Source organism: Phoenix dactylifera, chromosome 9 (genome assembly GCF_051530095.1).
Source record: "Phoenix dactylifera cultivar Ajwa chromosome 9, Ajwa_hap1_PhDact_Kaust_v1.1, whole genome shotgun sequence".
Taxonomy (NCBI): Eukaryota; Viridiplantae; Streptophyta; class Magnoliopsida; order Arecales; family Arecaceae; genus Phoenix; species Phoenix dactylifera.
The window spans coordinates 7,452,972-7,525,060 of record NC_143198.1 but is presented as its reverse complement, the minus strand read 5'-3'; the positions used below and the strand labels follow the sequence as shown (position 1 = coordinate 7,525,060).

The 72,089-nt window shown below is 39.6% G+C and overlaps 5 protein-coding genes across 14 annotated transcripts in view; all 5 read right to left on the bottom strand.

Annotated features, from left to right (window-relative positions):
* The window catches only part of LOC103710522 (putative inositol transporter 2), a 4,534-nt gene extending 2,883 nt beyond the window's left edge, over positions 1 to 1,651 (bottom strand). Inside the window, exons 1-2 of one of the 3 annotated variants that reach the window (XM_008796271.6) lie at positions 1,519 to 1,651; positions 1,297 to 1,454 (exon numbers count right to left, since the gene is read on the bottom strand). In XM_008796271.6, the coding sequence (XP_008794493.2) occupies positions 1,297 to 1,429 (133 nt within the window). In that variant the 5' untranslated portion in view covers positions 1,430 to 1,454; positions 1,519 to 1,651. Of the gene's footprint in view, positions 1 to 1,296; positions 1,455 to 1,518 lie in introns of those variants that run through there. The other 2 variants (XM_089925292.1, XM_008796273.5) reach the window with 2 other exon arrangements.
* Positions 1,652 to 24,540: 22,889 nt separating this feature from the next.
* Positions 24,541 to 25,314, bottom strand: LOC149752806 (uncharacterized). The gene has a single exon (XM_089925434.1). The coding sequence runs from the start codon at positions 25,312 to 25,314 to the stop codon at positions 24,541 to 24,543; it is 774 nt and encodes a 257-aa protein (XP_089781560.1).
* Positions 25,315 to 32,450: 7,136 nt separating this feature from the next.
* LOC103710521 (putative ALA-interacting subunit 2) lies at positions 32,451 to 42,903 on the bottom strand. Of its 4 annotated transcripts, none has more exons than XM_008796267.6 (9): positions 42,687 to 42,903; positions 40,134 to 40,195; positions 39,967 to 40,041; positions 39,753 to 39,869; positions 35,252 to 35,322; positions 34,818 to 35,115; positions 33,248 to 33,537; positions 32,880 to 32,935; positions 32,451 to 32,772 (listed from the first exon to the last, which is right to left on the bottom strand). In XM_008796267.6, exons 1-8 carry the CDS (start codon positions 42,766 to 42,768, stop codon positions 32,881 to 32,883), a joined length of 1,050 nt encoding a protein of 349 aa, XP_008794489.2. In that variant the 5' UTR covers positions 42,769 to 42,903; the 3' UTR covers positions 32,451 to 32,772; position 32,880. The 4 variants fall into 4 exon arrangements, with proteins under 4 accessions (XP_008794489.2, XP_088560269.1, XP_008794487.2 ...); XM_088704143.2 differs by having other exon boundaries at positions 32,451 to 32,740; XM_008796265.6 differs by having other exon boundaries at positions 32,451 to 32,935.
* A 12,204-nt stretch (positions 42,904 to 55,107) lies between these two features.
* Positions 55,108 to 60,017, bottom strand: LOC103710520 (Transducin/WD40 repeat-like superfamily protein). The gene is made up of 3 exons (XM_008796264.6): positions 59,302 to 60,017; positions 57,345 to 57,642; positions 55,108 to 55,365 (listed from the first exon to the last, which is right to left on the bottom strand). Coding segments are annotated over exons 1-3 (966 nt in total). The 5' UTR covers positions 59,968 to 60,017; the 3' UTR covers positions 55,108 to 55,363.
* Positions 60,018 to 63,835: 3,818 nt separating this feature from the next.
* LOC103710518 (dehydrogenase/reductase SDR family member FEY-like) overlaps positions 63,836 to 72,089 on the bottom strand; it is a 9,003-nt gene continuing 749 nt past the window's right edge. Inside the window, exons 2-8 of one of the 5 annotated variants that reach the window (XM_088704140.2) lie at positions 69,136 to 69,253; positions 68,688 to 68,805; positions 67,629 to 67,765; positions 66,603 to 66,704; positions 66,428 to 66,481; positions 66,265 to 66,322; positions 63,836 to 66,007 (exon numbers count right to left, since the gene is read on the bottom strand). In XM_088704140.2, the coding sequence (XP_088560266.2) occupies positions 65,805 to 66,007; positions 66,265 to 66,322; positions 66,428 to 66,481; positions 66,603 to 66,704; positions 67,629 to 67,765; positions 68,688 to 68,805; positions 69,136 to 69,253 (790 nt within the window). In that variant the 3' untranslated portion in view covers positions 63,836 to 65,804. Of the gene's footprint in view, positions 66,008 to 66,264; positions 66,323 to 66,397; positions 66,497 to 66,602; positions 66,705 to 67,628; positions 67,766 to 68,687; positions 68,806 to 69,135; positions 69,254 to 72,089 lie in introns of all 5 variants that reach the window. The other 4 variants (XM_088704139.2, XM_026805970.4, XM_017843630.5 and 1 more) reach the window with 4 other exon arrangements.

Sequence of the window (72,089 nt, the reverse complement as noted above, 5' to 3'; positions counted from 1 at the left end):
ATTTTGTTTCAGATACTCGACTTCCACCTTAACAAGCCTTGTCTTGTTTATTGATCTCAAGGGATGATCTATGAAAGTTATCCACCTATGTCATGGTGATCTGAATTTCTATACATCATCTGGATCAGGAATTCATATCTAGTTGGGTCTGAAAAGGATTACTCATAAATCAAAGAGACCAACTCTAATGGCCTCAGAAAGTTGGTTTAGGTCAGGTCTAGTTTTCAATTTCTTACATCAAATTGAATAGGGTGTAGTCATTTAGTGTCTACCGTCCACTCTAATGATGAGATTTGGCCGGGTTGGATATGTTGAGCTCTATTTAGACCTGACTTTGCCCAAGACATAGATCAAATATTCTGATATGGACCTGATCGAAGATTTTTCTCAGATCAGGTTATTTTGTGTTGTGTTTGGTATGACCAGCATACAAACCCTATATGTTTGGCAGCTAACTAAGTCATGATTACATGGAGGCTAAGCTAAACCTTGATCAACAAATCCCATCTCAAATATTTGGATGTGAATCTTTTTCACTTAAATATGAATTTCCCTGTCATTAAATGGATTAAATGCAAAGTCCTGAGTGAAGATTATGCACAAACAGCAAAGCATATATGTTGGTTCCAATTTTACATTCCATTATTAACATGAAAAGGATCAAAATCAGAAAAAGCAAAAAGAACAAAAAGGAAAAACAAAAGATGAAACTCTCTTGAATAGGCAGTTCAAAATTCTTGAGTGCTAGGCAATTTTATTCCTGTCATCCAAAGTACTAAACCAGTTAATTAAATAAATTTATTGAATTCTTCCCATTAAATATGAAGAGATCACATCTTAGTTTTCTCCACAAAGCTTCATGAATAGAAATATGGCCCATGCGGAGGAAAATGTGGGAGAAAATTGTTGAACTTGATGTCAGAAAGGGAAATTGTAATTAATAAACTATAAGCTTCAAACATAGTACCATAAGCTGTTCAGGGATATATTTTTTATCCAAACCACAGTTCAACAATTAACAAAATGTTATTTATGTACATTTCATTGCCTCTGCTGGATCTATTTTCTTTATCAAAAAGAAATTATGGGGTTTCTAAGATTTCATCTTGAGAAATATAAAAAAGAAATTCAGAGAAGAATTCCTTCTTTTTGAGGTAAATCTCAAGGCAGCAAGGCACTTCCCCCTCTTCATTAAAGCGAAAAAAAAAATACAAATAATTTAAATATATTTATAGGAGAGCAGAAAAATTCAGAGGAAGAATTGAAGCATATACTAGCTGTATATATATCTCTTACCAGTATCATATCCGAAGAGCAGGCCACCGATCCCTGCTGAGAAAGCCAGTCGAAGAACATAAGGATTTCTCCATGCAAGAGAGAAGCACTCCTTGAAAGCCGACGAATCCACTTCATGAACTCCTCCTTCCATTGTCTCCTGTTAGGCTGCAGATTGTCTGAGGATAATCCCTTCAGTAGGATATGATGTTTATATAAACACAAAGTTCTGATGGAACTCACTCTCTGTTGAACAAGTCCACTCCCTTGGTGTGTCCGCGCGCGGGCGCGCGTGTGAGAGAGAGAGGGAGGGAGGAGTCATTGATAACGTAAGGATAAGGAGTCCTACTCATGGACGCAAATGAGAAGATTCCAGGGAAGGCACGTCCCTTTCCAATTGACTCCCATGATTCATGGTTAAATGCTATTAATAAACAGTAAAATAGATTGATATTAAAAAACGAGCCCCAACGGTGCCGGAATGTGAACTGTGGATGACTCTTCCAGGTTGCTGGTTTATTTATAAATCTACTGACAAACGTCCAACCACGTAGCGATCTGTCTTTAGGATGAGACGCACTCTTATGAATAAATTTACTACAATAAGTACGTAAATTTAATACACTGAAGAAGCCTTAAGGACCACGCTTCCCAGTGGCTACATGGGGAAGATCAGAAATATCAGTAGTTGGGAATAGAATGCAGAGTCTTGGAAAAGAAAATGATCTATTCAGGGAAAATGCAGTGACCCTAAGATTTGACTGAATAGCATCATGGTTCATATGCTGATAAAACGTTCCCTTTGGGTCCTACCTTATAAATGTCACACACTGGAAAAGTTAATTACTTTTCTGAAACATGGTAGATTGAGTAACCTCTTTGTGCTTCTCTTGATTTAAGATTTGTTTTTTTTTACAGAATTGGGTGTCACATGAAATTCCAGGGAATAAGGTTAGGTGGATGAGCTATGGGTTGGTCATTATTCCTCTTTTTTATTTTTTATTTTTTTAACAGAATAGGCTAAAGGAGGCTTCAGTGGATTGGCTCGCTATCAAGAAGGTACAGAGGCAGAGCAGTGGGCTAGATATGGTTGAGCCTATGGGACCAGTTTTGATCACATGAGCAGTAACTGCAATTATGGGGGAAAAAATCTTTTGGTGCATGCACCAGAGGAGATATTTCCTTTCTATCACATAACTATAGCACCGATCTTAAAGCGGAAACCAAAAAAGCACGACAGGATGAGACTACCAATAGAGTCCACCCATCCCGTGACTTCTAAAAAAAATAAAAATAAAAATAAAAAAAAATGAAGCATCTTCATATTGTCCATCCTGTAGCTCTTCTTCCTTGGGAAGCCTTTTCGTCCTTCTCCATCTGGTCATGAGGCTGCCTCCTCTTCTCTAAATTTCTTTCTCCTCCTTTCTTTGCTAGTATGCAATTTGTGGTCATTTAGCAAATAAGTCACCCAATACATAGTTTCTAGATTATAATATTCAATAATATATAATACATGATAAAATGGTACACATCTAACAAATTAGGCATCTAGCAATTCAATACATACTTTCAAACAAATCGATACATACCTCCAAATAAAGCGATGCACAGTTTATAGAATATAGTGTCAACTAGTATACATTCTATAGCCACATGATACATACATGGCAAATTAGTCATAAAGTGATCTGATACACACTTCTAGGCAAATTGATAAATGGTTTTTAGAATTTAGTGTTTATCAATACATAGTCCATGGCCATGTGATACATATTTAGTAAATAAGTCATCTCGAAAAGAGAAGGAGAAAAGGACTCGAGGAAGAGGAGAAAAGCCTTATGAACGGATGGAGAGGGACTGTCGGCTTTACGAAGAAAAATAGTGAGCTACATGACGAACGAGCTTATAGATGAATGGTTTCACAAGACAGAAGAGCTAGGGGAATATGGTGTGAGGATGCTTCGCATATTTTTTTTTTCTTCAGGAAGTCATGCCTTGCCTCTTCGATTTTCACTTTAAGAACGGTGCCATGGGATATGTGGCAAAACAAGAAAGCGGTGCCCAGTTGATCTCCTCTAATGCGTGCATCAAAAGATTTTTGTTCGCAATTATGAATCTCTTTTTCTCAAAGTTATGAAGAGATATGCTTGCTTTGATACATATAAATGGTACTTAATTGATTTTTTTTTTTTTGAATGAAAGATGGAGAATTAAAAATTGATACTAAATTGATAGCAATTTGAGAGCATCCTGATTCTCATTGCTTGCTAAAGAATCACAATTAATGTTTTCTAGATAAATTCATTCTGATAATGTTTCTAGATATTCTTCCCACTTTTTTTTCTTAAGAAAAGGGAATCTACCTAGGAGCAAGCCCACCTCTAGATGTTTAACTTCTATTATAAGCTTCACTTCATCCTCCTTCATATTTAGTTTTATATAAAAATTGATATTTTATACATTTAGAACCTTCTTTTTTTCCCCAATAAATTTGTAGGTTGAACTTGGAAGACATCTTGATTTGAAAGCATATTAATATTGGTGACCAAATGCATTGAGCTAAAAGATTTAACTTTCTTACTCGATCTTTTTTTTGGACGAAATTTTCTAACTTTTTTCTAAAGTTTGTTTCTTTTTTTTAAGAAATTATTTGCTCTTTTAAGTAAATCAGGTGAATGATAGAACGTTCTATCATTCACCTGATTTACTGAAAAGAGCAAATAATTTCTGAGAAAAAGAAACAAACTTTGGAAAAAAGTCGGACAAAATAACAAATTCTGGTTTTCTTATAAATCATTCGCACCTGTGCAAGTGCAAATACATGCAAAAGTGTATTTTTTATTTTATTTTTGTAATATTTGAATTATATATAGCTTCTTTTCTCTCCTGCAGCCAAGCTATTTAAAAATTTTCTTGTCCACAATCTTCTTCTCTTTTCTTTTTTTTTGGTACACTTAATATCATAGTTAGAGGTCAAGTTTTATTGAGATTTCTTTTCTTGTCTGCCAACCTGTTTGGAAAATTTATCCTTCTCATGCTATATGTGTGTGTGTGTGTATGTATGTATCTGTGTATATATGTCGACGTGTGTGCCTGAAGGCCACTACAGCAGTTCACTTCATTCTATCTACAGGCCCTTGGGTTAACATAGAAACAAATTCCATCATCTTTTCTAGAAACAAGTTTTTCCACAATTTGTCTTCACAAGGATATTATAAGCCAACTTGTCATCTCCTAGTATTCAGTTTTCAGTTTAACAAGTAATTTCTACTTCAAATTACAGATTTTTTTTGATATTATGGTAGATAACCTTTTCTGATATCTACTTAAATATTTATTTTGGTACTTTAACTCGTGGGATGGTGTTGGCTGTAACCTTTCATAGCACAGACATGCCCGGCAAAAACTAAACAGGAGGCCTACCTTCTAATTCATCAAAAGCAAACCCATGCAAGCTACTCCATGACATATATATCCATTTGTATAATCAAACCATCTAAGATATAGAAAAACATATTGTTTTACTTTCATTATCAAAACCATTTTCTTTGTGTCACTTCCCTCTAGCTACACTAAATTGAAGCGCTCTTAAAGCAACTAATTTAGCAAACTGGACTTCAGCCTAGAGGTTGCATCCCTTTCCACCTAGGAGGACTGTTTGGGTTCAAATATTGGACAGTGTTTCAAATTGGTGGTGTTTCCAATATTATTCTTAAAATATTAACAGATTTAACCCCTATACATTTTATATAATTATGTATTTAATTTCTATTCTTAAATTCTTATCTTCTTATTGCTCATCTGAGATCTTAGATATTCTAATTAACTACTAAAAGTTTTTACATACTGGTAATTTAATTAGCTTTTTTGAGGATGCATCAGATACTGTATCTTCATCTTTCCTCCTGAGAAATATCTTGTTAGATGCTTTCCTCCTACTTCATCTCTTATATCTCATGGCTGCCCTTTCAATTCAGACATGTCAAAAATTGCTTTGTTCTTGCTCCATGGTGCAACTAAATGGAGGCTCCATAATGTATTTGCATAAACTGCTCTCAAGTTGATTTCCAGGTGTTTGTCTATCTTTTGGGCAAATCTTGATGTTTATAGATCAATTTCTAGTGTTCATGCATAAAAGTCTTCAGAATATAGAGCACTTGAAAAGCTATAATTTGATTCTGTTAATGTTTATCGATCAATTTGTAATGATCATAGGTTCTAATGGCACCCAAAAATTCGTCATTTTCATCATTTTAAAGGCAGAAATATTTGGAATATGTTAAAGGGATGAGGTGACTGATCCGGCAAAAAGAAAAGGCTCACATGTATCTATGTGATTGGCCTCACAGACGCTGCCTTCAACTAATCTACAAAGTTGGACAAAGTGGCAAATCCTCAAAAGAGAGATTTGGACTGAAAGGTGTAAAAGGGAAACTCAGATTTGACATTTTATTCTCCTCCAGAAAGGCTGAAGGCCTTGTACCTAAAAAAAAAAGAGACTGAAGGCCTTGAAATGGGCGTTTAACCTTCCTTTTGGGGCTTTTGATGGCATTTCATAGCCACTTTTTGTGACTTACAGTGTTTGTGCATGACTAGATTTCCTAGGTCCAGGTCAAATATTTAAAATAAAAAACTCTCACCCTTTGATAAAGATTTAAGCAATTTAGCGCCAATGTGGCGCATGCGCCATGTATCACGACCGATCACTAGCACATGATGAATGAGACCCATAACGAGGAGATGCAGTGATTAGCATGGTGCACACGATATAGGGCATACAATGTTGGAAGAGTTATAAATTATATGCTAACCAAAAAAACAAATGAAAAAAAAAAAAACTTATGCTCAACACGCATCATTAAATTGCGACATCTTTCAGAAATTTGTATTACAAATTTCTAATGTTGTCCTAAGCAATATATGCAGTATACCAATCCTGAAAGAACCTAGTGATTTATTGGGGTCTGGAAGCCATACAAAGGCACTGCAAATATAAGAGAGCTCCAGTAATCCAATTGGCAAAGTATTGTATCACATTATGTAATGACTAAGAGGGAAGCAAGGTCTATCACGTACCTGAATCCCTAATTGAAAGCCACCCTTAAATTAATCAAGGCATCTAGATATATGGATGACATTAGGGGATTCTAGATCTGCTTGAAGTCTCCAACTAAATGAGTAGCTCAATACTGCTCTCAATTGGCATGATTTTTAGTGTCCAATATAGCATACCAACACTTCCTCAAAGCATGAATGGCAACGCAAAAATTCCAAAAAAAAAAAAAACTATATTTGGTGGAAAATGAATTATAGTGCAGGCAAAATGTCTAGTTGGATAAAATTCTTTGTTTGCTTAAAATGTCTGTGCCATTGGTGTAACACTTTTCACTATGGCTTTAATAATAAAAGCCTTTAGGCTTATTGGTTGTAAAAATTTCTGGCAGATCATAAGATATGTTCTCCACCATAGTTTTATTCTGACCAATATGCATAATTTAATTACTGTCGAATCCCGTGACTAGCTTGCTTATTAAGATAGAATGGTATAAAGATCAAACAAGACATTGCATCTCAAACAAGTGAAAATGTAATCTTCCAGTCCCACAAGTAAATTGAGTACGTATCACATTTTACTACCATGATATCCTCCAAAATTATGGATATAAATATTCTCCTTTATTTTATCTTAGCCATTTGGTTTCATTGGAGGTATTATATTGGAACAAGACATGGAAGGAAAGGAGCAAAAAGAAAAAATATTCCAGGATTCCTTGGCTTTATGTACTTAAACTTTTACGGTGGTCCCATGGAGGTGTCCAATTTCTCACCACCTAGTGATAAAGTACATTATCCTAGTTCCAAGCTTTGGCGAGATTCAAAGTTGAGGACCGCATGCCTTTGTTTCCACTCGTGTGTTGTCTTCCTGGTCAACCTCATGCCTTTGAAAGTTCTCCACGCTACTCCCGAAGAGGCACCATCCTTCGAAGCCAGGTCATTTTCGGCCAATCAACCTCTATAATACCCTGTACAAGATAGTCAGCAAGATTTTGGTTCACAGAATGAAAGGTATCTTGCCTAGGCTCATCAACCCAAAGCATAGAGCTTTTGTTGGTGGTCGGTCCATCTCCGATAATATGTTGATTGCGCATGAGTTTATGGCAGACCTATAGCGGGCGCCTAGAGGAAGAAGTCTAATGGGGGTCAAGTTGGACATGGAGAGAGAGCGTATGACCGGATGAGGTGGAGTTTTGTGGTGCACTCTCTCGAGTCTTTCGGCTTCCACAAAGTTTGGATCATATGAATTTTGGGCTGCATCCAGTCACTGGCTTTCGCCATCTTGGTGAATGGCTTCCCCACCCATTTTTTCGAGTCCTCGATGGGGTTATGACATGGGTGTTTGTTGTTATATCACTGCTATTCATTATCTGTATGGATGCTCTATCGTAAGCGCTTTGGCATGCCACAGAGACTTAGGAGTTGGGGGCATATTACCCAGCACCAGGTGCGACTCGGATCTCTAATTTACTGTTTGCTGATGATCTTTTACTGCTGGCCTGGGCGATGGTGCGCTCGGGACAGGCGATTCGGAGGATCCTAGGGACGTACTGTGAGGCATCCGGGCAGTGGGTTAATCTGATGAAGTTGACCATCAGGTTTAGCCCGAAGATCAAGCCGCGGGTGAAGACTTCCATTATGGAGATCCTGGGTCGGAGAGTAGGAGGGCGCCCTGGTGTACCTGGGGGTGGTTGTGCCAGTCATTGGGCGACGGCTATGCAGGGAGAGTGTGTATCTTGGGAGCAGAGTATTAGGCACAGACTTGAGGGCTGGCATGCAAGCTCTCTTTCTATGATGGGTATGAATACTTTGGTATAGTTTGTTCTCAGCTCGATTTCGATATATCTCCCCTCCAACACCATTGTGCCCCTTGCTCCGCTGAGGGTGACGGAGCGACTCATCAGCAGCTTTCTTTGGAGTCAACGAGGGAGAGGAAGAGGTGTGCATATGTTTGTTTGGGATGTGATCTGTCAGCCGACGAGTGATGGTGGCCTCGGGATCTACTCCTTACTTGAGTAGCGTAAGGCACTTGCCACCAGATATGCTGTTAGGTTTCTTCTGAAGCCGGATAGCTTATGATGCTCCTTGATAAGGACTAAGTATGGGGGGCTCCCGTCTTCCGCATCAGCCATCGCAATTTCTTCATTTGGAGAGAGATATGCGTTCGAGGCCCAAAGATTCTTGAGGAGATCAGGTGGGAGATAGGTGACGGGCAGGCAGTCGATATCCTTGAGGACAGGTCGTTGTCAGCGTTGCCGCTGAGTGGGTGGCCCACCTTTCTCGACTCGGTGCAGTTGGCAGGCTATAGAGTCAGTGATCTTCTTATGCCGGGGGAGTAGAGGTAGGACAAGGGTCTTATTTTGGAGGCTCTGGTTGAGCGAGTCCTTGTTGTGCTGATCACCACCGAGGTGAGAGCTGATAGGAGGGTATGGAGCAACTCCGGCAGACTGCGGGTGAGTGCCTGGGACCTTCAAGGGCTAATGGCGAGGGCCTCGCCACGATAGATTGAGGGTGCTTAGATCTAGCGGCTGCGTATCCACCCTCGGGTGGCCATATTCATTTGGAGGGTGGCTTAGGGATGCTTACCGATCGGGGGTGTACTAGCGAGTAGAGGCTTGATGGTGTCCCTTACTTGTGGAGTTTGCCCAGCGATGGAGGAAACCATTTGCCATGCCCTATTCTGTTGTCCGCGGGCGGCCTAGGTTTGGCAATGTGCGGGGCTCGTCCCCGTCAGAGAGCTTTGTCCTTCGGCTACGAGTGTCGGCGAGGAGGCCAAACACAGTGGAGTGGGGGGGTCCGGTGTGCCTATTTGGCTTACCATATTTGGCTGGAGAAATGCTCGGATCTTCAAGGACAGGTGGTTGCACCCGAGGGTGGTGGTGGCTGGAGCCCTTCTTCATGCATCAGAGTTCATCTAGAGTGCACTATCCTATTCCCCTGAGGCAGCGAGGGACATCTAAGTCTCCCATCCAGCTGTGTCAGTGACCAGGTTTGCCTTTGTTTCCTAGGAGCCCTCACCTCTTGGCTTTGTCAAGGTGAATTTTGATGGCAGTGCTGCCGATTGGGGCGAGAGGGGGGTGTAGGCTTTATTATCTCCAGGTTTGTGGCGGCTGGCGGTCGACGGGAGCTTTGATACCTCCATCATTGGTGCGAAGCTGCGGACGGTATGGAAGGGTCTTTTCTTTGCTAGGTACGCTTTGGGTGCAGAGTACATCCACCTGGAGGGCGACTCGGCCTCGATGATAGAGGGGATCTGCGGGCGACTCTTAGAGTCGGATAGGCAGTCTATGCTCCTTGACATACAGCGGATGGCAGGAGATTGCAGCTCCTTCAAGGCCATGCATGTGTACCGAGAGGCCAACTCAGCTGTTGACAGGTGGCCTCCTATGCGGCGCATCACTCAGGGAAATTTCTTTGGGTGAACCAGACGGATGTTCCCTTCTCACTTAGTCTACTTCTGTCTTCTGATTTTCTTGTCTGTATTCATATACATTTGGTGTGAGGTGATAGTATACCCCCAAAAAAGAAAAAAAAAAAATTCTCCACATATTTGTGTCTCTTTCCATGTCGAGTGGAAGACAGAAACCTTACAAGTTTTTAAAAAGGCTCAATTTGGGACTATATTTACGCTGCTTACAGGTTATCCCTTAGTGCATTCTGTTGCCAACATTGTACGTTGTTGCGAATCTAACAAGGCTCTTCGACCTGACGAAAACTGGGCATCTTTGTATTGCACTTGAACTTTAGTAGGAGTTAACATGAACTGAGAGCCCCTTTATGCCGCTAATTTTAATTATTTTTGTCAAACACTCTTTAGAAATCCACATTTTCTTTGAGATAGACCAGGAGTTTGGAAAAATAGATAACACCCCCTTTTTCTTATAACCTGAAGCAAATTATTCCACCCTACGGCTGCATTTGGTTGGTGAATAATAATGTCAAGTCAGTCTAGTTACATGGCATGAAACAGAAAAAGCAATGGAGGTTTTAAGTGTTCTGCATTCTCAACAAAGTAGGTTATTTCCGTATCAAGTAGGATTGGAGGGTTAAGAATAGAGAGCCTCATTTTAGAGAAAGAAACGAAGTTTTTCTTTTCATAGCATGGCATGTTAATTCTGGATAAAGTATAAATAGGTTGAATCTAAATCTGACTTGTATTAAATAGGTAACCCAACCTAACCCACCCATATAGCCTATTTCTTAAATAGATCAAATTAGGTTAAACAAATTTTTAATAGATAAAATAGATTTAAATAGGTTAAGCAGATCGAGTAAGCTATTCTAGGTAATGTTCAGGTAAGCTATTCTAGATTAAATTATTTTGTTTTTTTGGCAAGGTAAGCTATTCTAGGTTAAGTGGATAATGAAGAGGAAGAGGAAGCATTTATTTATTTATTTATTTATTTATTTTGCTTTGGCGGGTTATTCATATAATGCGCGTACGAACATACCCAAGAAAATCAAAAAACAGAAGCTCGTAGAGTGCCAGTGGCAGCTCCCCCTCTCATGACCACAAGGCGTATCCTGAGTGGTGGGCTGCGTGGGCAGCCACCCAGTCAGCCGCCTCGTTGGCCTCTCTGAATATATGTTTGGCCTCGAAGGCCACACCATCCCTCACCATCATTCCAATATCCCGAATCAAGGGGTGATCTGTGCTCTCACCACTCGGACCCCTCTGAATCCACCCAATGACCGTAGCTGAATAGCCCTCCAGGATGATCGAGCCGGCCCGCAGCATTTGCCGCGCATGGCGAAGACCTGCCCCGGCAGATCGCAACTCCGCCCCCGGAACTGATGTGTCGAACAACTGGCAACCACCCGCTGCCACTACCCTGGAGTGAGGGTCCTGTACAACAAACCCTGCCCCGCCTCGCGTACCTCCATCCAGCACCAATCCGTCAAAGTTGATCTTGAGAAAACTCGGAGGTGGGGGCTCCCAGGTGAAAAACACCGTCCGAGGAGCTTCCTGAGCAGAGAAGGAACCTTAAGTGTCTCGAGCTATCAAGGGTATATCTGAAGGGATGGTGGGCCTGGACTCCATCGCCAGTGCTTGAGCGGACTTTGCAAAAAACCTCGGCGACATCTTGCGCTTGCCGAAGGTGCAAGCGTTCCTTGCCAGCCAGATATGATGAGCTGTGCAAGTCACTCTGATGGCCTCCTGATATGTCAAAGGACTAGCCAACCACTGTCGTACCATCTGTAGGAAGAGTCGCCTCTCCTCCTTCAGGATCCCTCCTGAAGAGAAAGCATTTATTGCGTATCAACTTTATGCTCTTGAGAAAAGTGATTGAATCTGAGTACTCCAGCGATCATGAGACTAAATAAGTAGGATAAGTGGATTGAGGACTTTATTCCTCCTTAATCTCAACCTAAGTGCTGCCTACAGGACTGTAATAATTTAAGCTATTAACCAAGAGCACTTATTTTGCAACCAAAGGCTTTGCAAAAGGCTACACGCTACAAGAACTTCCCTTCCTTTGTGGCCATGGTATTATTTTGATGCAAAGCCCACTTCAAATATAGTCATGACACATGATGGTAGGTAGGGCCTGCCTGCATATTGGTGCACATCAAAACATGACTCCTAACCAAATAATGATATCTTCGCATATTGTGGACGTGGATATCCCGCATGATTCTATGGCTAGTATTTAGTGATCAAAATGGTTTGTAAGGCAACCAATCATAGGTGAGTTGGTTTGGCACCTGCCTACCAAAGTGCAGGTAGTGTGTGCAATTTATCATGAGCTGGTTCCCAAAGTATTTCTGAAACACATCTACAAAGTTGGTGGTACAATATGCCTATATATGGCATGGTTAATAGCAGATTCGGAGTAAATAAAGTGCGATCAGTGATGAATTGGTGCTCGACCACACCAGCTCCTTCGCCATAAGACCCGGGTTATGTTAGGTTGAACTCTTAAATTAACAAGCAGATATTTTTTTCTTATTGTAGTCAATTTAATAAAGGTATCAAAAATATTTTACACAATTTTTTCAGAAAAGTAGATGCTCAACTAAAACATAAATTATCCTAAAAATGTACTTTTATACTACTTTTCTATAGTCAACTAAACATACCAGAATTACTTTCCTAAAATGAGGTAATTTTTTTTTTTTATGCGAACCAAACGAGTCCTAAATTGTAACAAAGACTTGCACCATTCGATATGCATCCATGTGAATATCTTTCGGATCTACAATTTTTACCTACGCTTCGTGGTGAACCAAATCAGCTAATTGGATTTTATTTCAGGTGGGTTGGGTCATAAGGTATCACCATCAGTTGGTTTTGTCGACCAACCAAAATAAGCTTGCAATTTGTTGGATGATTGAGACTCCTAGCCCAATCCACTGGTCTTAATTTTCATACACATGTAGCACTAGGTTCACATTTCCATGGATTCAGGCTAGGTCACAATCCCTCCAATCCACTTGCCCAATCAGATAGGGTTCACTGGTCCACTCTGACCTCTGTAGCTGCCAGTAGGCCCTGCAATGGTGAAATACGTCAAGCGACACTTCACACGAACTAGCAAGAAGAAATTTCTAATGGATTATGGATATTCTAAAGAGCAGATAATTCAACCTACCATCTCAATTGTTATCTGCATCAGCTTATATGAATCGTTTTCCATAACTTGTTTCTATTGGATCTATTACCTTCCCTCCAAGAGAATGACTCCAATATCCATGTCTCCTACGACAAACAAGTCCACCGAAGGGAATAGACATGAATTCAGCTCTTTCACACCATTCATAATTATCTTAAGCAAACATAAGTCATCATGATATTGAAGAACGAATAAACGTTCTAAACACGACATCGCTTTTTATACAAAGTGCTTCAGATGGTAATCACAGACTTACCTCCCCACTCACTTTGGTAGGAACAGCCATCAATTTGGACTGTCCCATAAACAGATGCTGACCTCCTCTTTGATGTCCTCCTCACCATTTTCTGGAGTTATCTGCAGACCATGCAAATAGTCTACCTGTCCAAATGAAGTCCACCGAGCTCCGCTGTCATATTATCTGCTAGTATAGGAGTGCAAGACTTTCTCCTTTTCTTTCCCCTTTTTATTTAATTTTTTGTTTTGTCTTCTTTTTTTGTTTTTGTTTTTGAGAAACAGTGAAAGACTTTATTGAACCTGCATCTAATATAAAGTGTTCTATCTTATCATCTGATGTTTTGCATGGGCTAATGGTATGGTGATCTACTGCACACTTTGAACTTGATGTTTTTCAAGAAATGGACCACTTATTTCCGAACTCTCTTTTTAACAACAAAATATCATCTTTCAATGGCTTCTCTATCTAAAAAGATAAAGATACCATGTCTCAAAGAAAGTTTCCCATCGATTCCCCCCCAACTTCAACCCACAAGCATGGCAACACCACAGGAAAAAAAAAATTCCCAACATTTTTTAATGCATATACCGATACTTATAAGCACCGGTATTTTTATTGCTGATGCTTTCTAAAGCATCGCAAAAGTGTTGGCAATGTAAGCGTCGAAATTTTACATGTCAATGCTTTGTGAAAGCGTTGATGCTTAAAAGCGTTGGCAATACTTCTTTTAACGACACTTTAAAGCATCATTAAAGTTATTTTTAAAAAAAATATATTTAAAAAAATTAAAAATTTTGTGTACATTTACCAAAGACATACACAATAAAAGTCATATAATAACACATGTTACAATCAAACGGATCATTCGAAATATTTATATTGTCAAATATGATTACATTTATAATATGCTTCGAAAAATATAAAAAAGTATACTTATAAAACTCCTAAATAAATAGTCTAAGATCTATTAGGGATCGATAGCATCATCATCTCTACAAGTAGATGAAGTACCAGGAACTTTGGCGATACCTAATATTCCATATAATTTAGTTATAATCCAAGACCTTCACATCGGACTGTGAATGCTGATATAAATGGACTCCTTTCACTTAATAAAAGCAGTAGCATCCCTAGACTAAAAATAATTATGCAGTTCTGCTAATAGGAAAATAGAAAAAAAATATTTATTCCATCAAAGCCAACAGAAAAATTCTGTAAATTACAAAAATTTGCTGATGTAAGTTGTGTTTTTTTTTGGTTAAGTTCTGAAGGGATATTATATAGAAGGAATTCTGAAGGGACCGTTGTGAGACATTTATAATGGTGAAAATGAATATTTACATGAACATTGCCTTTCTGTTTCAGGAAACTTTTATTTTCATGAGTACATGCATGTCATACCATAACATTCATAACTTACAACAGAAGCACTTTCTAAAGCAGCCAATCCAGCTGACATGCCTGAATCTCCAAACAATCAAAATTTGCACAGTAGAACAGCAATGTAAAGTACAAATATTTGGTCCACTGGAGGATTGAGAAATTCCATCTTGGACAACTAGGTGCAGAGTAGCTCTTTATCATCAGTATGACCAAAAAATTCACCTAAGATTATAAAGGCCAGACATCTTGATGTCGCCCCACGCATTAGTTGATTTCTAATGCTGTTGTCTTGGCTATAGAAGATAAAGAGTTATTGATATATATGGCACAGTCCTGTATTCCTGAAATATGTCAAGTCTTCAAATGCTAACCAAATTGTCAAGGAAGAAGATGGAACTCTAGCAAAGGAAGCTAAATATATTTAGAGTGGCTAGGAATCAGACCATCTACCAGGGGAACCTATATGGAAAATCAGAATGGTAGACATACATCAGCTTAGCAGCTGTTGCTGTCTTTCTTAATCAATATATCAAAAGCAAACTTAATAACTCAAAGAAGATGCCATCACTGCATTCATTTCTTTTCTGTTTTGAACTACTGATAAAGACAACTATTGACTAGAAAATAGTGCCTTTAGCACATCAACGACCTTGAAAATGTCCAATGATTTGCTCTTTTCTGAAAAGGAATATATTTTGAAATTTCCAAGATCACATAGTGGCTTCAAACAAGCTTCCAAATCTTCAACTTGCACACGATTAAATTACTGATTCTGTAACCATAAACTTCAAAAGAATTCCTTAGTCAACTTAAAGAAGTATAGACTGTGATCACTACAGAGCTTAAGGAGAATATCTTGAATAAAATTAGTGTTACTGCATAATATACTGTCACTTCTTTGTGATAGCTCTTTTGTTACGTGAATGCCAATCTAGGTAGCATTAAAAAAAGGGGGAAAAAAGAGAGAGAAAAAAGAGCTTGATGGGCTTCAATATTCTAATGCATAACTATGAAACTCCTCCCATCTCAAAGACTCAAAACACATCTTTCCTGTTGTATCCTCTATTGATCCTACTAGTGAATTTCCTCTTGTACCCTCATTTGAACCATATCCTCCCTTGTTTGACTGAACATCCTCTTCAAAAGACACATTTATTTTGTTCATCATATGCTTACGTACCTTCCCAACTATCTAACATTTTCCCATCTTAAAACATAAGCTGCTTTATCATATATAATTCTCTTAAAGTCCCAATATATTTGATCAACACATAACATCATCTGGAACCTCATCTCCATGTCATCCACCTTGGTTTGATCTATTGGGATTTTGTAGCATCCCTATCTATCCCTCTATCTTTGTAAAAGGTAGCAAAATAGGATTTGTACTTTGGAAGTTATGGTCTCCGCTTCACCTTTTCTTTCCTTTAAACAGTCGAATCACTCAATCACACATTAGGTTAGGTTTGACTAATTTGGTCACACAGTCTGACCAAATCCATAATTTCTAAAGTGATATTCAACTTACTTGGTCTCATCAACAGGCACAAAGGAAAAAATGCAAATCACATTTCCACCATCAATCACCTTGCCCATTTGAACAATTTAACCTACTTGTTTAAGGTTCCAGACTTACAGCTAACATCGTTTGATACTATGTAGCAAGGTTCCAACCTAGTACCAAGGCTCATATCAGCCGGCGACCAATTTCATATGGTACTGATATGTATCATACTGAGCTGGAGTGTACCGAACCAAAGGGAGAGAGAGGGAGAGGGGGAGAGGAAGAAGAAGTGAGAGGAAGAGAGAGAAAAGGAGGGAGATAGGGGGAGAAGGAGAGGGAGGAAAAGATCTATGGCAATAGAACCCTTTTCGAGAGAGAGAGGAGAGAGAGAGACACGAGTACTTTAAGATCATTGGCATCAATCACCATCGAAGAGGGGAGAGGGGTGCCAATTAGCATTGAAGAGGGGAGAGAGAAAGAGAGAGAGAGAGAGAGCCAACGAGAGGCATTGAGTGTCACGCCCCAAACCCGCCACCAGGGTTGGCGACGTGACACGGCCACATATACCATAGGACAAGGCCCTAAAGAATATGCAAGGATTAAAAATTTATCATAACCTCAATATCCATGAATAAAAATGACCTTAATTTATAACAAATAACAACTTGTACAAATTTATAAGATTCATTCATTCTGCCGGAAACAAAGATGCTATATCTATTCATTCCACTATAGAAAAAGTGTTCTTTTTTGGTGTTTCTTACATCCTTTACCGACGCTTATAAGCGTCTGTAAAGATCCGCCCGACGCTACACAAAGCATTGCTGAAGCGTCGGCGATACCTGAGTGGAAAAATTTTTTTCCGACCTTTTTGAAAAGTATTGTAAAAGGTCGGTTTTTAGCGACGCTTTCTAACAACACTTAAAAACGTCGCTAAAAGCCTCAAAGCCGACGCTTATAAGCATCGCTATAAGTGTCGGCTTTAGCATTATTTTTTTTAAAAATTATTTTTCATGATTTAGGGCAAGAGGGAAGAGGGAAGAGGCCCGCCAGATCTCCGACCACACCTCCTACCAAAGAATCAGAAAATAATCAAAGATCACAACAACTAAAACAGCGAAAAAGGCTCTAAATCTACAAGCATCCCAAGAACATAGCCAAAAGGGGAAAGGCTTTGCTACTGGATCTCTAATAAACTGGAGCAAGAGTCTTGTCTTTTTTAAAAAAATGATTTCTTTCTTCAAAATTATGAAATGAAGAAGTTTGCAGGCACATAGAAAACAAATTGATCCAATATGTTGAGTAATTTCTCATGTTTCCTAAACAACACCCAAGAGGTTCTTGTGATGGCTTCTGGCCCTAAAAAGACTGCGGTAAGAGATCAAATCCCTAAAATTCATCAAAGAAACCATGGAAAATCCATGAAACATCCCGCCTTTCTGGACAATATCCAACACAAAGGGTCCACTCGAGAGGTGATGTAACCAAGAAAAGAAGAAAAAGGTGAGGGGGAGATGAAACTTATGAGATGGATGGGGGCCTTGATGTGCTTGATGAGAGTGGAGCTGCACTGGTTCTCTGTCGGCTGGTGGTAGTGGTGCCACCTCACGAACTCAGCCTCTATCTGCCTACATACATGGCCGCTTATCTCGTCAGACCATAGCCCGCCCGCCGCCACCGCCATATCCCTGCCCCTCCCTCTCTCCCCAAGCATTCCCCCCTCCAAAAAGCTTGCTCTTGATCGAGAAAGAAGAAGAACAGAAAGAATAAGAACGCCGACGTCGAAGAGCTCCTTAGATGACGGAGAGGAGAGGAGAGATTTTTAAAGGATTGATGTCGGCGCAGGGGCAGCTAGGGCATCGATCGAGAGGGGGGCGAGCGGTTGTAAAGAGATTTGGCCTACGACAACGCTTATAAACGTCGTTTTAGGTCCAGGCTTTGGATGATACTTTTTAAACGTCGTCGATTCTAAAGATTTACTGACGCTTTTTAGAAGTGTCAGCAAAGTTTGGCGCTGAACCAAAATTTTCCGACGCTTCCCCCTAGCATCGAAAAAAAAACATCGAGAAATGTTGTTTTTTCTGTAGTGTTCTTTCCATTTGTGATCTCAATAATAGCCAAGTAGTATGCAACTTACAATTCTACAAAAAAAATACAAGAAAGGATATGAACTTTTTCGACTTAGAAGAATCTCAAACTACGACACCACAGGTAATCAAATAAACAATACTAGGTAAAATGAATACCATCTCAATACTTAAGCTCATACAATTAACATGCATAAAAGCTCTCATTATCATCTTACCAAAGATGCATATATATATATATATATATATATATATATATATATATATATATATATATATAGATAGATAGATAGATACATATACATATACATATACATATACATATATATACATATACATATATATATATATATACATATATATATACATATATATATATATACATACATATACATATACATATATATATACATACATATACATATACATATGTATATATATACATATACATATATGTATACATATACATATATGTATACATATACATATATATATATATACATATACATACATACATACATATATATATATATATATATATATATGTAATTTAACCAATTGTTCAACAATAATTTCTTATGTTATATCATCCGTTTCTCATTAACTTGATCTCAGGTTTCATAGCAATATTTTTTTGCTTTAGAGTAACCAAGATTATGACCCAAGATTGACAAAATTCCATGTGTAAAGATTGACAAAATTCCATGTGTAAAGATACTATCCCACATATAAGCTCGTGGAGACTATCTCACACGTAAGCTCATAAATGTCATCCTACGTATAAGCTCGTAGAGGTTATCCCACGCATAAGCTCATGGAGGCTATCCCATGGCATGATTAGTCCAAACCATATCGTATCCATCTGATTTACATGTTACTCTTGTTAAATTAATACACAGTGCATTTCTCTCGAATTCGAGAAGGGGAGAAGGAACTCATGTCGCTCCCCGACGAGGATTCGGCGGGGCTCGGCCTGGCTCTCGGCATCTTTGGCAGTGGGGCCTCATGTGGCGGCTCACCGACGAGGGATGATCGGAGAGTTGAATTCTTGGTCCAGCATGGGGAAGGGGGAGGGGCGCGAGAGGAGGGGCTTAAAATGGGTGATGTTTTGGGCATGGGTTCTCATCTTCCGCGACGGCGTTTGATTAAAGAAGCTCTCCTCTGGAGCCTGACATGACCGGGGAGGTTGGAGTCTTCTTCTCCGCCTCCCACGATCGGTCGATCGTGGTCGGCCATGATAATAGGGCAATAGGCCTGGCCTCTTCAGGCCGGCTCATTAGCCCAAAAGAATGGGCTATTACATGGAGAGCCCTCTTGATCCTTCAATCGAATGGAGGGGGAGGGGTGCTGGGTTTTATAATCAACTAATCTGATAGGACAAACTATCCTGACTTGGTACTCATTTGATTCGATACAAGCTAAGCTGCCGGGTTTGGATTTGTTTGGTGAGCGCTGTTATGTAGAGTTACCAAGAATTTATATCTTCACCTTAATTTTATGTCCTGCTGCATTCAGAGAAACATCAATTCTTTCATTAGATAATTCTTTTAGAAGTTTCTACCTATCTAACAATTTGACACTTCTTCAATGAGATTTATAGCATAATCATCTTCCTCGCACGAATCCTATCAAGTATATGTTGGATTGGAAGAGCAAGTCTTATGTTGAAAAAATATCATTAGCGGTGTTTTCCACTTCGAAACTTTTTGGAGGGTCATCAAGTGTGCCATGTTCAATGAAGGGGGTACTCAATCACTTCGTGGGTTCTTTTCCATTACTAACTACAAAAGGACATAATATTCACCATATGATCAAAATAATAACTTGTAGCAATGAATTGAATTGCCTCTTCTTTTTTTTTTTTGCTAAAGAATTGAATTGCCTCTGATTGGATCCTCGTTTCACCATGCTACAAGGAGATAACATAACAGTATCTTTGGAATCTTTCACGTATCTTCCAATGCAAGAAGAAAAGAATGATTGCAAGATTCATTCACAAAACAAAGATGAGATACATAAAAGAATCATTCGACAAGAAAAGAAGAATACAAATTCAAATAGCATTAAATAAAAACAGTACATTGATAAAATCTAGAGCAAATTGGACCTCCATTCTATGGAAAAAGATAATAGAATATATACAATGAAGGCTTAGGAAGTTTGTCAATGGCCATATGTTGTGTGATGTCAAGAAAAACCAAAAAAATTATGAGAGAGGTGGCTAATTCCTACAATAAGTTCTCTTGGATGGTTACAGGCGATTTTTCCATCCCTTTAACTTCATTTAGAGGTTGCTTCATAAACAACTTTCTTTTGGTTGTTAATTCCATGCGTACCTACCCATATATAGCCTCTTGCATGGCTTTTTATATGAACGGCAAGTTGCCAATCATGATCTATCCAAGTTTCATAAATAAATAAATCAATCGAATCTTGAGCAATCTATTATCATTGATCAGCTATCGTAGTTGGCCGATACCTACTTAATTTTTCTGTAAACACATGGCAAGGTGATGCTGTGACTGCATAGTTTCAGTAAGAGACTGGGAAAGCGTAGGACAATTCATTCCATGTCATTAAAGTCCCAACACTCCTTAAAACATTATTTTTTATAAGCTTGGAGTACATTTATCTATTAATTGAACGCAACATATGTGCTAGTTTGTGCATAGTGAGGCTGCACTTCTATAACGTTAATCTAGCAAATTACTTAAACAATAACAATGAAAAAAAAAGTGCAGTTTCACTGTTGGAGAATATTTTGAATATCTTTAGCACAATATATTAATTGTCTCTTTGTCTTATAATTTGCACCTCAAGGATGAGCAAAATTTCCCATACCAAAAATGGCCCTTTTGCTCTTCATATAATTTTTTTCCAAGCCTAAAGGAACAATTTTGTGGTTCCTTCTCAATTTCATTAGCTTGATCCATGAAACCAAATATATAAGTCTTCAGACTTGTCAACTACTATGTTTGTTTCATGGCATGCCCCTGCCTCACCAAAGTTGATTTGGCTTTGACTGCCCACCAACTCAGAATGGGTTGAAGATAGGCATAGGAATTTATACATTCTTAATTTTCGGTGCAGCATATGTTTGTTCACCCATATAAATGGAATTAGAATGTCTGCGAAATTTTAACGAGATTGTTCACCTTGTTTCACCATTTCATCATGCACATGATCCACACTTTGACAAATCTAGTAAGCTTAAGCAAAGAAATGAATGCCTTCAGTGGTAGTCACTTTATGTTGCAAATATTTTTTTTTTTTTGGTGAAAACGGCAATTCATATTGCTCTAACCAGAATACATCCTGCCGAGTCAAAAGAAAGTAAAGAGTACAAAGGGGGCGGGAGCTCTGCTATGGATGTCCACAAGAACTCCCCGGAATGTCGTGCAACATAGGAGGCGACCCAGTCTGCAGCCCTGTTCGCCTTCCGAAAAGCATGTGCAACCTGATGCTCGCCTAGCTCAGCAACCAGCTTGCGGGTATCGCAAATGAGTGGGTGGCCATCCCCATACCGGTCTGCACTCCGAATCCACTCGATCACCGTCGATGAATCTCCCTCAATGTACACCCGCTCAGCACCGAGCACCCGTCTCGTATAGGTAATCCCCTTCCAGGCAGCTCGAAGCTCTGCCCCAACTACCGTAAGGCCTGGTGTATGACGGCCCCCCGCTGCAACCAAGCTGCCACGGTGGTCTCTGATCACAAAACCAACCCCTCCAGACCTCCCATCTGCCGCCACACTGCCATCAAAATTCATCTTGAGAAAACCAGGGGGTGGGGGCACCCAAGAGACAAAAGCAAACCTGGGCGCTGTAATAGCGAAACGAGTGCCCCAGATGTCCCCGGCCGTCCCAAGAGAACCCGTAGCAGCGCATGAGATCACCTCTCTAGCCTGAAGCACTGCACTAACCACCACCAACCTCGGCGAGGACCTCCTGCCATCAAACAAAACCGCATTCCTGTCCAACCAAATGTGGTAGGCCAGATATGCTCTGAGAACCCCTGCCTCCACTGAACTAGGCTGCCGGAAAGAATCTCTCACCAGCTGCAGCAGATCCTGTACCGACACAACCGACCGGGGAAGAGGGACTGGTGACCTCCTCCAAATCTCCCTAGCTCTGGGACACTGCAAAAGAACGTGCCCAATAGTCTCCTCACTGACCGTACACACCTCGCAGTACTGCAAGATCCGCATGCCCCGTCGGACTAGCACACTCCTAGTTGGAAGGCAGCCCCAGGCCACCTTCCAAAAAAAGAGCGCCACCCGCGGATGGATCCGCATCCTCCAAATCCACCCTCCCTCTATCTGCCGAGCTGACTCCCCCCTGAACAAAGCCTGTAGATCTCTGGCGCGCACCTGCGATCGCCCCGTCGGCGCCCACACTAACCTGTCAGGCTCCCCTCTAATCGGCACCGGGAGGGCTAGAATCATCTCCGCCAAATGCACCCCAAAGACCTCCCTAATCATCTCCTCCCTCCATCGGCCCTCCTCTGAGATCATCAGGTCACTAACCGTGTGGCCCGCCAATCGTCCCGAATCCACCAAGGTCGGCAGACGGCTGAGCGGCTGTGCAGTCACCCAGCAATCCTCCAACACATCAATAGAACGACCGTCACCAATAGCCCATCTGATCTCCTGAAGGACCAGCATAGCCCTGGCACACATCTCCTTCCACACCGGAGAATGATAGCGAGTGGCTCTCACACCAGGCACCAACACCCCATACTTCGCCCTCATCAACGAGGACCACATACTGCTAGGCTCCAGAACAAATCTCGCGACATGTCGGGCAGCCAACACCTCTCGCCTAGCCAACAAGGACTGCACACCCAGGCCCCCAAACCTGGTGGGCTGACACACCACCTCCCATGCTAACAAATGGATGCCACCTCTGCCTCCATGCCTTCCCCATATGAAGTTTCTAAGAAGCTGCTCAATGGGCCTCAAAACCGACACTGGAATGAAACAATTAGAAAGTAAATATATGGGGATCGAAGAGAGAACGGACCGTACCAAAGTAATCCTGCCCATCATAGACAGCGAGTGCATCTGCCAGCCCTCCAACCTCTGCCTGATGCTGAGCTCAAGTGAACACCAGTCCCTACCTCGCAGCCGTCGGCCTGAGATCGGGACTCCCAGATATCTCATAGTGCCATCCTGCTCACCCACCCCTAATATCTCCATAATGGAAAGCCTCACCGTCCGTTTGGTCTTCGGACTGAAACAAACTGCTGACTTAGAAAAATTCACCCGCTGGCCAGATGCATCACAATAATCTCGAAGAATCCTGGCAATGACCCGGGCGTCCTGCCGCGACGACCGGGCTAGCAACAGACAATCGTCAGCAAACAGTAAGTGGAAAATCGGGGGGCACCAACCGCTGGCCTGTACACCTCCAACTCCTGGGCAATCACCGCCTGACGCAATGCTCTAGACAGAGCATCCGCACAGATAATAAATAGCAGGGGTGATAGGGGACATCCCTGTCGCAGCCCTTCCGAAGGCTCGAAGAAACCAGATGGCGTGCCATTTACCAGGATGGCAAATGACGGAGCCCTAACACATCCCATGATCCACTGAATCCATACATCATGAAATCCGAACCCCAGCAGAGACTGATGCACAAAATCCCAACGCATCCTATCGTAGGCCCTCTCCATATCAAGCTTGACACCCATCAAGCTCCTCCTCATCGTGGCCCTACCAAGATCAAACATAAACTCCTGTGCAATGAGAACATTATCGGAAATACTGCGCCCACCAATAAAAGCCCCCTGCTCAGGACTGATCAATCTCGGAAGGATCTCCCTCAACCTAACGGCAAGTATCTTCGCCGTAGCCTTGTACAAGGTGGTGCACAGGCTAATCGGACGAAAATGACCCGGCTCAAAAGCATCCTGCCGCTTCGGTATCAAGGTGATGAAAGTCCGCTGCCAATCTGGCGCCATCACTGCTGTACTGAAGAACTGCAAAATGGCCGCCGTCACATCCTGTCCCACTATCATCCAGTACCTCCGAAAGAACATAGGAGGAAATCCATCCGGTCCAGGCGCCTTGTCCCCCTCGAGGGACCACATGGCTTCTCTGATCTCCCTCTCCGATACCGGTCTAATCAGCGCATCAGTCTCCTCCTCCAACACCCTGACTCCCGGAGACGGCATCAAACCACGGCTCCCATCCCCGGCCATCTCCGTCCACCGAGCTCTGAAGAATCCCTCCATCACCCTCCGGATCGTATCAGGATCCTCGGACCTCTGCCCATCCTCCCCCAGGATGCCCCTGATCCTGTTCTGGTGCCTCCTGATCACTGTCGCCTGATGAAAGAACCTAGTGTTCCGGTCCCCTTCCAAAATCCACTGCACCCTGGATTTCTATCTCCATAAAGTCTCCTGCTGTCTGAGAAGAGAATTATGTGCTGCCAAGTGCGATCTGAGCTCCCTCAACTCCTCCTCCGCCAACCCTCCCCTCTGTGCCTCCTGAGACTGTAACCTTGCAATGGCCTCCTCTTCCTCCTCCGTCCTTCGAAAGATGTTCCCCACTTCCTCACGGTTCCACCTCCGCAACCGCCTCCTAGTCAGCTCCAACTTGCGGGACACCCGATACATATCATCTCTCCTGACCGGGGAACTCCAAGCCTCCCTCACCATCTCCCAAGACTGAGGATAACATAGCCAAAACTTCTCAAATCTAAATGGGGGGCGTACCTGAAAATGTGCCTCGGTGCTCACCAACAAAGGGCTGTGGTCCGAAGCAATCCTGGGCAGGTGTCTAACATGATAGTCTGGATAGCACTGGACCCACCCAGCTGTAGCACAAGCCCTGTCTAATCTCTCCCAGACTCGGGCCCGCCCCTGCTGATTATTGCACCAAGTGAAACAAGGGCCCGAATAGCCCAGATCTACCAATCCATTAGAAGTGAGAAAGTCTTGGAACTCCTTGAACTTTCTGAGTTGGGTGAAAGGTTTCCCCCCCATCTTCTCCTGTGAACCAACAATACAATTAAAGTCCCCTGCCATCAACACTGGGTAGCCCAAACTGATTGCCTGAGAAGCTTCATCCCACAAAACCCTCCTATCCCTGTACTCGGTACTAGCATACACCCCTGAAAGGATCCAGGGCCTCCTATCTCCCTCTGAAATCACCATCAATACCTCCTGATTGCAGACATTGAAGCAGTCCAGCTTGCATCGCCCCAATCCCCAAGTGACAATAATACCTCCCGACAAACCATGGGACTCCACTGCATAAAACCCCCACGATCTCGGTAACCCCCTTCTAGCTTTCTGTAAGCTCCTTCCGGACAGCCGAGTCTCAAATAACACACAGATGTCGGGATTGTGCATTTGCACCAACCTCCGAAAAGCAGGGGCAAAAGAAGGTTTCCCCGCCCCACGACAGTTCCATAATATAATCTTCATAAAACACCCAAGGAGTTCGCACAGCCCACCTCCCTGGAGCTGTTGCTGCAGCCTACTCCCCCCTCCGTATTCCCTACACCACCTTGATCAACACTGGACTGCCCCTTAGTTGAAGCCATTAGTTGGACCAGAATACGGCGGTGCTGCTCCCCCTGCTCCCCCTGTGCCATTTGGCACGCTGAATCCACCTTCTCGGAGCCCAATCCTGTAGGCTCACCCTGCTGCCCCCCTGAGACCAAGTTCTCCACTGCCACCCCCAAATCCCCACTCAAGGCCTTCCCCCATGGCGACTTCACCTTAAGAGTAGAGCCGTCCACTGTTCGTGCCATTTGGCACGGGTCGGATGAGGATCCATCCGCAGAAGCAGCCAGCTCCATCGAACCATCGTCGCACCTGTCCTTCGCTCCGCCGCGCCTCAGTTCCGTCACCCCCGGCGCTTCCCCAGCCACCCCCGACACCCCGGAACCGGGCACACCTGCCGCCACCGAGAAAGCCGGGGCCAGCCGCAATCCGGTAGCCACGCCCCCCCGAAGTGAAGTGCCGGCAGCTCCCCTGGAATCAACCACCCGAGGGGGTCGGCCACGGGTTGCCGCAGACGGTGGGGGGGAGCTCTTGCTCCTCCGACGGGCGGTCAGCACCGACCGGCCGGCCTTCGAAGTCGAGGGCGTCGCCCGGCCGGACACTTGAGAGGGAGCAGCCACCATCGGGCCCAACGGCTTTCGATCCCCAGGCGGGCTTCTGGCCCGCTTCATCGGGCTGGGGCCCGACCCACCTGGGCTCGGGCCATTACTTGACTTAGGCCTCGCCTCGGCCCGGGCCAAGTCGAATTCGGCCCGTTCCGGCCGAGAACCGGACTCGGCGCCCGACCCCGAACCCAAACCGGGTTGACTCAGATCACCCGGCGCGGCACCCGCTCCAGCTACGGAGACGTCCTTCTCCGGCGTCCTCCGGCGGGCCACCTTCGTGGGTTTCTGCCATCCGTCGAGATCAATCGGGGAGCCCGTAGGGACCGTGCTATCACCCGCTCGCCTCAGCTCGCCGCTTGGGTTAGGCAAGGAGGTTTTCCTCGCCGCACTCTCCTTCTTCTCCGTCCTCCGGGGAGCCGCCGAGGGTGCCTGTCGGAAGCCTAGTCGGTTGGTAACCAACCACGGACCAAAGATGCCTTCCTCACCGGATCCATCCACCTTCCTCACCACCTGCGGGGGAGCCTCTGCTACGCCCTTCCCTTTAGCATTTTCCCCCCGGTCTGGCTCCTCCACCACAGAGTTCTTCCCCATCGGCGTCGGGAGTGGGAACTCGCAGACCACCGACGAGTGTCCAATCCGACCGCATCTGGGACACGGAGCAGGTAAGCTTTCATACATAAATCCCTGCCAAAACTTCTCATCCCTCCCCTCCGATCTACCCAGCACAAAAGTCCCGGGTGTGAGCGGATCTGAAATATCCAGCTCGATCTTCACCCTGGCAAACCCATACCGCTTCCCCTGCGCCGTAAACCCATCTAGCTCCAATGGGTTACCAGCTTTCGCCGCTATCCGGAAGATGGTCTCCTTCTTCCAGTAATCCAACGGTAAGCCGGGCAGTCGGAGCCATACAACGACCCTCCCAATGCCACTGGACCCCGGCATGAAGTTGGAACACCACCGGTCAGCGGCGAGCAGCTGTCCGGCCACCGTCCAAGGACCATTCCTCAAAGCTGCCTCCCGATCCTCTTCATTGGCAAACCGGATGGCACTGCAACCGTCCGCCAACGGGAACCCTTCAGGATCATACGACAGCTTCCCGACTCGCCTCACCTCCTTAACCACCCAATCCACTGGGATATTCCGCCCCAAGCTCCTCACCAGGATTGTAGTGTTCCTCCACTCTGCCCGGACACCCTCCAGTTCTTCCTCCGGCACCACCACCGCATCAGTGAAACGGCTCTGCACCGCTTCCAGATCGCGGGGAGATATCCGGTGACGGGTCCAAGCCGGTGGCCTCGGGCCCCCTTTAGCAACCTCCGCCCACGACGACCGCTGCGCCTCATTCCCCAGGTTTGTTTTGCTCATTCCTCCATGCTTACCCGACTCCGGCGCTGCCGACGACCCCCCATCAGAGTCGGCCATGCCACACTCCGGCAGGCGTTCGACGAAATTCCCCTGAGAAGCACCCCCCAAACCCGAATCTCAAAGCAGCACTCACTCACTCACTCACAGCACTCAAGCCCCAAGAACACTGCTATTGATATCTACCTTATGTTGCAAATATTAGGTGGTTACCTTTTCAATGGTTTCCTAAGCTAATCCTACACATGCAGCCCATAAAATAAGCCAACCATTTGCTGTTCATCTCTTTGTACACTATGCACCACTTTAAAGAATCTACTAATTACATTGCACAGCTCCCAGACAATGTCCTTCAAATCTCCATTTGCATCAGATTCATTTGACTCTGTGGATAGATGATGGATGGATGAGTGATGTTACATTTTACCTCTGTTTAGAACTTCTATGAAGCTATCTCCAACCTTTCTACTCCTTCAATTGATCTTTCATCTTCACCTACTCGACCTTCTTTCACTTCTAATCAAGTTTCCATCGATCTAGTTGATCTTTCTAAAACATCCGTTGATCCAACTCCAAAATGCTCCAGAAAGATCCGACGTCTTCCCCAGTAGCTTCAAAATCTTTGGTGCTCTCAAGTTTCATCCTTTCCTTGTCCATACCAAAACAACCTCATGACAGGTACTAACTATCCACTCCAAAATTATATTTTCTTTGATAAATTCTCTAGCTCTCACCATGTTTTTCTAGCATTATTTTCTCTTTTTAGGAACTTAAGTTCTTTTCCTCAACAATGAAACATGCTCACTGGCGTGATGCTATGGCTGATGTAATTAAGGCCTTAGAGTTTAAGCACACTTAGATCATTGTACCACTTCCACACAGCAAACTTGCCATCGAATTCAAATAGGTATTCAAGATCAAATACAAGTCCAATGGTAATATTGTACGGTATAAAGCAAAGCTTGTTCCTAGAGACTACACTCAAGTTAAAGGCCTAAAGTAGAGAGCCATCTGAGTTGAAAAGAAGTATCCAAATAACATGTCTGATTTTTTCAATAATCCCGGTTGCCAATTGGTCATGGCTTGTTGTCTTACTGTCATTGCAACTACCAAACAATGGCATTTGTACCAGCTTGATGTCAATAATGCCTTTCTCCATGGTCATTTAGATGAAGGAGTTTACATGCAATTGCCACCAAATTTTTTTTAAAAGGAGAAGAAAGAAGAATAGTCAGTCTGTCGCCTCAACAAATCCTTATATGGTCTTAAACAAGCCTTCCGTAACTGATTTTCCAAATTCTTCATAGCACTACTTAGGTTGGTTTCACTCAATCAGTTGCTGATTATTTACTCTTTATCCTTGGATCCAAGGAGAACATTACCATTGTACTTGGTTATATTGATGATATACTTATTACTGGCAGTAATCCTTCTTCCATTGCTTCCACTAAATTTTTCCTCCAAGATCAATTTTGAATTAAAGATTTTGGCACACTTGAATACTTCTTGAGCATTAAATTGCATGCTCTAGTAAATATATTTTTCTCTCTTAATATAAATACATCTTGGATATTCTAGAAGATACAGCTGTTCTAGGAGCTAAACTAGTGCACATCTCAATGGAGCAAAATTTAAAATTATCACCTAATGTCAGAAAACCTTTGCATGATCCTGGATCATACAGATACTTGATAGGTTGTTTAATCTATCTCACATCACCTGTCTAGACATTACCTTTGCTGTTAATCTTCTTAGTCAGTTTATGCAGGTACCATGCCAACCTCATATGAATGTTGCTCTACGAATCTTAAGATACATCAAATCATGCTCTAGCTTTGGTATGCTCATGTCTGCTTCGAACAACTTTCATGTCAATACTTATTGTGATGCGATTGGACGACTTGTTTCACTACTCGTTGTTCTATCACAAGTTATTGCAGCTTTTTTGGTAATAGTCCTATCTCATAGCGCACAAAGAAACAAAGTATTGTCTCTCACTCCACCACTGAGGCTTAGTATCGATCAATGGCCTCTACCACTTGTAAATTAATCTAGGTCAAAACTCTACTCTCTGACTTGGCTATTCGCCGCCCCCAATCTATGTCTTTCTTTTACGATAATCGAGCAACACTTTATATTACTGCCAACCTTGTATTCCATGAGGAGACAAAACACATCAAAATAGATTGTCATATTGTTCGGAAAAAACTACAAACATGCACAATTCAGACCAAGTTTCTTTGAAGTGACAACCAGTGTGCTGATATTTTTACCAAAGCTATGTGTTGTAATCAATTTTTTTATCTGCTACGTAAGCTGTGTGTTGCGAATCTACACACACCAACTTGAGGGGGGGGGTATTACAGTTGTCAGAATTATACACAATCTCGTCCATTATAGTATGTACAATCTTGGATATCGCAGCTATCATATATTGCATGCATAATCTTAATATATCAGCTTAGCGAAATCTCCAAAAACTATAGGATCAGATTGTCATATTCAAATTTAGTATCTATACCAAATCATAAAATTTTGTTATTGTATTATACTATATCTGATCTCTAGTATCTTTGTCATAATTATGAAATTTTATTGTTGTATTCTACTATATCTGGTCCCTCGAGTCAAGGGGCTTAACTTGTATATAAAACATACCAGTGCCGAATAGAACAAACAATTCAAATCTTATTTCTAATTTTTTTTTTTTTTTTTATGGAAAGCCAAGTAAGCTAGTTAGTAGGTATATTACATGTCTAAAAAACACCACACTCCCTTATCCCACAAGCATATTTTAATGTGCTACATGATGCAATAGGCATGTCTTCTGATGACATTGAGCAAACTGTAATAGTATATAGGTGAGGTACGTAAAAGTGATGTGAATGTTTATCCCTAAACATGTCCGCACCGACACATTTGCCTACATAATAAATCAAACACGACATCCTATCTATGTAGAGTAGCATGATATTGCCCCTCGTACGTGCTTCGGTTAATTTTCTCCAGATAAACAGGAGCATATAAATTTTCATGGAGGTACTAACTAACCAGTTTTATTTTTATGGCAAATTGACTCATCATTGCATCAGCTCGTGCGAGGACTCTCAACACCAGATCGATTTCATGGTATCCTAGTGACAAAGTGTGACTAGCTTGTGGGATTTGTAGCGTGCAAGATGTAACCCGAGTGAGTTAAGGTCCTATGTGGTGCGTGTTTTGCAACGTCATGCATGCTCGAATAACAACCATATCATGCATCTCGAAGATGAATGATTGTAGGTGACAAACATCATGTGATGATGAAATGTGGTGGCTATCAAAGATTGCATGAATTAATTTCAAGAATCTGCATACTTTTGAGAATCCGAATCGAATCCGAGTTGCATGTCTTAGCACTTGTGTGTGGCCGACTTCTTGCTTTTTGGTATCTAGGTGGGGCCGACTAATGGGGTGTTTCTCATCTTTTGGGGATCCTAGGAGCCTTTTGGGCTTACCGATTCGGTTGTACACTAGTCAATGGTGAGGACAATCTAACTTACGAGTACGGCATCTATACTATAAGTAAGGGGTGAAAGTGGATCAAATTATATCCGTCTGAATTTATTTCGGTATCTAAATCTAATAGAAATTTGAGTATCTGACTAATATCTGTATCTGTATTCATATCCGTTAAAATATAAAATGGATATGGATATGAATAGATAATTATTCGATCCGTATCCGAATATTTGATTCCATGTATAATTGTATTTAATTTTATATAGTATTTATGAATTTTTTAAAAAAATAAATGACCATATTATTATGCTATTAATCTGATTTATCATCCATTTATTAATATTTTTGATTTTATGGTTATAAAATTTAATTATCTAATTTATATTGGCATTTATATCTATATTTTTTTATCCGTTTGGTATCTATATCCATTTAAAATAAATATAGAAATAAATTTTTATATTTGATTAATATTTATATTTATTAAATAAATATAAATATAAATATAAATATGTTAGTGTTTATTCAATCGGATTTTAGCCGTACGAAATGCGGGAAACGCGTGATTGCAAAATAACGATAACGTCCCCTCGTCTCTCTCTCTCTGGATAGGGTGCTCACCAGGATTGGTGGTAAAAAGTACTAACTTCTGCTAGGAGTTAATACTAATATGAAAATACCAATTGGAACGGGTGTGCAGATAGAAATAAAAGGGCAAAATTCTCTAAATATAACACAGATTAAGACACGGGTGTTTTCTTAAGGTTCTGCCATCAAAGCTTTTCTGGCTTACAGTCCACTGGTATCACAACTATCGTATCACTCACCCTCTCTCTGGCTTATAGCCTAGTAATATGCAGAGTACATGTAGAGGAAATGTATTGGTTCATTTTGCAGACTCAGCAAGCATCTCACTTCCATTTCGATACAAAGCTCACCAACTTTTCTAGCAGGATTCCAATTTTACTAAGATGATATTATCTTTAGTGCCAAGAATCACTTAACTAGACCTGATTTAGTCCCAAACTTAGTTAGGATCCAATACACGAATTCTTTCCCTCCATTCTGCTCTGTTTAGGATTACATTTTGTAAAAAGTATAGAAATAGAGCCTTTCCTTGCTACCTAGGCATGTGATTCTTTGCCACCAAGAACAAAGCTCCAAAACGAACATATACCCTCGCCTCCAACCTCTATTCTTAGTTAGACTCAGCATTTTGGATATGAAGAATATAAGGATCCCCTTGGCTTGGGTTAAGACTATGGCCAAGGATTTGAGTATGTTAACCTGCAGCAGCTCCAGAAATCAGTAAAATTGCCTTCAACCGTGAATTCTATATTAAAAAAAAGGGTTACAGTTTATGCACAGAGTTACTAAAATTATACACCAAAATAGAACTGTCCATTAAGCTGAGAATAGCCCGGTGGGTAGATACACAAAGAAACACATGGGAGCATTTTTGAAAGGAAAACAGACATGTTGCTTAAAATCTGTCACCCTTGATTGTGCCAGCTCCAAGCATAAATGCCACCATAGCTAATCTGGATGATCCCCAGCCACTGATCGGCCACATGAAACTGAATGGATTCTGAAAGTGATCCGCCCTAGTGGCACAGCAAATCGAATTGTTTGAGACCTGATAAGCAAAATAAAATAACCTGTTCTGGAACCTAGATTTCAATCATAAAGCTTGCAAGTTGAAAATATGATCGAGGGTTGAAACTGCTGGTCCGGAAACCTCACATTAGCTGGCGTTGCTTTTCCTGTTCCAAGACCAATAAGTTGGATCGCCATGGGGCCTGCAAAGAGAAACCACGAAAAAGGATAACGTGTACCTAAACCTTAGGAGGAGACTATGACTTAATGTATTGCTATCCAGCATAATTTAGGTCACTGCTGCAAGGCCAACTTGTTAATGACATGATAAACTGAACTCTTCAGAGTTTAACATATTACAACAGAGAGATGGAAATTACAGGAAAAAATAATGGATAGGAATACAGAAATCATCCTGATATGCAGCTGTTATCAACATTTTGAAAGTCTGCAAATCTTTCAAGACATATCACTATGTTAAAAGGAAAACTATCATGTCGGTGTAGAAATTTTACCTTGGGTTTTTCACATGAATCAAAGCAAACAAAACTGATATCAGAATGAAGAAGGTGCCAGTGGCAATATAGGCCATCCCAAGGAAACCATTTTTGCCTCCCAGCCAATTGGATGTTGTAAGAACAATCTTTTTCTTCCCCCCAAAGCTGTAAGTATTGTAGTTGTTAAAAAGATGTACTGTTATGATCTCATCAGCATCTATATCCTCTTCAATTATACCATACAGTTTCCTGAAGGTAGGCAGAGCAGCAGTACGCATCCATACTATGAGATCCTCTTGGTCGCTCAACTACTTGCAGAAAATAAAATGTAATTTAGCAAATTTTCTTGAATCAACACAAACAAATGCATACATGCAATCACAGGATTTGGGATGTGCATGAAAGAACCCGTAGAACAGGAATGTCTACAAAAGCAACAAGCCTAGCAACGAGATGATTTCTTAACAAAATTTTAGCTTGATATGAAACATGCAAAATTGCATCTTCCTAACATGAACCTAAGGAAAATGACAGCAAAATAATATAATCTTACTCATAATAAGCTGCTTTATGCAAGGTTTATAAACTCAATTTTGGCTTTCAGTTTCGGCCCCCTGAATATAGTTTTATTTTTGGCAGTTTCAAAGGTTTCGGTAGTTTCACTCCAAGTGTTGGAGTTTTGGTCAAAAAATTCAGAAAAATCCAAAAACAATGACAAAATAAGGAGGAAAAAACTAGACAACTTTTTTCATATCATTTACTTGTGTTTTAAGTTATTTAGAAATATAATTTATGTTTTTACATAGTTTCATGCTTAAATTAAACTATGTTAGAGCTTAGTACCAAAAAAATATCACATGAAGTACTAGTGTCTTAACTAAAATACCACTATTACTCAATCAAGCACAAACTAACCAGAAAATACATAAAAGTATAAAATAAATTAGATGTACGGGTACCTATTCAATACTAGATACTAGTATACTACTGTGAGGTGGGTCATGCAAATAATGGTGGTCATCATCACGACCATTATGTGTACTAGAAAACAAATGGGGATGAGGATAACAATGAGATAGCTCACCACCAATCGATGCAATTATGAAATGTTATTTGTAAAATGTATCGTATTAGTTATTTGCAATAATCATTATACTAAGGGCTATTTTTTAAGCCTTTGCTCATCAAGGATTATATTTATCATGACTCAAGAAAGAAAAAGAAAATCCATTAAAAGGCGGTACCTTATAACCTAAGGACCTGAATGCATAAAAAAATGACTGAAATATGATAGTAAACAGTAAATAAATATTTAAAAAGCCTCTATGGCTAGTTTTAGTTAGTTTAGGTTAAAATTGACCAAATCATTAGAATTAAACCAAAACCTGTCAGTTTCAGCTGAAATTGACTAAAACCCGAAACTTGGGGTCAGTTCTTGTTTGGTCTCACCCGAAATCGCTCTGTTTTAAAAGCAGCTAAAATGGATCAGGTTCAGTTGAAACTTAAAACCTTAGTTTTATAAATGTGAGATCCTCTATTAAGCCATATTATAACAAAAAATAGCATTTCACAAAATGGAAATACTCACAGGAATGCTTGGGTCAAGTTTTCCTCCACCAATTAAGGTTCCATTTTGAAAATTAAAGGGCTTCACATGCTTCCCAAACTTATGCTCCCGATCACTTTTCCAAGCAATATTTTTCCTGTTGACACTCATTTCTCCACTACCACGTACAAAGGCATAAGAATCATTGAACAAACTCCACGCAATCAACCCACAAGGAACAATTGGGAGACCATTGCTTGTCTCTTCAGGTTTGCAAGAACTTGTGTCCTTGTACTTCAATCCATAAAGGAGTTGTTTGTCGCTCCTACTTTTTACATACCTAGGCAGCATAACAAGAATTTATCATGAATCAACAAAACCCTTCTTAAAATTGGATATTCAGCTATATAGTCTTCCCGACTGGGAGTATGAAATAATATATTATAACAATGGCAATATTAAGGATTTCCTTTTACCGCCGATGGTTCTGGTAGTAGTTATCAAGTTCATAATAGATATAAATTGGTGCTTTCATATGTTTCTGAACCTGCAGCAAAATTAAGTCTCAGTATCGATGCAAGTTTCAGAAAGCAACTACAAAAGAAAATAATGTTGTGAACATTATATTTTCATGCTATACAAGTATTAAGAGAATGTTAGATGCAAGAGCTTCTTTGGATGCATATCCAAGTTCTGGAAACAAGGTCAATGTGCATCGAAGATCTAATTTTCATCTGGTGGCTCATTTTTTCACTGGTTTGATGATCCCAGCAGTCCAGTTCTTAGAAGAATTTTTTGGGAATGTCAATTCATTATAGAAGTATTGTAGCCTGAAACTATTCATGGCATTGCTGGGTTTGGGTCTTTCAGGGTTTGTTTTCTTACATTATCATTGATGGTCAGGATTTAGTTAATCCAAGGGTAAATGTTTAACGTTAATAGTGTTCTGAGTCTGTATCAAGATTGTAATAATCTATTTTAAAGTGGTTTTGAGTTGATCTGAAAGAAAGAAGCCAAAGTAGGCTATTCTCCATCCTCTTCTCTTATTCTTCTCCTTATTTCTTCTTCTTCTTTCCTATGACTGTTCTCTCTTTATTTTATGTTATTCTACTTTCTTTCTATTATTGTGTTCTCCTCTACTATTTATTTTGTGCAGTTAATAACTGACTATAAATGTGATTTACGATTTGAACTTATTTCTCAACATGTTATGCTCTACTTTGCTCCCTGAAAACCTCTAGAAGCCTTATTAAACCTACAGATCCCATTAGCATTGTTCCTAGAGATTAATTTCACCAGCATTACTGAAAGTTTGTGCAATATAACACTGATTTTGGATATAATACTGATTTCATATTATACATCCCTAAGAAAATATTTCACAAGTTTTTCCACTATTCATAAAATCCTAAGGCATTCTTAAAATTCTAAAATTTTCACTTCTAGGTCCACAACTGCACATATGCAGCTCTAACCCCAACCATCCTACACTAATATTCATTGAAATATGCAATGTATGATACAGATGAGCTCAGAAATTAGAATTTTATGCCAATATTTCTGCTTTTGAGGCTCTTCATGCTTCAAAGAAAGGCATCAAAGATTTATAAAAGAAAAAAAAGAAAATGGCATCAAAGATTTATAAAAGAAGAAAAAGGAAATGAGAAAAAATGATTGCTTAGATAATCTACTGCCTAACCATAATTACAACCATAAACACAATGCACGAAGGACGCAAAAAGCAGATTTTCTCCATTTGTTAAGTGAATCATAAACTTTCTGGTCCAATAGCTCTCGAGCAAATTTCTTTACATCAAAAGTCTCAAGCATATTCTACAGAAAATTATTTACAGTTTAACAATCTCTATCAAATCCCTTGCTTGAGAATATATTTATCATAGAGAAATCAAGGCACTCAAGAAATTAGAAGCCAGAGAAAAAACCTAAAGTATAAATCTAGACTAAGGAGGGCCACAAGTATCCTTAAAGAGTACAATATGTGGCAATAAAATAAACAACAAGAATTGCAGTGGTTATACTATTATTGACTCCATTATTCGATTGAGTTGCAGCAGAAGCACAACACTGCAAGGCTGTGAAGTCATCTGTCTTTGGTTGATTATCATGGAGCAGGCCTTGGATCACAACTCCATTCTGCAGCTAGACAAAGTTATAGACCAACAAACATCTATTTGAGGTTTAAATTAGGTTAACAAAACGCTATATATATTTTCCCATGAAATCAAAATTTAGTGAAAAAAATAAAGAACGGAATGTAGATACCAGGAACAGGAAGATTACAAGGATCTTTTCCAGTATATTTGGGTATTAGTATGGTATGGGGTTCCAGTAATCATTCTCATATTATTAAGTTGTTTAATTGGCACAGAGCATATGGCAGCAATGCAAGTGACGTATTTAGACAATAATTATGGAATACATGAGGCATCATATCTACAGAAAGAATAGATCACATAGTCGATTGAAAGCCACACAAAATATGTTCACCAACTCAAATGAGACACGTACATGGACCAATGTTCTTCAAGAGGAAGTCACATTATTTGAAGCTGAAATGATCGAAAGTACTGAGAAGCAGAAGATAGGGATATTTAAGATAGTTGAATCAATTATATGGTCATAGCAATACACATGGCATTCAATGGAGTTGCCAGTCGCATCATGACAATAAACAAAGCAAGCCTTCAACTCATCTCTCTTTAAACTTGTTGTCTCGATATATAAGAGGAGATGCTATAGCACATGTTATCTGCAAATGATAAATTGTTAATAAAGGAGGACAATAGCATTGAATACTAATCAGGATCTAAGATTACACAAGAACTCTAGAAGGCTTAGGGTCTAAAGATCAAGGAAAAGCAAAAGCTTGAGTATATGTAATAGGACTTAGAGTGAAATAGAAGAAATGAAGTTTCAACTAATATCAGTAACCATGAGTATACATAGTAACCTACTATTCACTATCTTAGAACTATTATTTAGGAAAATTAATGATCAAATGAAGGTGTACCTTGTGATATTAGAGCAGGTGGATGAAACACAGAGGTATCTTTTGGGTGTTGCAGCTATTGCATGATCACCAATTTGTTAGGTGCCTTAAGACTAAAATTTTTTGCAGAATAAATAGAAGCAACAGCTCAGCACATATAAGATCACTGTCGTAGAGATGCGAATGCTAAACACAGTTGTATGGTGAAACTAGGAATAGCAAGTTTACCAATGTGTACCTTAGAAGAGACATTAATATTACATTGTTAAGGACAAAGTAATGGAGTGCCAAGTTCTTACTCACTTATTCCATGAATCTAAGAATGCCCACATAGAAAGAGGTAGAATTGTACAAGGTTCATCCTAAGAAAACCTCCATGGAAGTTTTCAGAAATAATTTAAAAAGCTTCCTTTGACAACCTATCTGAGTTTGGAAAGGAATAATGAAGAAAGATTCATAAATCTGATGGGAATAGTTGAACAAGGCTCATTACTTATGGTTATGTTTAAGATTTAATTGAAGAATAGTAGAATGAAAGAAGTTTCAACATTACATGCCAAGCAACTTTATGGGAGCCTCGTTCTTTTTCAGTATTTTACAAAGGCAAGTTTCACTATTATTTTAGTTGAATCAAAAATTTAGGTTCACATGTTGAACATTAATAATATATAAGTTGAGCATATATGCTAACACCATGCATCTTTGTCTGCTAGCATGTGTCACAATCCAGAAAAAGATGCAGTGTAGTCTGCAGTAACATGGTAATGCCTAATTATTATATGCACTAAGGCTTGGCATGCATCCACCAAATTTGGCAGCATCTAAGATGGAGTATTTGGTAAATGCTTGTGATCCCAACTAATGTTGTATATATATATATATAAGGTGAGGGCAAGCAAGGTATCTGGAAGCAAAGGGAAGGGCATCATATACAGCAATGTAAGACTGTGGAACCATGAGGTTTGATTTTTTTTTATCTTTTTCTTCTTTCTTAATATGTCAAGTGTCTGCAGGAACAAGGAAAGGAAAAGGCATACAGGAGTCTTAGTCATTTTTCAGAAAAATGACATGAGAGATTCGAGCACTGTTTTGGGAAAAATAGTTATTCAATTGTTTGGCACACTACAATGTTATATAATTGTTTGGCACTCGACAATTCATGTGGAAGTTGTTGAGGCTTGCCACATTGTTAAAGAGGCATTATTCATGGCTGTATCTTGATTCATAAAGTCTAGTTAATAAAAAATGTATCACATGCATGAAAATTTATTTGGTATTCCTTATTCTGCTCACAGCATGATAGGATCCTACACAAAACTTTGCAAATAGAAACTGTATAGGAAGCAAATGATTATAGGTGGTATGCCTTCAACAAGGATTAATTATTGAACAAAACAAAGAACCTAAAAGCATGTTACTATAAGTTTTTGTTTCAAATTGACAGGATTGTTCCTAATTCATTAATATATGTACCGTATAAAATAATTAATATACACTGGATAATACATTATCATCATCCAAGCCTTTTCCCATCAAATATGGGTTTGACTATACATCATATCCTCTTAAAAAATGGAACGTTAATGAGCATAAAGAAAAGTACCGATCAAATGATCCCCCAAACCATGGATCATGTTTTTGGTCAGTTTAATTGACAAGTAACTCACTCTTCATCTCTTCCAACATCACATAATTTCAAGCATAAGTGAAAAGCTTTATCTCATAAACTTATTGTTGGTTCCACTGCTACATTTGCCCTATTAAGTGAATCCCAGCTCAGTTAGAAAATCAACATGGCATCTCATTCATGCTTGGATATCCTAAATAAATTTTTTGTCTAGAAAAGCAAAGCTTTCATCGATGTTTAATTTTGGGCAAAGTTTTCACACATGTTTATGAATTTTGCATATGAAACATGAAGATTGAAAATTCGAAATAAATGATAAGCATGAGAAGCACAATATTACCTTTATCATTCGAGTACAATTCTTTGAAATTGAACTATCCTTGATATAAGCTATTTTATTACTTCTATAAGGCTCAGGTATACATTCAACGTCATAACGATCCATTATTTCCACAACCTATAAAATAATATATTATCAGCCTACCAAAAACCAACTCCAGCATTAAAGCTATATATGTGATCTACTCAACAGCAAGCAGGGATAACTGCTTTACACTTTCAGAAGCATGAAGGCAAACAAGTCCAACAGGTACAAAAACAATGCCCACGATCAGAAAAGTCATTATTACCTGCAAGTGAGCAAGCAAGCGTGGAAATTACCTAAGAAAATCACATGAACAGTAGATTAAGTACAAGGGACTTATTGTGACTGTCAGCTCACCCATCCTGGCGTAAGAACAGGTTTACAAGCTGGAAGGTTCTGCTGGGTAAATTTATAGAATGCTGCAAAACCATCAAATTTTTCCTTACAGTATCAGAAGACTTTACTTGGGAATTAGCATTTCTTCACAAGACAAACCAATATGATTGGAATGCCAAAACAAAGTCACATAAAAAGTTTAAAGATAACTTGAAAAAAAGCATACTAGCAAATATTTCCCTCATAGTTTATGTACCACAACCATGCACAAGAAAGCCATGCCCAGCATGCAGATCAATTCAAAAGAAAACTGAGAGTATGCCATAACAATTTTTTCAATCATTAGAAATCAGGTTCTGCTCCATCTCATTTAAAAGAGAATTTTGCTTAAAAAGTGTGTGTGTATATAATGTATGCCTGCATGCATATAAAAAAAGCATAGTCACACACACACACACACACACACATATATATATACATATATGTGTGTGTGTGTGTGTGTGTACCCACATAGATATGTATGAAAGCACGGTCACATCACATAAACAATTTTTTTGGGACCAAAGTTGGAGGAGCATAGTGCACATATCCACACAGACACAATGACAAATAACTCCGGCCATTTAAGCAAGATACGATGTCACAGATTAAGTTCACAACACCATAAAGCAAGGTTGGTGGTAGGACGTAATTAAACTACACAGAGCATAATGAATCTGTTTTGTGGTATGTCAATACTTTTAATATTACTTTCTGTTTAATTCGCAATTGTTTGGGTGAAATATCACATATTTTTCAAATGATTCTTTTGATCTTTGTGCCATGCTCTTTCACAAAAGCCTTTAGCACAATCCACCTAACCGAGTGGAACTCTAACTACATGTTTAGTTATGCTGCCAGGGCTCACTTGAAAAAAAAAAAATCAATCATGGTTTAAGAGATCCAATTACAATCCCATGACCTACAACTGCGAGGTACCAAACACACAACTTTCCAGATAGAAGAATAAAAGTAAAAGAAAAAAACTGCAGATTTTGATAACTCATGATAAAGCAGAATTTGTCAAAATGGAGCCTTTAATGGTGCCTACCATTCAGAAATCACAACCTTTTAGATGTTGCTTACAGAGAACTTTTAGTATGTTCAAACATTTTGTCACTATGAATCTTATACTTGGTTGTCTCTGCCTATTTCAAATCAACTTCTTAGCATGAAGATGTTTCATGGTTCTCATTTTGAAGTGACCAACCTGAATTATCACCATGACATCAAAACAACCATTTCTATTTTCATGTTAAATGTATAAATATCATCATGCAGGTTGGAGATGAAACAAGAGTCAAAGGTCGTGAGCACTAACTGAAGCAATGTTTGAGTGGTCTGATACTAGTTAACCTATATCAGATAGGTGGTGATATTAGCACGTTATTACCTATAGTTCCAATATCAAGTTCATTTTGTGTTGACTAGGCATCAAATCTAAGGCAATCACGAGTGTAAGGAATTAGCCTAGTTTGAAGATGCGAACGCCAGCATCTGTCGCTCCAATTTTGCATCAGAACCTTTGATGCAATCATACAATCATTAGACAAGAAACTAGGAAGTTGGTCTTAAATCAATTTAGAGTGAATGTTAGCCTAGTATATTCTTTCCACTGTTGTTTGAGTTTTAAGCTATTTCTAAAGGTCCCACAAAGATTATTGAACATAAGGGACCTTAGATTGCTAGAGGTATTCATGCTATGATTTTGGTGCAATGCAAGACCAGAGGTTGATAAGGAAGAGAAGATCTGAGGCATTCTGTGCATCATCTCCTAACCTAATAAACCTTAAAATTGCTTACTTGCTTCTGCTACTATTATTTATGTTCAGTTATATGTTATTTCTGCTTCAATTTTGCTCATTGCTTTGAAACTTGATGATAAGATCATGAACCCTCATATCCCTATCTGGCCTGCATCATATCATGGATTACCAATAAAAACTAAATACAGTCATAATTGTAACAAACAAGCCTTGTCTGATCCGTCTATTCCACAAAGGAAGGAAATGCAATGGTCCCTTAGGGAAAAAGTTTTCTTTCCTTGTTTAACTAATTCTTAGCATTTATAAAACAAATAGAAAAATACTGTGAGTTCTGTCACGATTTACTTTTAATTTAACTCCACCTATGATGTACGCCAAGATTCAACTTATAGCAATTCTTAACTTTCAACTCTTCCATGAGTTCCAATTTTTAGGACGGAAGTAGTTCAGTTTGTCTTCCCATTTCCCATCTGGATCTTACAACAACTTTATTCAACGTCAGCTGCGTTTGGATAGACAATTAAGGAGACTCGATTCATGTATCCTCAAAATGCCTTCATAAATTTGAATAAAAAGTCATTCAGCATCCAGTATAAATTTTTACATCGATTAGTTCTGAATTCGAGAAGAACACCAACAAACATCCTAACAGTATACCGCCAATTTTAAAAGATCAAAAAAGGAAGCACAAAAGCTAATCAAAATGTCAACTTTAGTCGATTTTTACGCATTGAATTCTACAGATTTTGGAGTGATGGGAGATGAATACCTCTTGAGCGCACTGGGGAGAAGCGGCGGTGGGTTTGAGTTCCTCCGGCGGATCCCGACGAACTCCCCCCCTCCATTTCCATCAAATTCCAATCCTATGTATATTTCATAAAAGAATTCTCAATAACCCAAGCTCCTTCATCTTCACCGGAGCCCCTATCCGATTGATTGGAACCCTAAAATCTCTTCCGCACCGAATAGGGGAAGGCCACTAATTGTGACTTCTTTCAACGGGCTGGCCTGAGACCCACCTCGAGCCCGGCCAGGTGTCAGACCCGGTCCAGCGTCTTGCAAATCCCATCTTAGTCCAAGCCATGGAAATCAATGTTCCAAAATCCAGACTGTTGATCGCACGAGTTGACTGCGTCATGAGTAAGCGGCTCGACCATCGGAAAATAAATCATAATATCATCGTGACATCACAAATATATTATTATAAAATAAAATAAATATACATTTAATAATTACCTAAAATTATAATTCTTATATAACATAATTATGTATCTTTTATAGGCAACTCTTATTAGTTTTTTGACATTTTAATCGGATGACAAAATTATAATGCATGGCATAATGGTCTGCATGATACAGATTTTCAAAAGTAATCATCCTTAGTTTTCATCAAAAAATATAAACTATAGATTTTGCACAGAAAAAAAGAAGTTGCTTTGGACACTCCATAAGCTTATGTTTTTTAATTTTATTATATGTATTCGTATACGCATTGTATGATGAACCCGCTAAAAAAATATATACAGATCTTGCACCGAGATTCATATACATAAAAAAAAAAAAAAACCATTAAGCTGCCATCAAGGAATTCACCCTATTTTTTGATTTTAAAATAAAAAAAATATATCTACGATTCTTCCCCGTCAATTTGTGGAAGGCTGTGAAAAACCGGAATTTATTAAAAATCCCCTATAAGACAGGCTAAGACAAGGTATTAAACAAAAGGAACGGAAATGGAAGACCCATTATTTCTCTAAAAATGTCATTGTTCTTTAAATCTTATGTATCAATATTATACCCAAAAAAAAAAAATCTTATGTATCTCTGTGACTAAAAATAAACCCACAAACCTACTTTCTTTAAAAAAAATATCTACAAAGTTACGATGAAACTCTATCAAAATTAAAAAGAGATATAATTAAACTCAAAATATCACATTCTCATAAATAGATGAAAAGAACAAGACACATTGGTGGAGCTAATTGAATTTCGGGCAGAAGGTGGGGGGAGGAGGATGGGAGGGAGGTGCTTGGCTTACTGCCCATGAGATTCGTGCTGAGGTTTTAAGTGAGATCTGCAAATATGATAATAAAAGAAGAAAATCTACCAATGCAAATTGGGATCGAGAGATGACACCTTAATACTATGAAAAAATATAGTTGGTTCCTTCCTAACCATCTTGGTTCATGTCAATAGGTGGTTCAACTGTCCTTCCGAGAAATTAATACCATTTTTCTTCTAGTTCCAAATTTTGGCATAATTCAGACCACTAGATTGGCAGGTTAATACTTCAACCTAATCTGATTCAGTTTTCAAAATATGGATTTGATATCTCTTCTTTCAAGAAGAATTCATGCCACGGTGTCATTAAATCAAAATCTATTTGTTGCTGGAAATTGGACCCGAGGGCGACCAGTGGCTGAGAAGGAGGAGCTCCGGCGTGAAATGGCGGGTGGCAGTCCGTCGGCAGGCGGCGTCCTCCGGAGGACCTGCAAAAAGCCGGTGGCCAGGGTTTTCGGCGCCGGCCCTCCGATGCTTAAGTTAGAGGGGGCTAATGTGTAGAGGGAGAGAAAGTATTTTCTCGAGTTTCAGAGTCCGGACCCGCTCTAAGAGGGAGGGTTTTCCTTTTATAAAGGGGTACAGGATTACCTGCGATGTGATGGGGCGAACGGGTTACCGTCATGATTGAGCATGATCGTGTGAATTAATGCACGATCGTGTGAATTAATGCATTGCCGTGGGAGATCAGGCCGGAGCCAGTGAGTCGTCGTGGCTGATCGGACGTGGCTGAGTAGGCCAACTGCTTGTCGTGGAGGGCTTGAGATCCGTAGATAGCATGCGCATTGATTGTTGAGTGAGCCGGAGATCTGCGGAGGCCATGCACCTTAATTATTTCAGGGCATGGTTCCTGGTCGAGCTGCAGAAGGATGTGACCGTAGCGGATGGATAGTGAGGTCGGACTTCCGAGGTCAAGGATGCTGAGGTCGGGTGCCCGGGTCGGGCGTCTCGGAGTCGAGCGTCTGGCCGGGCGCCAGGTTGGGAGCCCTGAGGTCGGGCTTCCGGTTGGGCGTCTTGAAGTCAGATGCCTCCAGGTCGGACGCCTTTAGGTCAGGCGCCTCCAGGTTGGGCGCCTCCGGATCAAGCGCCTCTGATCACGTGCTGGTGATGCGCTCACGTGTTTCGGGGCGACTCATTTTTTCCCAACACTACCTTCCGACTTTCAAGTTCGAGCCGCTTACGAGCTCGGACGAGGAAAGTAGTTGCCTTTACTATATTAGTGGGGGCCAGGAAGCCTTAAATTATTCCGGCGTTCCGCGTGTTTGGGGCATCCTTAATAAGGGGAGACGGGGCAACGCCCTTTCGCCTTTCGAGGTTGCCTTGCGTTGTGGGCTCATGATGGGGCTCCGAGATCCGATGGGACGCCGCCTTGATTCTATATTCAAAGCGTCGATCCAGATTAAATATGCCGCTTCGATCTTTGGGACCGACACGTGGCGCGATCTGGACAGAAGGTGGGATCCGGTCCCGCCGATCTGGGCCGTCTGGAGGGTCTATATAAACCCCCTGAGTTAGCCCTAGAAAGGTCTTGTTTGGCCATTGCAGTTGCTGTTCCCCTCTCTTTCCTTTGCTTCTTTTCTTCTTCCACAGTCGCGACCGAGTCTTTCCGGCGGCGCCCTGAGGCGATTTCCGACGACTCCACAGTAGGTCATTTTCCTGCGTTGGCTCGGAAGATCTTTCTTCTTTTTCTTTTTTCCTTCATTCTTTGTTTTCTTCTTCGTTTTTTCTTTTATGGGATGGGTCGTGGTCCAGGTGAGGTCGGGTCTAGCCTGACTGAGGAGGAACCGGAGCTGGTCTGTTCCTAATTTTTCTTCCGGCCCGAGTTTCATCTCGAGCCTGCGGGGTCGGAGGACCGGTGACGAGACCTCCTTCAGGTCGGATCGGGGTGTACATTGAGACACTCTGGGCTGGCCTACGGTTTCCTCTTCACGAGTTCGTGAATGAGTTGCTGGTGGCATACCAGCTCGTCCTAGCACAACTCGCTCCGAACTCGTGGAGGACCATCATCGGGTTCCTATCCGTTTGCCTTGCGCACGGGATACCGACCTCGGTCAATGTCTTCCACCGGTGCTTCATGTTGAAGTCAAATCCGGCGGATGGAGAGTGGTTCTATCTTGCCTTTCGGGGTGGTAGGCTATTCTTCCGAGGTGCCCCTTCCTCCATCCATAAGTAGAAGAGGAAATTTTTCTTCCTTTCCTCCGAGCTCACGTGGGGATTTGACCCGAGGTGGGGGCATCCCCGGCTAAAGCCCTCAATAAGCTCCCCCAGCTGTCGGGGGACGAGCAGAGGGTCTCGATGCTCTGCATGGCCTCAAGGAGGATATCCTTCTGACCGACCTCCTGAGCAAGGAGGCCCTGATGAACGTCGGCTTGCGTTCGGCGCGCCACGAGGGTAAGAGCAGTCGTGCTGCTCCTTCTTCATTTTACTGTCTTTTGTCTTATTTGTTTCTTTCCTTCTCTTTTTGGTGCTGATCTGACACTTATAAATTTTTCTTCTTTTCAGATATTCCCAATATGGTGACAAGCAACACTGCGCTCTTCGCCCGACTGAAGAGGAGAGCGGCCGAGGCCGGCGGGGCTCACCCCAAGCCCAGGAAGAAGGCCAGGTCGACCTCGACTTCTGCTCCTGCCGAGGCGAGGGGTTCTGGGGCCGGAACTTCCGGATATGTCTGGGAAGAGGCCCCAGCTGCCGAGCACGCAAGCTCGGGTTCTAGAGGACGACGGGCTCGGCGCCTCCAGCCTGCCCCACCCCTATTTCTCAACGGCCAGGTCGGCCAGTCATCCGCTTGCGATGCTCGGGCCCCGAGCCGAACAAGGGCCCTGGGGTCCCGAGCGCATCTCGCCCCGCTGTTGTGAGCCCAGGCAGGCCGAGCTCGTCGGGGGTCAACATCCCGAGTTCGTCCGGGGTCGGAGATCGCTCCGAGAGGGGGTCTGACGACCCGGAGTCTCCGATCCATGAGGGCGATTCGGCCCTCCGCGATAGCAATGTCGCGCACGAGGTATTTCATTGCGCATTGCTCTTGGCTGACCGAGCCAAGTTCGAAACCATCGACCTCGGTGATCTCGTCGATCAGACTTACTGCAGTGCTACTCGGGTAAGTCGTCTCCTCATTTTTACTTCAGTTATTAGCATTTCCTTCACCTTCACTTATCGTTGCTTTTCCTACAGCATCATATGGCATGATCAACTCAAGGACCAAGCATCTAGAAGAAAATCTGGAGTAGGAGGATCTTGATCGGATGGAAACTATGTCAAGTTCATAAAAGATTGTAATTGAAGGACCAATTAATTTTAAAATTGATCAAGAAGAGTCAAGCGATGCTATAGTTGATCTGGTCATAAACATCTGTATTGAAGAGACAAATCATCCACAAAAAATCTCATACTGAATCTATCAAAGATATGGATTCTTTATGGAGATTTAATTAACCATGAGATAAAAGAGTTAATTAATTTTGAAGTAGCTTCATAGATCAAGTAGCAAGAAGATATACTTGTTGTGGATGATTCATATTGTGCCTCGATATTCGACAAGGCTTTTGGTGCGCCCGTTAGTTTTGAAGTTACTTCAAAGTTAGAACAGTTAGAAGACTCTATGCATAAGGATGTAATTCCCCATTTATAAGTCAATAATATGAAGATATAGGGATCAACATCTGTAGAAAATAAACTATGCAGTGATGCAATTATTCATGAGATGGAAAAGCAAGCTAGTTTTGGAGTTGCTCAAGTGGAGGCATGTGGATGTGGCTAATCTTTTGTTACGGATTTTACTTATCTGATAGTGTAAGCTAGATGCTTGATAGAATCTCGGTACAGTGACCATAGAGTTAATACTGAGAGGAAGTATCAGTGGACATCGTTAACTCTCATACATACATCAAAAGGAATGGGCTGGTGAAGGAGTTATTGTTCGAGCTAATAAAGGAGTTGTATTATTTAATTGTTAGTTTGACAAGTTATTGTATGTTGTTATTATTAGGATAATAATGGTAATGTCTACTTTAGTGTTTCAGTTTAACATTGTTGGCATAGAGTTTATAATGAGAGGGATTGTTGGAGTGATCACGAACTCCAATTCTTCAATAAAATAATATTTCAATGTTTTAGTGTCTGTCCATGTTAGGTTAGGTTGAACCTTAGGCTTGATATAGATAGTGATGTTTTCATTTTTTTGGTGGGAGTATGATATAGTTGTGGACGTGAGTTTTTTTAAGTAGAGTGAGAGACGTCCTGGAGTGTAGCAGCTTCTGCTGTTAGATGGCTTCCTTTTGTATGAGAGAGTCAAGTTTGGTTTTTGGCTTACAAATTTTTTGAACAACTTTTTAAATAATTTTTATCGCTCCAAAATTTTTTATTTCTGCTATCATTGCTTGATTTAATTAGTGCTTGTTCTGGATCCTGAGCTGGTACGTTTGATCTAATTGTGCCATTCTACAAAGCTTCTATCAAATCTACTCATGCTTCTGGAAATATCAGAATGTGTTGTTGCCAAACTCTTGGTGCAAAAGAAATTGCTGGAGGGGCTTCTGTGGCTTTTGATTTTGAATATGACAAATGGTGAGCTTATCTTCAAAGGTCATGATCTTCCAAGAAGGTCTTCAAGTCTGACAGTGTCTTCAACCTTGAAGAAGATTAAAGTAATCAATTAAAATCGTTGTTCTTTATTTACCAAATAATATGGTTTGAGTAATTCATGGATTGAGCATTACCTTGCTTTATGGATGGAAAAGGTTTTTGAAAAAAACAACATCAGTTTTAGATGGATATGCAATGTTTGTATAATTGCTTATGGGCAAACAGGAACTAGCAAAACATTTACAAGGGAAGAGGCCAAAAGAGCTCGTGGAATTAACTATAGGACTCTTGAGGAACTCTTTCGAATTATCAGAGAAAGGCAAGGGTTATTCTGATACTAAATAACTCTCTTAGAGGTCTACTATGAGCAATTACGTGCTTTACTTCTATCAGGAGATCAACTTGGAGTGGCTGCAAAGAGGTAATAAAGAGGTTAAATTCTACCAGAACTTGCTATTATGCTGTTTTTCAATAGGCTAGAAGTAAGGCAAGTTTCAGAAGTTCATCACGTTTCATACTGGCCGAAGCTTTTGTGAGCAACATGGATGTGATCTGGAACATGCTACAAATAGGTATAGAAGCCAGAAACATTGGCTCAACGAATACCCAGGAACATAGCAGTCCATCACACTGGTTACATTTTATTTCTAAAACTAAATTTATCATGATTTCTATCAATGAGATATGGTTGAAAGCTATTGTCTGAAATGCGCACTCTTTGCTTTCAGTATTCACTATGTGATCATAAAAGATGAAAATCTGATTGACTGGTGTAAGGACCCATGCGGGCATATATTTATTCTACATCGGCTATATACTGGATAGATCTTGGGTACTTATACAGGATCAAGAAACCCAAATAACACATTTTGGCTAGCCTTTTTGGATAAGGTCATTGGTTGTTACAAATAGTATCGGAGCAGATCCAGCCCATGGCCTATGTGGACTAGAAAACACTGCAATACGGGTTTATGGAGGTTGACCTTTAGTTGATCATGCTGCTTGTGGTTAGATATGAATGGATTTGAACGCTTAGCCTGGTGAAGATGCCAAAGCTTAAACGAGAAGAGTATATAAGGACATGTGCGGGCATGTATTTAGTCTCACATCGGCTATGCACTGGATAGATCTTGGGTACTTATATAGAATTAAAGAATCCAAATAATATCTTTTAGCAAACTTTTTTGGATGAGGTTTTGGGTTGTTACAACTAGTAAATTGTGGCTTACTGACATAGCTGGAAGTGAAAGTGGCAAAGACAGATGCTCAAAGGTAGCAACTGAAGGAGGTACAATCACCAGGTGATGTAATATCTTTACCTGCAACTAATAGCCCAAACATTCCCTTTAGGTCGGTAAATAAAGATTTTTACAATAACCCAACCAATTGCTCTTAAGTTGCATGTTCTGAAATATAATCTCCCTCTGAAATTATGTAGGAACTCAAATCTTACGCGCTTCAAGACTGTCGAGGTACTCCTTTGTTCTTCATCTATTTCTTGTTTTTATATTGTTTTGCCATGTTTGACATCCTATCAGGTTTAGTGCGACTAAATGCAGAGAGATGAATCAGGTAGCAACTCAAAGATTTTGATGTTTGTGCACATTGGCCTTAGTGACAACAACATGGGCGAGACTCTTTGCTCTCCGAATTTTGCAGGCAGAGTGAGGGAAATTGAACTTGGTTCTGCCAAGAAACAAGTTGATGTTAGTGAACTTTTCAGATACAAACAAATGGTATGAATATTTATATGAAAGAACCTAGTTATCAACCTGAATATTTACGTATCAGGCTACTGCAAAATGAGCTTCCTCTATCTGCTAATTCCTAGGTTGGGAAGGCCATGCAGGATAGCAAGAACAAAGATGCCCAAATAACTAAACTGTAAGAGACAATTCATTCTCATGAAATCAAGAACAAGGTAGAAAATCTGGCCAATACAAATCTCGAAGAGAAGGTACGGAATTCATTCCTATCTTGTTCTATCTGAAAATATGTTTAACAAAACTATTGAAATTGGTGCATCGCTACTTTCTGTTGATCAGACTTTCTTTTAATTGGCAGGCAATAATTCTAAATAAGTAACTATCTTATTTCTAGTTGCCACTTACTACTGAATTGTAGCTGTCAATTGAGCACATGAACTTCCTCTGTTAGATGCCAGAGTTTATGAAGTATAATCTGGGATTGTCTGACATACGGCCCATATGAATTTTCTAGTTTCAGAAGATACAGACAAACCAGGCATAGGCTTTCTCAGTCAGCACTGTATAGAGGCAAAACAATTTTGGGAAGTGTTGGTCACTTCTGGATTATTGGACATGAATGCTACGTAGGATTCCCTTTGCAGGCCATGATGAAATGTCTTGATGCTTGGCTTGGTTTTTTGGAGTGTGCTGTCAACTTTGTGCACAAAATTTTTTGAGTGTCGAATGATATTAGCTTGAAGTGTTAGGAACTCAGAATCAAGTGCTATGCCCCTTGTTTTCATTTCCATGAATGTAATATGCCATAACTTGCAACATTGTGGGTAATGAGAGAAACTGAATGGTCAAATTGCTTAAATAGATGATGTCTTTTGATAAGTTTATCTATATTAATAAACTAAATATTTGTGTTTTATGAAAGCATCCTAGTGTTGGGGGTCTGTAACTCTTAAAGAGCTTGAGTAGGTGGATGCTTTGAGACACTTGGACATCGGCATCATGCCACCAAGTGTCTTGTAAAGACTGCTTTAAAGACTTGATTTCTCCTATTAAATTGACAATCTGAAAGTATTGTCACTGTGTTGAGCCTGAGCCAAATGCAGCAGGGCAGTATAACAACTATATGGAAGTCTTGTGCAGCAATCTGAATTCGATCCATTTTGGATAGCTATACAACTACCTATTTTAAAGCACATGAACAAAGACTGTTCCATATTGTCGATTTTGAAACACCCAGCAAATTTCATTTTACCAGAATTTGTTCTTGTTGCTTTTTTCCTTCTTTTTGGTTATAAAGAAATTAAACCACTTCTCGACATTTTTTTTCACTTTCTTTAGCTGAAATCATTTTCACTCCTGGTTTTATGAAGATGAGAATCTCTCTTGCAAGTACGGTGCACTGAAAATCCATTTCTTGCACTGGAGGATTAAAAAAATAAAAGAGAATCTCCACTGCTTATAAGAAGTTGAGTAGAGCGAAATTATTTCTTATGTTGCATATCTTGTGGCTGAAAGTGACTTCTAAAGGGTTGTGCATGTGTATGTTTTTGTAGCATCACCTTTCTTTCTCTCTATTGGATCATGTTCTGTTTCGCTTGTTTCACTGGCTAAATAGTGGAGTCGCTTGTTTCCCTTATAATCACTGTCTACTTTGGATTTGTCGGTATTTCATGTCAAATTACTTATTGTTTTGAGCAGAAATTAAGAAAAAGTCCCTTTTGTTTTGTTTTCCTTTTTCCTAGAGATCAGTAGGGGAAACGTTGTTATGACTCCCGAGAGATTATATAGCAAGTCCTTAACTTTTAGTCTATTGTGCAGGTTAAGGAGTTAAAATCACAGTTACCAATCGAATGAAAGCTGGCAAGGCAGCATGTCGACACCAAAATAGCTGAAAACCAACTGCAGTTGCAGAAACTAAAACAGCAAGAAGATCTGAACAAGTCATTGATGAATCCTGAGTCAGTAGTTGTTCATGTCAGAAAAAAATTCAAAATCATGTTGCAGAGCATCTGACAGCAACGGGAGAGCTAGCCAGCTAGGTGATGGAATGCCACCACTTGTTGAGAACAACACCATTAGGACGATGCTGCTGCCTTCGACTGACAATAACATTCTCAAGTTTTTCCCAATTACAAGGACAAGGAGAAAAGCCAGAACTGGATGAAGAGCAAACTCCAAGAAAGGCCATTAGTATTTCTCTTCTCTACAGCTCACCAGGTTCCAGCCAGAGCTAGATGAACAGCACAGTCAGCACTTATTCCAATCTCTGCCTCGAAAGCAGCACTGGCACCACCACTACCACTGCCACCAGCAACCAATACCACGGGCAGTCTTTCACCACCATGGCCTTGACCATTCCTGATTATCAATGCTAAAGATGGGTCAGGAGCCTAGAAGTAGGGTAAGCAAAGGTCCAGGTCTCGATCGGTGGCAAATGAAGGAAGGCAAGGAGAGTACTGGGAAGTAATGGTACAGAGGCCGGGAAGAGCAACACAGCAGAAGCAGCAGAAGGAAAAGGAGAGAGGCGACGGTCTGTCTATCGATGTGATGGAGGACAGATGGGTGACTGAGGTACCGCTATGCAGTATGCTGACCATGGTGGACTCGGCGAGATTAGCAAGGTGGAGGGTCAGTGACTTACTGGATGCCGAGGGAGGGCGATGGGGAGAGGGGTTGGTTCGGGAGGTTTTTGGAGAGCAGTTGGCAGAGTTGGTTCTAGCCCGAGCGACCCCTGGGGGGGGGGAGGCGGATAGGCTGGTATGGATACCGACGGGGCGATCACGGGTGCGAGCTAGGGATCTTCATGCAGTGTTCAGGAGGGAGCCAGTCCGACAGTTTGAGGGGCGGTGGATATGGAGGATGCGGGTGCACCCGCGCGTGGCACTCTTCATCTGGAAGGTGGCGTGGGGCTGCCTTCCGACTAGGAGTGTGCTAGCGCGGCGTAGCATGAGGATCCCTCAGTTTTGTGAGGATTGTGCAGATATTGAGGAGACTATGGAGCATGTTTTGCTGCAGTGCCCTAGGGCCCGAGACATATGGAGGAGGTCACTGATACAGTTACCGGCCTCGGTGATGCTGGTGCAGGATCTGATCCATCTGCTGAGAGTTTCCATGCGGCATCCCAGATCTGTTGAGGCAGGGATCTGTGTAGCATACCTGTCCTACCATATATGGTTGGACAGGAATACTGGTATATTTGAGGGGAGGAGGGCGCCTCCGAGGTTGGTGGTAGACCGGGCGCTGCTTGCGAGGGAGGTTGTTGGGGCGACTTCGGTAGTCACTTCTGGGCTGGTCAGGGATATCTGGGGTGTTCACCACGCTGTTTCAGCGCCACGGTTTGCCATTGTTTCTTGGGCACCCCCACCCCCTGGCTATCTCAAGATGAACTTTGATGGGAGTAGGTCGGTAGATGGCTTGTGCGGAGGGGTCGGTTTTGTGGTCAGGGACCATTGTGGCAGGATGGTAGCAGCAGGAGGACGGCGTACGCCTGGATTTACTGTGGTTGGTGCAGAGCTACAGGCAGCCTGGGAGGGCTTATCCTTTGCGAGGCAGTTAGCCGGGGCCGAGCGGGTGTACCTCGAGGGTGATTCATCGGTGGTCATTGATCTGATTCGGGGTGTGGATCGGTTTGGGGATGGCCATCCCCTCATTCGAGAGACCCGTAGGATGGCTCAGATGATGGCTGATTTTCAGGCAGCACACGTATTTAGGGAGGCGAACCGGGCAGCAGATTGGGTCGCCTCCTTTGTCGCTCGGCACTCAGGTGCTTTTTTGTGGACGTCTGATGTAGACGTCCCTTCACAGTTGTACCTTTTACTCTCCCGTGACTTGGAGGGTTGTACTCACGTTCGTACTATATGATATGAGTAGCCGTTTTTACCAAAAAAAAAAAAAAAAAAGGAGAGAGGCTGGAATCATTGAACAAAAAGTTGGGAACATTTTCTGATTTGCTTGAGCAACATTTGCCTTGATGAGATTATACAGTTAATTTAGGAGGGAGGTTTAGTCTGCAACTAGCTCCATTGATTCTGTGGTGTGCAGTCGCTTAACCAGCAAACTAATATGTAGCTCTAAGACCTAGTTTCTTTTGTGTGATGAAAATTAACATGGATGTGAAGGTGGTTTTGGTGCAAAGAATGGTGCCTTTTTCAAGTAGACAACTCGGATACCTCATCTCTATCTTAGCAAATAAAATTTCATCAGTAAATCGAATATGAGGCGTTCTCACCTTTCTTGTAATGATATAGTGGGAAAAAAGGTCTTATTAAACCTGGATTTGGGAGCATTGCCTTGGTGGAATTTTATCACAGATATGCAGTTTTTGAGAAAAACAACTTTCCTTGATTGCTTTTTGGTTATTGATCTTTTGGTTATTGATCTTCCCTCATATTTCATGCCTTGTCAATAAACTGATTTTTGCGGCATAGGACTTCTGATCTCTCAACTTCCAAACTGTCAATAAGCTGTTACATCTCTTTCATATCCAACACCACATCAATATTTGTTTGCTGGACTGATTGTTTCTAGAACTCGAGCAATCTTGTACAAAATATTTGCAAAAATGCACAGATAGGAACAATTATTTTGTGTCATAGCTATAGTTATAAGCTTGCAGTAGAAAACACATTAAAGTCTCAGAACGCTGTCATACATTTACACAGGTATTGAAAATGTGGATGAGGAACCTACAATATGATGATCTTGCAAGGCTGCTGCAAGCATCACTTAGCCTGTGGTGTGGGTTTTCTGATCTGAAACTCTGGTACACATGAATCTGCCAACAAACATTCATGTCCATGTCACTTGCAAAGTATGACTTGTACAAAGCTATAACAAGAGTTCGTGAGCTTGAATAGAAAAGGAATAGTGAATTCATTTCATTAAGGTCATTACTACAGAAGCAAATAAAATAGGCATCCCTTTTCCCCTTCAATGTATGCTCATGTTTCATCGTACAATAGCCCCACGTGATCCTGATTTGGAGAAAATTTTGACTGCATCACTATTGATGTACAAAAATATCATAACTGATCCTAGCTTTAAAAAGGACATGGATGATAGTGCTAATATCAGTCTGGCCAGAGTCTTCCAGTCCAAAACACAATCCTGCAACCAAAGAGGTGCAATCAACTATTTGAGGCTACATGAATGTACACAAATAGATACAAATTTGGTTAAGAACCATATAAGAGTTCAAGCTGATTTGAATAGCTAGATGCCTGTTTGGTATTGCTTTTATTTTCTGTTTTTGTTTTTAAAAAACCAAGAAGAAAAATAAACAAGACTGAACACAAGTATGATAAAACTCTTTTGTTCTTTGAAATTATTTGTAAAATCTTCAGAGCTTTTGGCAGCAAAGATTTCTTGCTTTTAAAAAAAAAGAGTGAAAATAAAAGCAAGAAACAACAAAAGTTTTGTGCAAATGCTATCTTCAACTTCAATCTCCATGTGGCATTTCATTAAATTTGTAGAGAAACAGAAGCACAAAAATGATGATGCCAAATAGACCCTAAAATCATCAATATTAAGATTGCTTTTCAGAAAAGGAGGAAACAAAAGGTTCAAGATATCTGCATACATTTAGTAAACAAGTCTACCGACGGAATCTCTGCAAAAAAGAGGTTCATTTTGCAGTTAAATGGCATTACTCCAGTAACACCACCAAAAACATTACCCAAAGTTCTATTTAAAAAAATGCATATGAAAAAACAAAAAAAACTTGGTGAACCCACTTGTCAGACAACTGAGCATTGTTAACCGTGCCTTAAAAAATACAAAGTTCAAAAGAAAGAATTCATCATATGGCTTAAAGTTAATGTCATTGCACTTACCAGTTTACTGTTTCCTAGAATATACCTCAACTATAAGGTGACATAAGTATGATTCATAACAATCAAAGCAGTCAGGCCCCGAAATGAACCTCTGACACCTAACTTAATCCTGGAACACTCCTGTCCTATTCCAAGAAATACAAAATAAAAATGGAAAAATCCTCTTCTCCTAATGGTACAAGTAGAAACTCCTAGAGTACTGCTATTCAAACACATGACTTGAAATGGTTTCCTAACGTTGACATACAGGGTCCTTTCCACTTCAAGCAGTGGGTTGTTTGGCATTTTGTTTCTGAAGGTCAACTCCAATGTTCAAAAGACTTTCAGCCGCATTTTCCCAAAAACTTACTGCGACTTGAATAAAAGACAACAAAATAAAGAAAGGAACGAAAAGGGTAAGAACTTGCAATACTCAGATCCCCATGAAATGCACACATTAGCACATCTAACAAACCTTTCTAGAACTTAATCTGAATGACTGACTGTCCTAAGACAACCAAAACTATTGACTTTTAGACACCTACTCAACAAATAATACTCCTGAACCTAAAAAGAGAGAAAGCCCTAAAATCAACTCAAGACATCAGAAATATAATATAATACCAAACTAGCTCAACCATCTTAGTAAAGCTTGAGCCAAATGCAGTTCTATGATACCAAACAAATAATACTTCCATGCACCAATTCTTGCAAAATATTTGGCCACATTCTGCCATTTGATGATAACAGAACCAATTTCTCATAATTTTGTGATTGAGGCCTTGGGCTGGGAAACGTTTAAGGCCAAAGTAATCTTCAATTAAAATAACCAAAGAGATTCTGTCAACGCCCATAAAAATAATACCCAAAAGAGTGGGAAGATAGGAGAAATTCTCTAGATGTGCTTCGATTTATGTATGTTTTGGGTGACATGTATGAGTGGTACTGGTAAAATGTGAAATAAAAAGTTGCTCATGCTTTCATTTTACAATGTTACAGGTGATTTTCTTCTTATTAGACACCTACACAAAACATACTAGACTGATTACTTGTCAATGACTCTCCTGTCAACATTCATTGGACCATGTGGATGTTTTGGGTAACAAGAAGATATGATATTAAGAAAAAACACTATTTGTGTCATGGTTACCAAACACATCTAAAATATTACTGCAAGTAAAACTGAACAAGCAACTCTATTTAGATTTGCAAGGTCTTGAAAAAGAAAGAACAAAAAGAATATAATATACAGGGAGAAAAAGCTCAATAACTCACATTTCATAGATGAACCAGCAAGACAAGTCAGCCTAGATTTTGTATTTGCCTCTGCCAGTGGATTTGGTTTCTCATTTGAGGTCATCCGAACATCCCAAATTCGTATGACACCATCAGATGATGCAGAAGCTATAAAGTTAGATGTTTCAGAATTCTGACCTTCACTACTATTCTTGAAAACAACAAGGCCTTTTACACGAGTAGAATGTGCATCCTGCATGCAGTAGGCAACCTTCCCGCTTGCTGTATCCCAAGCAGTGACAGAGCGGTCCTCTCCACCAGTAAAAAGTAGTCCATTCTGATACATTACAAGTGTTAGGCATCATTTTTCAGTTTATCTATAGTACCATAAGAACATAAAAGGAATAGAATAAAGCATATAGACCAAATCTTTCAAACTGCAAATGTTATGATGATTTCAAAAACAGATCAACTTAAAAGCATTGAAGTTTCTCTCCTACTAAGCTCTTGGTACCAAATATTTGTATAGGGCTTTGGGTTCTCCAAACCCCCCTCCCCCACCGTCTATTAGTACCAAATATCGGTATATGGCTTTGGGTTCTCAAACCCCCCACCCTCCACCCCCCCTGAATAAAAAAGAATCATGTGACAAGACACTACATGTAACCAGATACATTGTGCACATGCATATGCATATTTAAGTTTGTACTAAAGATCAAAGTAAATTAAACATTTCTGTTCCCGTTACTGATTTGTAACAATAAAGAGACAAATCACATGTTGATCTATAGAACATCAACCATTGGCTATGTCAATGAAATGACATAGCTAACCCACAAAACAAGTCATTCTATAAAATTATATATTAAATACATATCAACATGAAAAACTAGTTGAAAGAATAGATGTCTCAAAACAATAGTCAAGATGTTACTTAGATATTTTTGATATTTCTAAGTAAATATATTTTAGTGATCTAGTGGCTTAGAGAAAGCAGTGAACATAAGAACGCACCAGATTCTTTTAGATTCACAAAGTAAGACAATGGGATTCTTTCCTATGAAATAAATATCAGTTTAAAACAGACAAGAAGTATCCTTCAAGAATTGGTAACTATACAGGTATGGACATGCCCTCCACACCAGTTTCTCGACCAGCTAAAACAACTAACTAACACAATGTAAAAGGAAAGCAAGACAACTTCATAAGACAAAAATGTTTCTCTGTTATATTCCTTTTCTTCTCTCTCATCGTGTTTTGGAAAGAACATATAAGCATATAGCTTAAACACACTACTCCATCCAAAACAACTTCTTCCTAAGTATTGTTTGTGAATGATTAATCTAAGCTTGGAGTAAAGAGATAAAACCACCAACAACCACTACATAATACAACTCCCTTAACATTTACTACCTCACCCTAAAAAATATATATATATTTTTGGATTGGGGGGGGGGGGTGTTGGTGGTTTGTAATAACCTAAATTTCCTTTCCTTTCCAATATGAATTCGTAAAGCCTAACATGCTTCAGAATTATTAAAGCTACTTCTATGTAATTCATTTTTCTTGAACTGTCCAAGATTGACTCTACTCGTTCAATTATTTATTGGTATGTTAGCATGGTTTTAGAGATACTTAAGGATTGAAATAAACCAATTTCTACAATAATAGGGGAACATAACATTCACTTCTTCTAACAAACCAGAGTTCTACAAAAGGCCATTTTCTTTTGATTTGTTTATTCTTTACCTTGTTTTCATTGCACAGAATAATCAAGCTGCTAACAGCACTACTTCAATTATGTTAAAGAAGCAATAACAATTTCAAATTCAAGCCTTCTTAAACACAATTTACTGATCTTTTTCACTTATTTTTCCGAAAAATTTTACAAAACTAAAAATTCAAGTAATTATGCATGCTGCCCTTTATTTTAGTGCAACAAAACCGCATATGGTGACCGAAGTAAGAAAAAAAACATCTTTTTGTAATCAAATACCTCTGCAGGTGCAATGCAGAGGACCCTCTTTGGGGCGTCCAACTCATGGATCAACCTCGCGTCCTCAGAATCGTGCACCGAAATCTTCTCCTCCGCCACCATGACGAACCTCCCCCCGCCCTCCGATCCGTATCTGACGATGGACGCCTCCTGGGCCAGCCGGCAGGAGAAGCTCCGCCTACCCCTCACAAGGTTGAGCATGGCGAGGCAGGAGTCCCGGCCCACCGTGAGCGCCACCCTCCCGGAGGGGTGGACGGCGATGTCAACGACGCCCCGGCGATGGGCGGCGACGGTCTTAAGGTGGACGAAGGGATCGGCGTCATAGATGCAGACGGCGCCATCGTCGGAGGCGCTGAGGAGGTTACGGGGGAGGGAGGGGGCAAGAGGGGAGGTGTAGAAGGCGAGGGCAGTGACGGCGCCGGCGTGGTCGAGGAGGCTGCCGAGCTCGGCAGCGGAGGCGAGGTCGTAGATTTTGATGGCATCATCGGCGCCGCCGGACGCGGCGACGGGGCCAGCGACGTCGACGGACTTGATGGGGGCGGTGTGGGAGGGGTAGGAAAAGAGGGGCTTGAGGGCTAGGGTTAGGGTTTCGCCGTCACCGGGTTTTAGGGTTTTGAGGGAGAAGCCCCAGATGAACTTCTCGTAGGAGCCCGCCACCAGCGTCATTTTTACTTTGTGTTGCCGGTCCAACGAGCAAGCAGGTGGTGGCTGATCATATAAATAGGTTGGCCAGATAGGGCACTTCTTCAGGCATGCAACTTGGGTGACTTGGGTCAAGTTAATCACCAATTTAGGCTCAACCTTGACCAACAAAATGTCTAATCTGATCCTACTGCTGAATTTTCATCATACAATAGCATAGCATGATCTTAAGTTGGGCTTCAAGCTATATTGATCGAGGGATAGGGGTTCTATCTTTTGCGCGCTAGAAGAATTTACTTTTCTATATATGAATCTACCATTGCATCGCACAATGATCGCTTTGAGATCTGTGCAAACAAATAAATGAATTAGTTTAGAGTGCTTGGAGATTTGTGTAGAGTGCAATTCAATGGTTAATATCGTGAAAGTAGATCAATCATTCTTTCGTGCAAAAGATACACCCCTAAACTTTGTAAGAGTTGAATGCATCTTCAGCTTCATGGGTTTATATATGGATTGGTTAGTCAGAAACTTTGCTGTAGAAAGCTAAGTTAGATTGTGGATAAGAAGTTGCTTAATCTTTTTCAACAAGAACGGTACCTACTGTAAAAATCAAAGACAGATGCAGGTTTGATCTAAGTTAGAGTGAAGCACTTTGGCTCAGTATGGTTGAAATTTTGAGTTGGGTTCTCTCTCTGTATATGTGTTTTAACATGAATTTATATAATATAATTAACAAATAGCAATCATTTTTCAGTCTTTCCAATTAATTCAAGATGTGTTTATAGTTTGCAACTAGACTTAATGATCAATCTACTTGTCCATACATCTTTTTTCCAAAATGCATGTTAATGAAAACTACTAAAAAGCTTCCATTTATATGTTTGTGCCATGCAAACGAAGTGCCAGGAAAACTATAGATTCTATCATCAACGACAACAAGATGATTTGTTTTTATCTCTTTTTAGATTCCTTTTGACAAGACAAGAAAAGCATTGACATCACGAAAAATAGTGAATGTACAATTCAAAACCAGGTATCTTGTGTCAACATTGAAAAAACAAAACTCATTGTACCCAAAAAAAAAAAAAAAACTTTACTAAAAAAAAATAACAATATATTATCATGTTATTTTGGTATCATTTTTTTCTTATTTATTTTATTTTAAAAAATAAAAAAACGGAATTTAATGCAGAAAATATGTTTGGTTATCTTATACTATTTTTTTAAATAACTTTCATTATTTCTAAAAAAATGGAAGTAAAAAGTTTTCACTTCCAAATTTTTTTAAAAAAGTGGGTTTTTACCCAACCTCCCAATCTCGACACCATCCTTACACCTTTTATAATGTAATATATATTATAATATTTTCTAATATAAAATATTATATATGATATAATATAATAATAATAATATATATTAGGATATATTATATAATATTATAAAAAACTATATAATATATTTTTAAAAGTCGATAATTTAATATATTATTATAAAATATGATAATATATAATATTATATAGAATATTACAATATATTATATACTATATATCATATGTCATATTATATATTATATATTACTATAATAATATATAATAACTACTAACAAAATAATACTATATAATAATTCGGATATATAATAATTATATAATTATAATAATTATATTTAATATTAATTATAATAACATTATTATATAATATATTATTATATTAATATGGTAATTATAATTATAAATAATAAGATATATTTTAAAAGTGATATTATTATAAGTATTATATCATAAGTATATTACATAATATAAATTATATTATAATAATTATAATAATATTATAATTATCATATATTATAATATTACTATAATAACTATATGTTATATTATTTATAAAATAACTATATGTATTATAGTGTATTATTATCTTATAATTATATATAATAATTGTGTTCCTATGATTTGATACCTCTATCTCTATTATTTAATGCGTGAGGTTTCAGAAATGTTTGTCTTTATATTATATTACTCCCAAATAATCCTCCTATCTGCTTCTTACTCTTTTATATTCATTAATTTTGAACCATCAAGGATTCATATGCATCTCACATGTTGAAATCTAGCTTGTTTATACTCCACTTTGATCTTGAAAAATTTTTCAACATGGTGGTTAGCGGTTAATGAAATTTCTAAGCTCATCACATGAAGAAAGTGAGAAATGAGCGGAAAAGATTGCACATTGTTCTTTTTCTTTCACAAAAAATATGAATGAAGCTTTATTAGGCTAAAAACAGATCGAATACTAATATATCCATTTTCATATTTATTTTATTTAATAAATAAGATACAGATATAAATATTAATCAGATACAAAAAATCATATTTATATTTGTTTTAAATAAATACGGATACAAATCAAATAGTAAAAATATGGATATAAACATACGTATAAGTCAAATAATTAAACTTTATCACCATATAATCCAATATATTACTAAGTAAAAGATAAATTAAATTAATAGCATATTGATGCAGATATTTATTTTTTAAAAAATATAAATATTAGATAAAATTAAATAGGATTATAAATAGAATCAGATATCCAGATACGAACCGAATAATTATCTATCTATATCTATAAATATAGATATTAATTAATTAATTAATTTTTTATCTATATTTAAATAGATTTGAATATAAAAATAATTTGAGATGGATATTGCCTGATCTTTATTATCTCAAAACTTCATCCTTAAAATTTGGTCGGAACAAAGTCAACATCTAACCTCGGGTGCACGGCATTACGTCCCACTCGAAGCCCACACTTGTCACTCCCTAAAGGTGAGGAAATTAACATCTCCGTCGTTTTTTGTTTCCGTAATCCTGTACCTTATAGCACGATGTTTTAAATAAATTTTTTATTTTTTAGTTATTTTTCCAGACCACTCTCGACTGGACCCACGGCTGGAAATCCTCAAACATATCACACATCACGGTAGCGGAGCCAGGCAAACCCAAATCCTAACAGATAGGAAACCTAATCCTGATGTACACGTGTCGTACAGCCAATGCAGCGATCAGCACCGTCCCCCTACGCTACCATCTGCCGAAAGCCCGCATTGAATGCAAAAAAAGTTAAAAGCGATGGCTCTGAGGTTAACCCGATGAAAAGTACCATAGGGTCAAAATTCGTGCCGGTTTCTGCGTGCGTCAAAAGTCGTGCTGGTTTCTGTGTGCGTCTTCCACACGGAGCAATGTTTACACAGAAGTTCATCTGTATGTCAGAGCTACATGACAACCAATCATTCGCTATAAATCCAGGCTGCTGCTGCTCCTCTCTGTGGTCTCTCCACAGCCTCTGCTTTCTTCCATTTCTTCCGTTCTTCCTGATTCTATTCTCTTTCAATTGTGTTGCTGAATGCAATACGAGTTGCCAGTGGGGCAATGGGTAAGGCGCAAGCTTCTCGGTTTGTGATGGAGGTGGCTCCGCCGCAGCTCGTCTCCGTTGTGAGGAACAAGGTGTCGAGAATTCTTGACACAATAAAAGAAGAAGAGAGGGAAGTCATGGAGAATTTTTCTTCCATCAAGAGCAAACCTTCTTCATCGCTCTTCATGAGGGAGCTGGAGAAGTCGTTCTCAGTGCATGGTCAAGAATGGCCTTGCCCGAATTCATCGACATCGTTTTCGTGAAGTGTTATTGCAGAATTAAGTTCCCTAGCTGCATCTATCGATTCTATGGGAGGTGTAAGCACAGAGTTATGGTGAACTTGTATATGAAGAGTGAGCCTTGTCTTTCTGTTTGCATCTCTGTTGCACATGCCTTTGGTCATGAAGTAAATACCCACTGATGTCTTTTGTTCAAGAGATTAATATCCACTAATAGGAAATCCTTTTCCTTTGTGGGCAGTATTTGGTTTTGTGCTGCTTAGCCAAATGGTAACTTTTTGCTTCTTATACTTGATGAGCAGTGCAATAGAAATCTGAATAGAAATGAAAGTTAGAAAAAGAGTCTCTACTACAGAATTGCAATTATTCAGTTGGAAGTGGCAAGATTTGATGCCCTTGGAAACCACCTAATAAGCCTACTTGCTTAAGCAGTATTTCTTTAGTTATTTGTTTTTGGAGGGGAAGGGGTGGAGGAGTTGAGCACTACTTTTCAGAGGCCCCTAATTTCAATGAAAATCTTCAGCATTGAGCAATAATAATCTGGGATGAACAAATGGATTGTGTTATCATCAGCAAGAATAAAGATAGATTTAACACATCAAATTAATGTGATATACCAACAACATGGGGAAAAATTGCAATCAACATGTAGGCAAAGCTCTAGGGTGAATCTGTTTTAATGGTAAAAACCTTTTGGAAATACTGCAGAAATTTGATGGCAACTGGATTTACATTTCAACCTAAGCAAATTTTTCTTGTTCTCAAATTGAGATAATTGTTGCAAAGGACTGAGTATAGATCCTGGATCAATAGATGTAATGCATCTTAATGGAGATAATATCTTGGTGTAGGAACAGCAATTGCTGAAATGATCCCCTTTTTTGGGGGTTTAGAATACCAAATTGGGTATGAATATGCAACCTAACAGGCTACAAGTAGGAATTCAGGATTGCCAGTGACCTTTTTATTTTTTATTTTTTTCTTTTTGAAGAAAGAGCAATGCCAGCCACTTGGTTAACCTTTTTACATATATGTATGTGATAATAACATTCTCATATGCTGGACTCTGTACTGAAATTAGTGCAGTGAAAAGGCTTCCTGGTTCTGCTAAGGATCTATTTTTTTCCGGGCTATGTATATAACCTAAACAATCTCATCAAATGTTGGTCAAATGCTAAAATAGCAGCAAGGATTAAGCCTAAAAGAACAATTAACATGCTTAAGTAAATTGATTCTTTAAAGAGCCATTCATCCAGTTCATCAATAAGGGCATGTAATTCACGTCACTTGAAATTCTAGGTCATTTCTATGCAAAGATGGACCTATAGCAGCTGTTTTACCTATCAATCAACTTGAACAACATTATGGCAGCCGAGAGCAATAACAAGTCGTTAATGAAGTTCCCCAAAGATGAGATAGAGGATCCATGGAGCTTGCCCCTGCTGCCAAACTGGTTGCTCTTTGTTAATCGCACGGATCGTCTTGTGCAGGGAAATTTCAAAAAATTAAGGGAAAAAAAAGAGAAAACAGGATAAGGGGAGGAAAGTCTTATAACATTCTTCCTTTAATCCCAACTGTAATAAGGCAGCGGATGGGAAAATCTTCATATGCCTAAAGTTTAATAATTAGTGATCATCTTTAAATTAGTAACAACAAAAAAAAGTGCAGAACTTGAGTTCAAATGCATTATCTTTGCTTAATTATGGTTATGTTGTTAGATGCAAAAACTGTACGACCTTCTTGAAATTTCCACATCAGTAAACAGATGAGAGAAGCAGACATTGAATAACTCGAGAACTATCAAAGTGTAATATGAACAGTATGCAGGAAACCACTAGGGCGCCATTGCAAGAGTTTCTACTTTTTTTCCCATATAAGGTTCCGGTTTTGTACTCATTTCCTGTTGGTTTCCACATGTTTCACTTGAGGTTTACCAGATGTTCTCTTTTTTGGCAAGATTAAATCAAATCATCATCTAAACTTGTTTTACGGTAACTAAGCATGTCGAGCATTCATAAACTACAGATAGAGTTACTCTTGAAAAGTTGAGACTGTTGGGGTGCTAGTTCATGTGGAAGACAAGATTTTGAACATGCTGAAAGACTACCAAAGAAAGAAAAGAAAACAGAATTAAGTAATCTCTCTTGATCAGAGGAATAAAGTTCTCTTGATTCAAGATGAGTTAAAACACGTCTAAAAGCATATTTAACAGTTGATGACTTGATTTAAATAGTCTACATCTAAATGCAGAATTTCCAATGTCTTTTGCCACACATGTAGACATAAATCCACATCCATTGCCTGAGGTGACTCCTTGGTCGGCTTGCAAGCATAAGAATAGTATGCAAAACCCTTGGCCTTGTCAACTGCTCCGGCACTTGTTGCACACAAGACCACACTCCTTGCACCTGTTTGAGAGTATAAATGCATTTCATCAGCTATAAGATCCTTTCTAAATTAACAATTCATTGTTGTACATTAATGCATGACTGCATGGTACTCTTGCATGGTACCCATTCCCAGCTGGACCAGATATCGATCATGCCTAAACCTTAAGACACCTAAGTGACCTGAGCCATATATGGCCCATGAATTTTGTTAGCCATGAGCTGCAAGATACCCTAAGAAGCACATATAAGCAAAAGAAAATAGTCTCAGCACTTGCCTTCAGCAGGACTGAACATCCAGAATAACTTCCAATCAGGGATTGGAACTTGTTTTACCTGAAAAATATTTTCACTGAAATCAGCTAATTGTGCATACTTATTAGACGATGAAAACTTAATTAAGAAACCGACCAATTTGGTGTTGACGATCCCTGGGCTCACCGCAATGCACTGGATGGAGGTTATTTTCTTCTCTGAAAGCTTCCTGGCTAGGGTCTTGAGAAACATTAGCTCCAAAAATTCGGAAAAGAAAAACAATACATGTATCAGTTTACATGATCCTGCAAATATTGTTTGAAAAAGCTTTGATGAGGACATTAATGTGATGGAGTGATACTTGGGCTAGTTTGCTCTCTCCATAGGCTCTTATATCATTGAACTTGTCATCCTCAATTCTGCTAGTCCAGTGAGAAGGGTCAACTACAGCACAATGGTGAGCCTGCATTCAAAGTTAATGAAACCAGTTAGCCGGATTGATAGTCTTGAAACTTTTTCCTACTTTTGTTACTCACTATTAGCTCTCGTCACTCTTAATTTAATGATCTAAACTGTTCATTATTTTATTCTACATATTGAACAGTGAGATGTTTAGTAATTCCTTATAATGCTTGGAGTCTCTCTGGTTTGGACTGGTTGTCACTAGATATGAGTGGAGCAACTTCGGTACTAATTGCACATTTTGATGTGCTATAGATGGATTATTGATCTTTGAATTGGTTCTGTATCCTGGAGATGATTAAATTGAATCTCCTTATGTTAGATCTATATTCCATTTAAATCAGTAAATTCTTGTGTTTAGGTAATTATTGAGAAATTGGTCGGTGATATTACAATTGCACTGCCATAAGAATGTGATCTGTCTGTGCTAATGAACATGCATTCAGAGTGCATAGATAACAGAGATGGCTTTTAATAAGAATGATTGGTAAAGAAGAATTTATAAAACCATAATAGTAGGCCAAGGTTCGATTATTATGGTTATACATTTATGTATACACAAAAATGAGTAAATAATTTAAAAAGAAGCTTTTGCAAATGAATAAAAAAATAGTAAATAAGTGCATACACACACAGACACACATATATATACACCCACGCATTTACATTGGGTCCAACTGCCATTTGCCTTTTTGGCTGTCCACTCCCTAGTAAATCCATAAGCAGATATCTATCAGTTTTCACAGTGAATGCTTTTCTAGACATTGGTTCTGGTAACTTGCATTGGTTAAGTCAAATGAGTGAAATATAGAAGAGTAATGTAATTATAGATCTCTGTAAAAACTATGTTTGCAGATAAACAGCATATTACTATATCAAAAACTTTAATTAACTTCAGAGAAGGAAAGGAGAAAGATCCAATTACCACAGAATTAACATTGACAATCCGTGAGGAGGGAGCTTTAAGCAAAGAAGGTAAGAGAAGAAGAATGAGCAGTGCTGGAGCTATGTGGTTCACCTGCATGTGTTGCTCGATTCCGCCTTCAGTAAATCTTTGTGGTTCTATCCGAAGACATTTCATTAGTTAATTTGCAAAATCATAATATAGATATAGGGATCTTTAATATTCAGTGAATGATATTAAAATCAGATTATGCTCAAGCCATTGCATGTGGCTGAAACACTTAGCAAGTAACCTATAAGAGAATGAAGGACCTTAGCCATTTTTGAATTCTTGTATCTTAAGCCCTAATTCAAAATAATTAAGAAACCCCTCAGGTGTATGGTCAAGATTCATGTTGGTTATTATCTGAAATATTAGCATGTTATGGGACAAGGGTGTTTTATGTTATGCTGCAACCTACATGCTGTGTTGATTATAAGCAATGCTCATATGATCATCAAATTTTGATTGATTAGCTTGGTGCTTGTAGAGATAAAACCAATTCAGTGATAATAAAGTCTATTTTGGAGCAGGTGTTCATATTTACCTTTTCTTTTTGATACAATAAAGTGTACCACTTCTCACATGTATCTAAGGTATCATTTTGTTCAACTTTTGCACTATATGAAATCAGAACCGTATATTTAGCACACTATTGTAACCTAAACACTCTTAGCACTTCAGTCGCTTCTGTTTACCTCATTTAAGGGTCATTCTATGTTTGAAATTTCTGGAATCTATCTTGTAGACCGGGTAAAGTTAACCTCTATTTTTTTTTTTGACAAAAATTCTTTATTTCACAGTAAAGCCATTTATCAGTCTGGTAGGGTATCTCGTCAATCATGCTAACAATGTCCTGTATATCTGTGTTAGGCTTGCTAGCTTACCCAGCTGACTGATCAAAGCATGGTCCTTCAAACCATTTTTGAACTGCTATCAGATGACCTTAACAAACTTCCACCCATAAATTTGAAGAAGTATACACTGATGGAACGGTACAATTAGGGGAAAACACAAGGATGACCAAAAGAAAAGGCTAACCTTTCATGTAAAAGGCACCTGCATTGTTGACTAGTACATGCAAGGGCTTTGCACGCTTCTCCCACTCTAGTGCAAAACTAAGAACTGATGATAGAGAGAGGAGATCAATTGGTATGGCCTGCATGGACAGCAAAATAACATGTTGTTGAGGTTGCAGAATGCTTTTAAGTGGTTCTACAGTTCTATATATGATATGGCTGTACTGAGAGAAGGTTAGCTTTCTTCAATTACACCAAAGGTGCAAGAAGTCAAACAGTCAAGGCTTAAAGCAAAGGAAATGGGCAATTTCTATATATAATCAAGTTAAATATTCTCAAGATTATCCTTTAGCTTATTTATATTTCTAATTTAGCTAAGAAAGCAGCGCAGCAAATTACATGTAAAACTATATGTAGATATAATTCAAAGTTACGGGAATTAGTGGGCAATTTTTTGAGCTGGATATTACCTCCATTTCTCCGATCATTCCATCACTTGCCTGTGCTCTCCATTCATGCGCCATGCAGTTTGCAACCTCGATGTTCCTACAAGCCATAACAACATGAGCCCCAGCCATGACCAGTTCCCTATATTGTATTTGTACATGGAAAGACTGTCATAGTCGAACTCAAAGAACTTCGCAAATGAATAATGTAAATAGAAAATGAAAACAAATAATGTGGCTTCAAACAGAGAATGATCTTTGCCGTGGGTAGGGCAAGAAACATATTCAAGGAAACCTACATGATATATTGCCTTTTGTAAGCATTGTTAAGTAATAAGATACAGTTGCCTTGGGAAGTTTGAATTAAGCCAAATGATAAAGAAAGCAAAACACAATCCATCATAATTAAATGTCAAGCCAACTCCACCACCTTCCATAGTAGATCCATAAGTAGAGCTTAATTTTCATTTATGAAAAATATCTGATCACAAAGTTTCTGAGAGAGCAAGCAAATTTTCCTATCTTGGTACTCAAGCAATCCTGCAAGTTCTTGCTCAGGAGTGTTTGGTGTTTTACTAGCCATTTCTAACAATTGAACCTGCACTTTAATTTTAGGGCAACAGTTTTTGACAAATCTTCTGATGTATTCTTGCATCTATAATTCCACTAGCACAAGAATATCCTCTGATTCCCCATCTGTGACATCCATATTGACATCCCGAGCTCCACGGCTTCATCTGCTTCGACATCAGGTAGTCAATCTCCACCATGATTTGAAGTGAAGAAAATCAAAGAGAAGAGGACAATGTGATGAGTTCTTCACTTAGTATCAATGGCAAATAGTGCCAGTGGCATGAATAAAGAGATCTCAGAGAGAAATATTAGATTGGAAGCATGGAAAGGGGTTGGATTTGGGGGTTGGAAGTGAGAGATTAGGGAATTGGAGGAGGAATTAGGGATGTGGGAGCTAGAGCTGCAGCAGCTCCTGTGCATGCTCCCCGCAGCTCATCCTCGTCAACTCCTTTCTAGGGCTTAGAAAGTGCTGCCGGTCTACACGACTTTTTCTCAAAATGGCCAAGGACTAGAGGATTAGAGTTATGATGATTATCTTAGAGATCGTCAATTTCAATATTCAGTACTCGTTACCTATAGAGTTATACCATGCAATCTATATTTCAGGTGTATTAGATTTTGTGTGACATGATACATCTCTCCAATGCCATGCAATCTATATTTCAGGTGTATTAGATTTTGTGTGACATGATACATCTCTCCATCCTACTATAGTACTGATGTTGTAGTGGTATGGTTATAAATATGGTATAACTTGTTGGTGCAGAACTCTATCTCCCAAGCTGTTTGCTGCATTTTCTACATTGGCTTGTCTTGTAAGGACTGGGACACATGAAGATTAATCACATGGAAAGCCTTCATTAGAAAGTTAAAAGTTTCTTTTAGCAAATAGTAAAGTTGGGCGCTTTTAGGACTAGTAGTCTCTGCTAGTTTCTTTCCCCTTTACTGGTTTTCCTTCCATATTTACCCTTGTTCGCATTCTAGATATTGAATTTACATTTGTTACTTCATAGTCATCATATTGTTCACTTATTATGTGATGCTTGCACAATTTAGAGCCAATTCTCTAGCATGATGACAAGGAGGAGGTGTCGGTTAGTCACTTATTTATCTTAGAAATTAGAATTATAAGCTGTAGGCACATGAAAACTACTTTTCCTGCTAATACTTCCAATTTATTAGTTTAGTTAGATTTGCAGGCATAATGTCATAAGTTTGATCTTCTCTTATTCTTTCTATCCTTAATTGCTAGTCTTCATGAAACCTTATGGTATAAATACCATTTTCTATCCTTATTCTTGCTAGCCATAAGCATTTAAATTACATTATTGGGTTTGCTCTTGCTCATATAGTATAAGTTCAAGTTATAATTGTTTTAGGAACAACACTGTATATCTGCCTTTTTTGAGTCATCAGTAAAGCACTTCATAATTTTTTATTTTTTATTATGGTTATGTTTGAGTTGTAGTGATTTTGTTGTAGTTTTAAGTCCTGATGGGATAGAAGGCATCCCAGCTATCCTGGCTATCCCTTTCTGTTCCTTTGAAAAAAAGGACCATGAAAAAGGCAAGTTTTTAAAACGTATCATGTGCTGAAAGAAGAAGACAAAAGAAAGAAAGAAAAGAAGTAGAAGAAAAGACAAAAAGAGAGGAAGAAAAGAAGGAAAAAGAAAAGAAAAAAAAGGAAAGGAATGAAGGTAGAAGGAAAAAAAACAAGGGAGGGAGAAGATAAAGAAAAAAAAAGAAAAACGAAGAAGGGAAAGAAAGAAGAAAAAGGAAATATAAAAGGCAAAAGAGAAAGAAAAATGAGAAATAAGAAAAGAAGGAAGAAAGGAAACAAAGGATAAGTAACTGTTGTTGCTAAGTGAAGAAACTAAAAAAAAAAAATAAACCACGTATCACATCTCCCTTTCACCAACTAGAGCTAAGTAACTGTTCTTGCAAACATGCTCTATCATTATGTCTTCATTTTTAAATTGAAAAATTTTCATGTAAGATATAAGCTATAGTACAGTCTTTCCAGATGAATATGGTCATTATAGTTCTTAGTCTATTTATCAAAATTTAAAGAGAAGCCATGCTTGCTGAATATATTGTTGTAAGCCAATGTCGTGGGGACATCTCAAGCCCTGTAATATCTATGAATTTATCATCAGAGAAGTAGGTTTCATTTTTTGTTGAGGGAGGATAGATGAACCTAACAAGATGAGTTATGAATGACCACCTTCCTAAATACCATTTTTACTCTTCCTCTTTTTTTTTTTTCAGGTAAAAGAAAGGCATATCTGCTAAAGTAGAAAAAATATGATACAGTCACAGACATTCTCACAACGATAGAAAAACACCCCCAACCAATGCAAACGAATCTTCCAAAGTCCCCATCTGCAGCAGTACCATAATCTAATA

Excerpts from the sequence above, each read along its gene's own strand:
- LOC103710520 (XM_008796264.6), bottom strand. The coding sequence starts at position 59,967 with ATGACGCTGGTGGCGGGCTCCTACGAGAAGTTCATCTGGGGCTTCTCC. Across the intron at positions 57,643-59,301 it reads TCTGCATTGCACCTGCAGAG|AATGGACTACTTTTTACTGG; the intron begins GTATTTGATTAC and ends GTAATGTATCAG.
- LOC103710521 (XM_008796265.6), bottom strand. The coding sequence starts at position 42,768 with ATGGAAATGGAGGGGGGGAGTTCGTCGGGATCCGCCGGAGGAACTCAA. Across the intron at positions 40,196-42,686 it reads CTCCCCAGTGCGCTCAAGAG|CATTCTATAAATTTACCCAG; the intron begins GTATTCATCTCC and ends ATGGTTTTGCAG. Across the intron at positions 35,116-35,251 it reads TACTACCAGAACCATCGGCG|GTATGTAAAAAGTAGGAGCG; the intron begins GTAAAAGGAAAT and ends TATGCTGCCTAG.
- LOC149752806 (XM_089925434.1), bottom strand. The coding sequence starts at position 25,314 with ATGGTGATTTCAGAGGGAGATAGGAGGCCCTGGATCCTTTCAGGGGTG.